Source organism: Silene latifolia, chromosome 8, assembly GCF_048544455.1.
Source record: "Silene latifolia isolate original U9 population chromosome 8, ASM4854445v1, whole genome shotgun sequence".
Taxonomy (NCBI): domain Eukaryota; kingdom Viridiplantae; phylum Streptophyta; class Magnoliopsida; order Caryophyllales; family Caryophyllaceae; genus Silene; species Silene latifolia.
The window spans coordinates 98,582,144-98,649,684 of NC_133533.1; the positions used below are offsets into that span (position 1 = coordinate 98,582,144).

Below are 67,541 nucleotides of genomic sequence, written 5' to 3' on the forward strand. Positions count from 1 at the left end.
TTATATTTAGTTACAAAAATCAAATCCCACCTCAATAATATTGAACCAAAACACTTTGAACTTTGAAAATTGGTGCATAAAAAATACAATTATTGTAACTATCATTAATAATATTGAACCAAAATAGAGTAATCACATACGGCCGAGATCCACACCTTAGTTATTTCAACAATTCTCTTTTATGATTGTCTTTTTCGTTTTTTTTTCTTTCAAAAAGTGATCACTTTTTATAAATAATTAGTTAATTACCACTTTATTGTTTATAATGACCACTTTGAAAAATAGGTTATTTTTAGTCTAAAAAGTAGTCACTATTTAACCAAAAAGTCAATATTTACCAAAAACTGGTCATTTTTCTTCGTCGCACGTACAACTATCTTACAGTAGGATATGCGTATTTCAACTATCTTCCTCGAAATCGATTAGACTATAGGACAAGGTCTCAGATATTTAAACCAAATCATCAAATATAGGGAATTGGACGTTTCACAACAGACGATACAATACGGAGTACTATAGTAAAAAGCCTGATTTTGTTAAACAAACTAAATTAAACATAATTATTTTCACACTTGAAAGCAAAATCTAATTTCTCAATATAAAATACAGACTAATAAAATTCAATAAGAGAAATTAAATACTACTCCGTATTATTTTATCAAAAATTGTAAGGATAGAAAGTATAGAATGGTGATTAATATTTTTGGTGGGTTGACGACGTTAGGGGAAGCAACCAACTCCAAACCAAGGTGTAGTCATATGCGTAATTAGTGCCTCTTCAGTCTTTATTCCTCCTGCTCATCTTTTATTGAAATAAGCTTATGTACTCTTGAATCTTGATTACCAAATAATGAGATTTGGTATCTAATTGATATGAGAGGGCAAACGATATGGTAAATAACTAAATATGGTCAAAAGAAGAATATTTCCGTTTCGTATGCTTAGATTGCGGTAATATTATTAGGTATGCAGATTTTTTGTAGAATCATATATTATATTAAAGCTGAAACCAGCAGTCTAATAAGATGCCACGTGTCAATAGCCTAATAACATGCCACGTGTCATCTTAAATCAACTATCAAAATCCTCGATTGATTGACTTTAAAAAAAAAAAGCAATTAAATCAATATCCACGGTTAAATGGTACAAAATAACAGAAAAAGAAAAGAGTTTAGGCACAAAATATGCCATCTTTGCCTAAATAAGTCAACTTTCTAAAAGCTTCAAATCAGCCACTTATTTCGGATTCAAAACCATAATAAAATAATAAATAAACAACAACTTTATCAAATCAAATCAATAATATTAAATTGAAAAATTGCCATAATTAATAATCAATAATTAATAATATCAAATCTTCTTCTTCAAAAAAAAAAATATCAAATCAAAAATTGCCATAATAACTGAGATTGTGTTATCATTATAGGAGGAAGTTATTATTATATCAACACAAAAAATCTTCGTTAATGTTCCATAAATTTGGTTGATTTTTTTTTCTTTTTTAAAACAAGCAAAGTTCATTTCATACTTGATTTCAAGATGTCAAAGGAAGTGTTTAATGGCCCTCATGACAAGAGAAGGTCCACCAATCTCTTTTGTTTTATACAATCGTTTTTCAAGTACATTTTCTATGATCTTCTTTATTCAATTACACATTCTCATGCATTTGTTTGTAATCAAAGTAAATATACGTGACAAAACATGACTTAATACAAGTATTAATATTTCTTTTTCGCTTTTTTGGTAACAAGTGATTAATTATTATTTTTAATCATTATCGTGACATTTGACATTTTCCATAATTGTTCTTAGTTTAACGGAGACGTATCACGGTTAACAGAGTATAGTAAGACGTTGATTAAAGTCGAAGCTTTTGGATGAAAGTTTGAATCATTCAAAGACAAGCCAACCAAAAGAAATGTTTGTACAAGGTATGTGTATCCGTAATTTTTTAGATTAATGAAATACAATGCATATTTTATAACATTTTAGAACAAATAATTTAAAGAAAATCTCATTTCATGCAACTAAATTGGAAGACCAAGAAGGATGGGAAGTTGAATATAAAATGTTACTGTCTATGGTCAGAAGTACAATATAAAGTGTTGTATAGTCTCGGTATATGTTGATGGACTCATATTTATTTCATACAAGTTATGAGCTTTAATATAACATGAAGAATTTTCACATTAAAATCAGTTTTTTTTTTTCATACTATAGGGAGGTTAGATGCATAGATATAACACCGAGGTATTTTTTTTTCCCTTTTATATTTGATTTATTGATAGACAGGTTGAAGTTATGTTTATGCGTATGAGGACCAAAAAGTTAAGCTATAATTCTTATATAAATAAAAGCTTGCATAAAATATTCGCCATCTATACATACAATCGTAAAAGCCGAAATGAAACAAACTACATGCATGCTTTACTTTTTTTACACAAAATGATTTAAGATTTATTTGTGAGTGGGACGATGGGTCTTGCCAACCGAGCTAGATTTGATACGATTGTACCGTGCTTTTGTAACTATGAAGGTATAATTTTTGTTCCCACTTTTGTTAGTAAAACCGCAAAAGTATGTTTTTTCTTTTAAGTAATCGACAATTTTTGTATAATATCAATATAAAATAAATTTTTGTGATAGTTAATGAGAAAAAAAAAAAAAATGGGTTGTATTTGACTTTTAGTTTAAATTTATGGGCCTTAATTGGTATAAATGAAACATACAAAGCCTAATTTCACCATTGTTCAATGTTAGAGCAATAGCAGTAGAAGAACTTTATACACCCTCTGTCCCGGTCATTTGTTGTCCTTTTGTTTTAGCACAAAGACCAAGAAAAAAGGAGATAGTCAATTACTAACTGACATGTGGACCAAATTGAGTGTGAATAAACAAATTGTTCATCAAATGCATTCCTAAAATAGAAAGGACAACAAATGACTGAGACACCCCAAAATAGAAAATGACAACAAATGACCGGGACGGAGGGAGTATAAAGTTCTTTCTATGCCATGTCATATTACGTCAATTTCAATACTTAAGAACTTTTGTTTACAACGGAAGAACTTAATATAAAAGTTCTTAAATGAAATTTACTTAAAAATGGACAATGTTGAAGTGTTTTTCACATTTTACAAAACTAATTTATTGGTTATACACGTTCTCATATTTAAAAACTTGGTTCTTATTTTCGAACTTTATTCTTAAAATTAAGAACAACTTTTCAATGCAATAGAAGAACTTTAAAAACAAGGTTCTTAGTGATAACCCCAATGTTAAGAACTACTATTGCTATTGCTCTTAGGGGGTTAATTGCCAACTTCGAGATTTTAAAACAAAATAAACCACAACGACACAAACTCGGCTCACGACTCACGCACCACCCACAAAGGGATAGGAAACTCGAAAATTGAAAAAGGAGAAATGAGAGCCGAGTTGTGGACTTGTGAGAGTTATACGTGATGAGCAGTTAATGGTGGGCCGTGAGTCGTGAGTCATGACTGGTGGCTGGTGGACACATGTCATGACTGGATGGTCATTGGTGGGTCACGGACGCGTTGGTGTTGGCTGGAAGTTGTCCGATTATTGTTAGGTATTTATGGCTTTTATGGGGGTACGTTGAGAAAGTTGGAGGAGGAGAAAATCAGATTCGGGTCCCTGAGGAGTTTAGTATTATAGTATGAAGGTTTAATTAATTAGAAGGGGTGTAATGGTCAGTCAGGCCTTACGAGTTCAGTTGAGTTCAAGTCGATTCAATTCATTTATAATATAAATATTATTTATCATATGATGTTAGATATACAAATAGTCATTTGTTTATACTCGATTAAAGGCACATAAATGAATTCTTTTTTATTTATAAACAAATTATGAAAAATACAATTATAATATAAGCATTATCTATAATACAATTTTGAAGATCACCCGTGCGGGCACGGGTTCAAAAACTAGTTTGTTTAATTACCTTTTTTATTTCCATTTTTAGTTGATGAAAGATTGCAATTTAAATGATTTTTTTTATTTATGGCAATATTATCATGCATATGACACGTGTCAATGAAATAAACATATGACACGTGTCAAAGTAATAGGTATCCGGTTTTAGCTTTAATATAATATATGATTTGGTATGAAATCGACTCGTCTTTTCCATGTCATGTGAATTATGAATGAGGTGGACGGTTAGAAACCTAAAATAAAGCGCAAAAATAAACAAAAGTGTAACTAACTAGAGAATTTAAAACAAGTCAGATAGTGACGCAGCAACATAAACATCAACATGTTGGGAAAGGAAATTGCAAAATAGCAAATGGTGAACCAAATCGCGATTGACAAGAAAAATCAACCAAGTAGCTGAAGAAGAAGAAGAAGAAGAAGAAGAAGAAGAAGAAGAAGAACAATGGCGAAATCGAGTGCCGACGATCAAGAGTTACGGCGAGCATGTGAGACCGCCATTGAAGGCACCAAACAAAAGATCATGATGTCTATCCGTGTCGTTAAGAGCGGTGGTGTTTGGGGTAAAACCGGTAAATTAAGTCGTCAACAAATGGCCAAACCTAGGGTTCTCGCCATTTCCTGTTAGTTTTTCTTCTTCCTTTTTCCTTTTAAATTTCCGTTTTTTGTGTTTTCTCGATTATTACTTTCTTATTATGTTTATTCCGTTTCGTTGTGGATTCATTAAATGATTACTCATGATCGTGTGGATTTTGTAATACGCTTTCATTCGAATGATTGAAATCATATGGAATTTGTATAAGTTTGTGCCAGATAATCCTCACTGCAATGCTCTTAAAATCGCTCTCTCGTGTTGCTAGGGTGTCTTATCTAGAATCTGTTATCAATTCTTTCATCGAGTCATCCACATTTTGATTTGGAAAGCTCATTGGAAGGAATCATGAATATACTACTATAAGAAAGAGCTTAGGGACCGTATAAAGTCCTCGTTTTTGGATCTATATTTTTAAACCTCAACTCGACGGGGTTACACAAAGTATATATATATATATCTGTATTACTTGAGGGATGACACTTAAATAAGAGAGATGATAATTTCTGGGAGTGTGTCAATGTGGTTTCTAACAACTGAGAAAGGCGATTTTGTTCCTTGGGAATATAGGTGCACACGGGGATGATAATTGGAATTGACAATGATTTCTCGAGGCAATCTCCTTATGATATAATGATATGGTGGATGGAGCATATGTCCAATCAAATTTTACATAATGTAGAATTGATTAGCAGCTTCTTATGTTGTTGAGCGGCAGTCACCACTTGGTCGATTGATCCTTGATGAAGTTTTCGTTATGGGTCATGTGAAAAATCTTTCTGTATGAATAGAGGAGATATGTTGCCTACATCCTTGGGAGCTTTTGGAATTTCTGAAGTAGACATTATACAAACTAGCTTGACATTGTATTATTACTGCTGCCTCAACTGTATTGTAGCTCCAAGTTTTCCTTCATTCTCCTAATTTAGTTGAATATCTTGTGCTTAGCTTCATCATAACATACCTAGAGATGATTGGAGCTTAGAAACAGTTTCAGGTGGTTTCAACAGATTGCTTACTGCCAAAATACTTCTACACTTGACTTCCCCTCCCTCAAGAACATACGTTTGAAGGAATATAATGGAGTATCGGAAAAAGGTCAAGCGGTGTACTGTTATGACGAAAGTATTATTAGGGCGAGTTAAACATATTGTTTACCTAAATGCAAATGAGTATATAGGCGTGGGATTAGACAATAGGAAAGTGAGAACTTTGATGTGGATTGGACGGTGTACATTTTAGAGGCTGTTAGTTACGAGAGGCTATTGGCTTTGGCAAGAGCTAAATTGTTGTATTTCAGGTAGTTGGTTGATCACAACTGTGACTTTATGGATAGTTTGTTTGGATTATTTTTCCATTTGTCATCTATTGTTTAGAAAATAGAATACTTTTATGGCGTTAGGTAATTTGAATGTGTCTTGATTGGTTTTGCCTCTACTAGTTAGGACGATTGACTCTTGGTCCATGCAGGGCCTTCTCTTGAATTTACAAACCTCTTAATAAGCGACATGGTAAGACTGTAAGTGGTGATAAAATAGTCGTGTAGGTGATGTAACTGTTCTATTGTATTAAGTCATAGGATCACGTGAGAAACTAAAATTGGATAAGATTTGAAGTGTGGTACTAGTAGCTTTAGGATGCTGATGTATAGAATTTAGGATAAGAGTGATGGGAGTCGAATGCCAAAGCCATCCGGATTTTATATATTCAGGCTATTCACATCAATTTTGGAGACAACAGCTGTCCAGTAAGCGACTTTTAGACTAAAAGTTTCAAGTTAGGCTCAAAATGGAATGAACTAACCCCCATTTGGGAAGCCCATCAAAGCTAAGAAACATGTGATTGGGTTAATCATAGACGGCCTTCTCCTAGCTTTATTGTTTCAGGTCTTTTTAATTCTTATATGCAAGTGTATGCAGATAAATAATTACAGAAAAGTTTAGAGGTATAAGAACATTCTACCTTTATATCAATGAGTAACAAATCTGTTAAACGTGGGATATCAAAATTTAATTATTATCAGTGGCCCTAGCTAAGAAGAATTTTAAAGCACCAACAATGCTTTAATTTAGTCCCATTGGAAGATGGAGCATGAAAATAAACTCAAGCTGAATACAACATAATTTCGCATAGTCTCATATGCATAACATCGAGAGAGGTTGAACAAACTCGAACAAACTCTATAAGTGTCTAATATTAAAATCTCTAATCTCTCTATTTCCAGGACCTAACTTAGTTCAGTGGTGGGCAATGCTCTAAATAATAATATTGACCTTTTAGGACAGCTTACTTAGTCTGCCCCTTACGTTGATGTTCCTAGATGCATGGCATTAAAATTATGGAGTAGTGCCTCACCACGACCTTTTTATAATGGTTTGTTTGTTTTTTTTTTTTTTTGGTTGTTGTTGTCAAAAACTACCTTATATTTAGGGGTATTTGTAGAAAGACTACCTTATATATATATATATATATATATATATATATATTTTTTTTTTTTTTTTTTGACTACTTTTGCTTTCTTTATTTTTGGTCAATAACTACCTAAGCTAAGAGTCTAGACATATTTGGGCAGTTTTCCGGCTTTAACCTATCTCACATGACTCTTTTATGTTTTAATCTTGCTTAGGTCCGATTTTGGGAAGACATGATGTACTTTCGCTTAACTTTAGTAGATGTTCGTTGTTATTATTGAAATGTGAAAACTTAAATTTTGCTTATTTTAAGTTAAATTGTAGTTTTGATGTAGTTGATCATTGTTGTTTGATGTTAGCAGAATCATGTGAGATAGGTTAATATCGCTAAATCGACCAAATCTCCCCATATTTTAAGCATAGGAAGTTTTTTACCAAAAAAGGAGAAAACAAAGGTAGTCTAAAACAAGAAAAATAATATAAGCTAGTCTTTTACAAATACCTCTAAATATAATGTAGTTTTTGACAAAACTGCATTTGTGTTTTGAGGCAGTCTTGGCTGCATTTGTGGTGCAAGGACCGAGATCTGGGATTATGGGTGAAACCAATTTAGAATAGTAACATACTTGGATGTGCTCATGTACTACACCCCTTAGTTGGCCTGTTATGTAGTTAATTGCTGAATCTGTTGACACCAATCTACCATTATGCAATTCCCTTCATGTTAAACTAGTTGCCTTGTTTTGTCATACATCATTTGTTATCAGCGACTTTAATTTTGACAGCCATCATTTAACGCAGTAAAACATAAGGCTCAGAGGACGAAAGCTTTCCTTCGTGTTTTAAAATATTCTAATGGGGGTGTTCTTGAGGTAATTTACTTCTTATATAATATTTCTGATATTATTTTAAATGAGGTGTGAAAGGCTTGTTTTTTTAGGTGCCTAGGCTGTAAATCTTTTATGTATGCCGTAAAAGATATTTTCAACTGGTTCCAAACATGCACAGATGGAAATGGTGGCAAAACTATGAATCATTTAGAAGTTTATTAAATTATCTGGTAGACCTATTGAGACTCTGCAGATTGCGGATATGGATGTTAAACTCTCAGTTCTGATATATCAGCTCTAAACTGGACTAACTTACCTTCGTTGTTTTGTTGTTGCTCATGAAGGCAGCAGAGATGTACAAGCTGAAGCATCTCTCGAAAGTGGAAATGAACAAAGAATGATCCCGGTGGATGTACATTTACTCGGTATTGCTCATCTTTCGTTTACCTATACGAGAATATTATATTTTTCTTTGCTTTCTGCGATTTTATGGTTTTTCTGTATGTTCTATAATCCATATAATGTTGCTCATATTGTTATATGATGACTTTCCTTAGGGGTTTGACAACCTTAAAAATCAAACCATCGCTCCTCCACAATGGACCATGCGAAATTCTGATGACAGGTATTACCTTTAGCGTCCTTGATCTCTTTGTAGAGCATTCGTCATGTTTATATAGCTCATTTGTGTGATACGAATGTGCAGAAATCGTCTCCTACTCTGTATATTAAATGTTTGCAAAGACATGCTAGGTCGTCTTCCGAAGGTTGTTGGAATAGATGTTGTTGAAATGGCTCTCTGGGCGAAGGTATGTATGACATTTCCACAGGAAATATATCGCGGTATATCCTCGAACTTTCTCTTGACTAAAAGACAATAGCAACGATATTAGCCTCATTTTATTACTCTTTAAACATTGTGTTCTCTTTTCAAGCAATGTCATGTCTTACAACTAATCTGGCTAAGACTGCTTATTCCTGCTGGTGAAGTGTCAAATCTCAATGCCTTGGTTGAGTTCTTTGGTTGCGGCATCAATTCTCTGACATTGTTTTTATTAAGCCACCCTTTCGGAGCCTTGGTCAAGTACATCTGGCAAGTTTTGCTATGTACTTTATGTCTCTCTATAGTCTATACTATTTGCACTAGTCTTGCAGCAAGGCTTGAAAATATTCAACAAGATTTCTTTAGGGGTGGCAAAATGACAATGCTGAGCATAGAATAATTTATTGGGTTGGATAACCCCCCAAAGTTTATCCACGACCTATAAAGTTTAAAAGCTGTAAGCCATAAGGTGGCGAGAGTAGACGCTCAATTATTCTGAACCTTCCACTGGTAAAGTTAATTTTATGGTTTTTTTCGACAGCATTTTTACGGTTTTTGTGGCTAGTATATTGTTTTCTGCGATCTTTCGTTATCTGTTTTTCATCATGTGTTTTTGCTTGTTACCTTACACACCTCAAGTATCAACTTGTAATGCACTACAGGAGAATACCACAGCCACTACCACCACTCAGGTCAATATAGAAGACGGACCTATTCCTACTATAACGACTGAAAAGGACCTGAAGGTGACTGTTGAGAAGGACTTGGTATCCCAAGCTGAGGAGGAAGATATGGAAGCTCTTCTCGGCACGTATGCATTCCCAGTTAACTGTTTTGTGTGTTTTTGTTTAAACTTCTGTTTTTTTTATGGCGCTAGCCAAGAAAAGGATCTTTTGTAGTTTAAATATTGTTTACTTCAATCTAGCATTGGCAATCTAAAGTTCGGGGTTTTCTTCAAAATCTTTGAGAACCCTATAAGTCAAACATTTTTCAAGATGCTTTTAACTCTATTACTTCTTATATTCTATACAAGTTTTTGCCTTATTGGATTATAATGAGTTCTATTTCGCGTTGTTTAGGTGGTATTGTAGGGGCTTGTACTTCCTAGTTCAGTGAGACATAGAAAGTCACTTGTAGCTTCATCAATGAAATCAACAAACTAGTTAACAGATATATTTATATCAACATAATATGATCTGTATTTGCTTCAAAATGCAGTTATGTCATGGGCATTGGTGAAGCTGAAGCTTTTTCTGAGAGGTTAAAGCGTGAACTTCAGGCTTTGGAAGCAGCTAATGTGCATGCTATTTTGGAAACAGAACCCTTGGTTGAGAAGGTAACCTGCTAAGTATATTTTTTAAAGATATTGTCTATTTGGATTAAGCTACAAGGCGTTTTTTAACTTTTTTGTTGACTGAACTCTGAAGTGGTGAAGTCTTCGTAAATGCTTGAGGTGGATTATATTCTTTGTTTCTTGTTTGAGCTACAGCCTTGTAGCGGTGTTATCTCCATTAATTCTGTGGAATGGAAGATGAATTCAGATTTATTTCTCATCCTTCTCTTCCTCTGGAAATAAAACATTGATGCCTTGGTCGCTTTATATGGAGGAAAAACCTTTGTTAAAACATGAAGATTAGGACAGTTGCTTCTTTTGTTTCAATGAGCTACTTGAGGAGATTCATTTGCCCTAGGGATAGCATAAGAATGGGTGCGTGATGTAATCTCAAAGCGTGTGCCTGACTTGTGAGTTGTGAAATCAATGTTCTACGCCAAAACACAGTTCGTGCACACGCCTTCTAGTTAAAATGTGCTATTGAAGCCGTTAATCTTACATTGATGATTCTTCCTACTGTTTAACATCTAAAATCTGCGTGACTACTGAGTTCAGTAAAATGGATGCAGAAAGTGATAATCCTTGTTTTTGCAGTGGAAATATTGCTTTTAAGGTGTCTCTGCTCAGATGGTTGTTGATTTCACTATGGATAGTGGTTTAGATCTATACTTCTCTTCGAAATGATTGAGTAGAAAATAATACTGAATATGAGGGTCTATCTTTAAGATAGCTATAATCATTCCTAATCGATATGCAAGCCGTTGATTTAGTTACTTGAAGTTGATAGTCAATTGTCGGAGGAAAGCCTGAAAAGAATGTCGCCAAAGTGTCGGGCTTCTTATTAAGCTTAGTATCTCTTTAAAAGCATTAAAACAATAAGAATGGAGTGAAAATACAAGCTGTCATGATGCGGTAAAGTAGAAATATGACAAAAAAGTTCACAAGAATTCCCATCCTGTCTAAGTGTCTTAACATATATTCGTGAAATGAACTGTCTTCTGATGCTTTATTTTTGAAAGACTAAACGCGTTATTTCTTTCCTGACAGGTTTCTTTTATTAAAATGAGTTCTTGTTTATGTTTTGTATGTTTAATTCTTTGGATTTGTCCTCTGGCTTGTTCATCTTCTTATTCTTGTCGCTGAAGTCTGCAATCCTTAATGATTTGGCTGATTCCCTGGGTGCAGCATGAATAATATTTCTTCATCGTTCTTGGGTTTCTGTTTGGATGCCTCTTTCAAGTGAAATTCAATGTGCAACCCCGTTATCGTGAAGGGAAAGTTCAAAGCTCTAACGAGTCGACTCTTCTAGAAAGCATCTCGTGAAGTACAAATGTACTTTATGCTTCTCATTAATGTCACTGCTATTGTCCTCTCAAAGGTTACGAAATATTCAATGTGATTTGTTGTGGGCTGTCGATAATTTGCATATGGGTTCCATTTGATTAATCAAACGTGATTTGTGTTACCAAAGACTGATGACTCAGATTTTAGGCGTGAGGCTATAAGTTTTCATGGTGACGAGGTGCGAGGGACAAATTGGGTTCTTGGAGAAACAATTTAAATTGAGAAGCTGTTTAAATAGAGAAGCTATATAAAACCCTAATGATTGTGAAGGTTCTGAAGGTTCCAAGTAATGATTTCGGAGTAGCGAGATGATTGATTTTGAGATCAAGACTCAAATCTAGATTCATGGCGTTGAGGGCGAAGAATCTATGGATCATATTTTACTATTGATCCCTCGGGTTTTGTCATTGCTACACTTATCCTTATCTATTTTTGGCTTGTATTGGGTTCACTCTTTTAGTGCTAAAGCTTTTAGGTTCGCATTGAAGAGAAAAATGAAAAAAGGGTTTTGTAGCAATGTTTGGAAGATGGTCACTTAGCTAGGTGGTGATCCTTGATGAACAGAGTTGTCGTTTTTTTTTTGAAGATATTACCACTATGCGGAAAAAATTGAAATGCTGATTTTTGAAGAGTTCATTGCCTTCTGTTTTAAGTTGTTCCATATTTGGAGTCAAGTGCTCCACTCTCACCACCATATTTCATTTTTCTCTTTGTCGATGAGATCACTTGTGAGATCTTAACAGCTCTATCATCTAGTTCTCCTTTTGTGTATGGGTGCCACCCTTGGTATTGTTTAATTCATTTCCCAAATTGCCTTCAATAAAAGAATAGTTCCTGAGGTTGGTCTTAGAAGCGTGATTGACTTGGTAGCATGCAAGCCTTATAATTATAATTTATATAACCTTGTTCTAAGTTGTTGTATCTCGTGACATTTGTCTACTTTTCCGTTGTTATATGAGATGCAATTGTACATCCATCTATGGTTTATTTAGTGTTGACTTATAAATTACGTCGTAGAGTATGCAAACGAATTCTCTCCATGCAGGTATTAAGAGGTGTTGATAGTGCCCTGAACTGTGTAGACGATATGGACGAGTGGCTTGGTATATTCAATGTGAAACTCAGGCACATGAGAGAAGACATTGAGTCGGTAAGTTAATGTTACTATTTTGTCTCTTTTGAAATTTCCTAGATGGAACCTCTTTTATCCAGTCAAAACTATCTTTGTTTACATATTGTGTTGGTGGTCATTTCCTTACAATTTGATACTTTCTTTGAAAAAGAGATGTTTTATTTGGATGTTAATTATTGAACTACTTGCCAAGGATCCCGATTTAAATTCTCATCTGCGCTATATGGTTTATGTTTGCTCAATCCCACCAAGAGGGTAAAGCTGATTGAGTATCAGTCACATGAATACTTTTTTTGTCTAATTGACATTTTTGTCTAGGGACAAATACAAGTAGTCTTGATTCTTGAAGGATAAGAAGCAAGTGATATATCAAGATTCTAGTATGTTGTTCATCAACTGTTTTGCTAAGTTATATTCAGGATTTTGTTTGTTTGTAATTTACAAGCAACAGGGCTCAAGTGTATAGTATAACGTGTGATACTGCAAGCTATGATATTGTATAGTATAACGTATGATACTGTAAGCTGTGATATTGTGTATCATAACATGTGATATTATATTACTAAATAATATCACAATTTTTTTTGGGTGTAGTATAAGTTGTGATATTGTTTAATATAACGTGTGGTATTGTATCATGGACTCATGGACTCAAAAAGATAGGGTGGACTTATGTGATCCTAATTCTATATATATATATATATATATATATATATATATATATATATATATATATATATAGAGAGAGAGAGAGAGAGAGACGTACCCACATCTAAAGTTTTCAATGAAGCTAAATTAATCACTTGGAAAAAGGTTCTTCTGTGAAACTTTAGAGAGAGAGAGACGTACCCACATCTAAAGTTTTCAATGAAGCTAAATTAATCACTTGGAAAAAGGTTCTTCTGTGAAACTTTAGCCTTTAGGATTAGGTATATGTAATTTTTTGTTTGTTCAATTAAAATTCTTGTATGGGTTATTGGGTTTTAGTTTTCTCTGCTTTACCCCTACCCGAATTTTTCGTAAAAGAAATGGATATACACAGACACTTCAACAGAGGCTCCTTTGTTCCTCGGTCTCTCAGGGTATTAAAATGCAGTATTGGTAGCTGTTTGAATTGTTGTTATATGGGAAGTCAGGATGTTACGTAAAGGGTAGCGGCGTTGCAGCCATAATTACCAAATGTGTCAAATCTACACCTCATTTGAAATTTAAGTTGGTTTTCTATACTTATAGCTCTTCTTCTCTTTCTACTTATTTTTCACAAATACAAACACCATTTACAAATCTAAATGTTTTCTAATATATTATCACAAAATAACGGGCAGTATAGATAAAGTCTGAGAAGTAACAGCAAAAATTCTGGCGTTTTACCATGGGGATTATATAACTATTGACAGTGTGGAGATGGTCTGAAAACAGGAGCATTTACAAAACATTCTCTGTGATTGAGCTGTTCCCAACTTCCCATTTGTGGATAAATATTGATAATATTGACGTAAGCCTCTGTTGCCCTAACTTTACTCTTGTGTTGTTCAGATTGAAACCCGGAATAATAAGCTGGAGATGCAATCTGTGAATAATAAAGCATTGATAGAAGAACTAGACAAGCTTCTTGAGCGATTGCGTGTGTCTCCCGAGGTATGCTTTGTTTTCCTTCTCTTTTCATTTGTTTACTAAAGGAAGAACATAAATTGACCATTTGTTGCATCTAGTATGCATCATGCCTGACAGGTGGTTCCTTTGAGGAAGGAAACATAACTAAAAACATAGAAGCATGTGAGTGGCTTAGTGGTGCGCTCCGTGGTGTCGAAGTCCCAAATTTGGAATCTGATTTTGCAAATATGCGAGCTGTATGTTCCACACAACTTCTGCTGCTTCAACTTTTAACACTATTGTAGGCCATGCATATTACATGTATTGTTATGATTAAAATGTTCAGTTTTCTCATGCACTATCATCATAGGTGATCACAGCTGACAGCATAATGCATACTGGCAATTTTGATGTTGTTCTTCTACTTGTCAAGTGTTCCAATCCTGCTTAGTGATTTTTGAGTATGTAGTTGAAATAAGTGCTCCACCATCGCAGCACTTGATACTTCTTTTCTTTGTATAAGATTACTCAAGATAGGGTGTGGCTTTTATCTTCTGTCTATCTTTTTGTATAAGATTATTCCTATAAATTAATTGATAGCCTCTATTACTTACAAAAATTACTCGAAATCTCTTCCATGTAAAGTTCTCAGATAGGTAGTCAACCATTATCTGGGAATATACGACATTCTACTGGTCTGAATGAGGAGTCATTCTTTTTCTGCACCTGATCTGGGGTTAGAATGAGTCAAGTAGAATGCCGTCTATTCCCGTGGCATCAGATGCAGAAAAAGAATGATTTCTCGTGTAAATGCCGATTGTTTCTATAGAGTTAGAAATCTGCATCAAGAGAAGTCATGTAGTAGATCCTTTTCCTTCCAAACTAGGAAATAGAAAGTCATTTGTCATTGTAAAGTTATCCCTATGAAAGTTATTGCACTAACTCTTTTCAAACGGATCAATAATGGCCCGTTTGCGGATCAATAGAAAGTCGTGTAAATGCCAGTTGTTTCATAGAGCTAGAAATCTTCATCAAGAGAAGTCGTGTAGTAGATTCTTTTCCTTCCAAACTAGGAAATAGAAAGTCATTTGTCATTGTAAAGTTATCCCTATGAAAGTTATTGCACTAAATCTTTTCAAACGGATCAATAATGGCCCGTTTGCGGATACTACTTCTGAAAGAATTCTAGGGGTATGCCTTGAAGAATAAATTAGCCAGTTGTGTGGCAAGCAATGGAGTCAAGGAGTAATCTTCTAACTAAATCTTTCACCTCTTGGAAGAGATTCGAAACCTGTAAATATTTAGCTCACAGTTATACTGAAATTGATGGCATTCTCCTAGGCTCAATGTATTTGCTACGTCCATTATTTCACGTTGCTTGGAAGTGGGGATGTCAATGGGAAAGGTATAAGTGGCCAAAGTGGGTACCATATCGCACCCGTCTGAGTTGGTGCGGGTATGGGTAGATTTTTAGCAGGTGGTGGAGCGAGTATGGTTATTGATCATAATACGAGCCATGGGTAGTGGGTGGGATTGAATTTTGCATCATACTTGCTTCCTACCCGCCAACTATTAAAATATTTAATACTAATATTACTATTCTATAGAGTTTTTGTTTTCTTGTCGAAAATCAATGAAAATTCTAATTAGAAAAGCTAAAATAGATAACAATACAATTGAATATTTATAGTGACTAAACTAGATTTTACTTAAAATATTGACTGAAGTTACGGTATAAATGAGTAATGGGTAAATGGGGTGAGTACGGTTTTAGATCCCAAACTGTTGGGGTGGGTATGGTTTCGGAAACTTCCACCGGCCATGGGTGGTAGCGGCAGGTATGGGAAGCGTTTTTCTTAGTGGATACGGTGCCAACTGCCAAGTGCCTACATTTGCCCGCTTTGCCTTGATGAGATTCCTACTCAGAAGAGTAGAAATTCTTTGGAATAGCTTATGTCTGCTGTTATTTGGTTTATTTGAATAATGTGTAGTTTCTGGTTTTTAGGATACCTGAGTTTCATTTCTTCCTGCCTGCTCATCTGATTTGGAGTGACATGTCTTTCTAGATTAAGTTTGTCCTTCCCAAAAAGCTGTTCGGTGTTTGTTGATCGCTGATGTCCATCAGGAAAGAAACATTGGCGTTTCATCTCCTTTTCTCCTTTCCTAGCACGTGTGATTTTGTAAGAATTCCACAGTAAATAGCTCTCATTCACTACACTTCCGTGTTCTGAGAATGTCACAGGTTAAAGAGAAGAAATCAGAACTTGAGAAGCTTAAGAGCACTTTTGTTCGTAGAGCAACTGAATTCTTGAGGAATTACTTTGCCAGTTTGGTGGACTTCATGATCAATGACAAGAGCTATTTTTCACAGGTAGAGTAATAACTAGACTTGGCAAAATGGGTCAGACCCGAATGACCTGACCCGAAAAGGCTGGCCCGAGACCCGAAAATGACCCGAATACGGCTCGAAATCCGAATTGACCCGAGCCAACCCAGACCTGACCCGAACATTGTCTGACCCAATATTGACCCGACCCGAGGTGACCCAACTCGAAAAGACCCGGCTCATAATTGACCCGATCTCAATTGACTTGAAGTGACCCAAAATGACCCGAAACGACTAGTACTAAGTCATATTAATATTATATATAACAAAATAAAGTTTCATTGGTTACAACAGTCCCTAATAAATAGTTAAATTTGAAAAAATAGTATTTCCTAATCAAAATAGTACTAACTTAAGTGCTTAGCCATTAACTCAAAAGCAACCCGACCCTTAAATGACCCATACCAGAAAATGACCCGACAACAAGTCACCCGAAACCCGAAATGACCCGACCCAAACTGGCCCGACCCGTACCCGACCCGAGTGACCCGTTTTTGCCAGGTCTAGTAATAACCATATTTCTATTCGTATTTCTAAGACATCGACATGGTATATATTTAACCTTTTGATCATCGTTGACCAGCGTGGACAGTTGAAACGACCTGACCATGCTGATCTGCGATACAAATGTAGGACGTATGCTCGGCTTTTACAACATCTGAAGGTGCTAAAACCAGAGGCTATTGTGATGTAATTACTTGCTACATTTTGGACGTCCTCTTATACCTTTTATTTGATGATCCAGAGCCTTGATAAGAACTGCTTGGGTCCATTGAGAAAAGCATACAGTAGCTCTCTTAATTTGCTCCTCCGTAGAGAGGTGAGGGACCTTATCAGTTTACTATTGTGTTTCATATGGCGCTGTAGATAAGTGGTGTAACTGGTAAGGGAGATTCCTACTCTCCAGGGGAAAGGTTGAAATCATTAACCTCAAGAGTCAAGTCGGTCCCCTGATTCTCAAAAATTTACATTTCTCAAATACACAAGTTGCGCATGTCCACCTAAAACTTGTTATGCTACCAACAGAACTTTTAAATGTTTCTGAGCTGTGGATGTCAGCTTCCTATGCAGCGGTGTATCAGCTTTCCACGCTGTGGTGTGTCAGTTTTCTGTCTAGATTTTGACTGGTGTCTATAGACTGTAGACATCCAACAACGATCATTTCCACCCTGATTAGCACTTGTCCTTTTATCTTTTTGTAGATAAGTTTACTCATTATAGTATGAGAGTGCAATGATTTTGCTCTCATTATTTATATTGGTGCACCCCAATGGTGTCTTTTATTGTACCGAGTCTCCCCCCTTCCTGCGGTTATGTTTTCGTACGTGGGGGTCCATTCCTTAGGTGTCCAATCAATACATGAGCATCAAACCCTTGGTGTTTTCTGAGTTTCTGTACATGGGCATTCCTTTTGTGTCCTTTAATTAATAACCTCTATAAAAAGTAATCTAAAAAGTCATAACTAGTTCACCGCCAAGTATTGGTGTACGATGTACCTTACGTTCTATTTAAAAAAACATTTTCCATATTTTCAGGCCCGAGAGTTTGCAAATGAGCTTCGAGCTAATACTAAAGCGTCAAGAAATCCAACTGTTTGGTTAGATGCTGTTGCTGGTGCTGGTCAAGCTGTGAATAATACGGATACTTCTGCCGTTTCTGAGGCCTATGCCAAAATGCTAACAATATTTGTCCCACTCCTTGTCGATGAGGTTGTATCCAAGCTCATCATTAATATGACTTTTGGTTTATTGGTTAAAATTGTAATGATGTTAATGGGAACCTTTTGAATCTCAGAGCTCCTTCTTTTCGCACTTTATGTGCTTTGAAGTTCCTGGAACTCTACCGAATGGTAACAAGTCATCGTCAGGTGATGCCTATGATGATGATCTTGGGATTATGGATATCGATGACAATAACCGCAAAACAGGTAACTTATATCTTTCAGCAAAACTTCATCGTAATTTCTGATGCATTTAAACAAACAATATATTGCTAAATGATGGCCATATACTGCTCAAACATTGGTCAAACGCACATAGGCCAACGTTTTAGCAAAACTGATATAAGGGAGCTCGGCTTGTTGAAACTTGATAGTACATAGCTGAGCTTCTTCAAATATACAAAGTCTGGGTGAGGTGAAGAGTGTTTTGAATGCATTGTTATTTCCAGCCCACATCCTGATCCGATTAAGCTAGTATTTTTATATTTACTAATTTAATGACTCAGATTTAGGTTGTTATCCATAAAGAAATTGTATCTTGGTGGGTACTTTTGACCACATTAAATGGGTAGTTCCAATGTAGTAGAAGTTAAGCGCTTTTTTTTACACTTTCTTTGAAGATAATTGCGAACGCTATGCTCTGGTGTTGATATTTTAGATGCATTTCCTAGTTCATGGTAAAGATTTCATGCTTAAAAGTTAAAATTATGAAGTGATTTCTGAGAGAACTTTCTGTCATATCTGGCTTAGGTATAAATCCAGTGGAGTTGGCTGCATTAAATGAATGTCTTCAGGACTTGCTTGATGGAATTCAGGTAATTTTTCTATAGATAATCTTCTGTTTTAGACATACATGTTCAGATATGTTACTTGATATCTGCACTTATGTATAAAATGGCTAGGATATAGTGACATGAAGTTTTACTGTAGTTGGCATTATGTCCTTCTCCAAACCTTAACTTGTTACTACCTCCAATTCTTTGGAATTGCCCCACTTCTTAAGATTTGTGAGTACTATTTTAGTCTAATGGGGCAATTCCTAAGACTCCGAGGGAGTATTTTTTATGTGCTATTTAAATAATACTCATTCTGTAGTCTGTCTCCGGCAATTGTTTTAGGTATGCATTTTTGGTCCGTCTTAGTTTATAGTTTACGTTTCCTTTTTAGTATGATTCATGTGGTATAGAATGAATGATGGGTTTCCTAGCCCACTTGCGTACTTTTAACATAAAAAAAGTGGTCTAATAACAAACGTAAAAGGGGTCAATTCAAGAACTTATTTGTCCAAACGTGGTACAAAAAGGAATAGAATACTAAACCTGATGGGAGACAAAATTGCCAACCAAACTAATGATTCTTGTACATTAGAACCATTTGGTCTGCATGTTTCATTTCTTTTGTACATATTTGGATTCTAAAAAAACATTAAAGTAACCATCTACAGTTATTTTCTGCCAATATAACCACAATGTAGGATGGCAGTTCTCGTGAATTTTCGTTCTTCCGTGGGTTATAGCCTTATAGGTTGGGGTGGAAATAGAGTGAGTTTTGTTTTGGACTTGTCGCGTGACATTTGGTGTGGGAACTCTCATTTGAAAATCAGTTCTATGACCTCTTCAAAATTTCCTCAAGGAAGTTACCCTGTAAGTAGTCTTATGGGATGACAATTCTCATCATTGGGGTGCATTGTTTTCTAGACTTCCTAGTTAATGGGAGGAACCTTCAAGAGTTGCTTGCTTTTGTAAAAATTGTTAAAGAAATGAAGAAATAATGTGGTTCCGTAATAAGTTATTGCGTCTCTCTTAAGAATTCCTACAATCCCATTAGAAGACACGTGTATTAATGAAGTGATGTTTGGCTAGGTGTACTTACTGTGTGCGGTGTGGATGATAAATTCATTGATCAATATTTTGCTCACTTAATCTTCAGTCTTGTTTTTATGTCACCTATCCTCGTCTTTCTAAGTGTGTGTGTGTGTGTGTGTGTGTGTGTTTCTCTCCTTGGGAAAGAAGGATAACAAGAGATCTAATTAACGAAGTTTTGAAGATGGTTCATTGGCTGTTTGGTGGTATACTTTAGATTGATGGGAATTAGTGTATTCTGTATGAAAAATCCTTCTAAGCATTAAAAGTTAAGGTTCTGCCTTTTGAAGTTGCTGTATAGTCGGAGTCACGAACTCCACTCTCATTCTCCTTTAGTATACGAGTATCACCCTCTTAGTATCTATTTATACATAGGCGTCATACATCCTTTTACTGATATCCTTTATGACCTCAAATAGAAAAATGTTCAAGATACAAGGCTTCAAGTTGTAAAAAAATAGTATATTCTTGATGTAAGACTATAAGAAACAACCAACATTATCCTAGTGCCTCAATGGCTCCCGCAAATTGCGAAGTAAGGGGGGTACGAAGCCTTACCCTTGTGTTAGCGGTTGTTTCTGAATGACCCAAGATGAAAATTGCGTCAAGAACTGCATCGAAGGACCCCTACTTTACAAGAGAAAGAAGCGCAACCACTTTAGTGAACCATTTTGATTTATTTCATCACAATTCAGAACCAAAGAGTAATGATTGTCATTGTCAGACGAAGTATAAGAAACTATTCCTTTATTTTGATCCCTTTTATCTTCACCAGGAGAAATGTCAGATTGAAAAGTGTCGGGTACGGATTCCTCTCTCATATTCATGAGTGTCATTGTCAGACAAAGTATGGTTCCATAGTAAAACCACGCGAGTTCAGAAGCACTTTGCTGTGTGTTCCTTCTGAAACAAACAAACTTGTGCTTTGAGAGGTTTGTGTATTTGCATGCCGTACTCAGTTTTCATCTTAGACCACAGATGCCCTGAATTATACATTCTAATCAATGTGGAATTATATAACTGCCTTGAAGACAACTGTCGTCAACTTTATTCTTGTTGGATGATTGGGTGTCTAATTTGGGTCCTTCCGAAAAATGAAAACTTGTAATGTCATTCTTGTGGAGTCGTATGATATCTCGTTATTCATTCACGAATATGCTGTTGATGCATTTGGATTGCTGTGAATGTTGTGGGCATTGTCAGAATCCCGTTCAGGATCGTAGATTTTGAGTGTTAAAATCCAATATGACATGACGGATTTCAATTCTAGATAGGATCTTAATTTTCTAGTATGATCCTATTAAATTTACAATTTCTAATGTAGAACTGTGTAGAGTTGCAGTAATAGAGATTTTTTTTTTTTTTTTTTGTGTCATTCCAATTTATTTTGTTACTTTCTTGTAAGATGTAAAACAAAAACATGTTATTATGTTATCTCATATCATAACAATATGTAATTAACACATCCATTCATATAACAATATTAAAACCATAAATTAGTGACAATATATGGATAAATGTTGATATTTAAGTGTTGATTTTCAACAACAAAAATTCACCATAGTCAAACATTAATTATGTTTTTCAGTTAGTTTGTAGGAATTTATGATTTTACAATCCACTACTACGATTTGATCCTACTCACATCATCAAATCCAAAGTAGGACCCAATCTTAACATCGTCAATTGTTCAGCCATGTATTTTTGGTGGGCAGTAACAACCTGGAATCGGTTATGGCTGAATACTCAGTCGTTCAAACACATTTCCACTCCCAAGTATGATATGGTTTGAATGCTTTACACAGCTTTACGATACTTGGATGTGGAGTGTCTTTGACACTTGGAAATTTTCTGTAGTTAAGAGTATTGATAAAGCTTCAAGCCTTCAATCATGAAGCTCTTGAAGAAAGTATGAGAAGAAATATAAGGTTTAGGAAAACGCTCTTGATAGTTTGTACTAATCTACTAATTACGAGCATTCAATTCAAACAACATAGTAAAGAAAGCAGTTTGAGAGCCATTTGAGATTCCAATGTTGTCGTAAAATAATTATGAGGTCATAAGAATGTAGCTGTATATTGTGCGGCGAGTCATTAGCGGGTGAAGGGATGTTAGCTAACACCACAACTCTTCAGTTTCTAAATATTGTCCCAGGCTCCAAAGGCACTGAATGGCTCACTAAAGTGGCTGCTCTTCTTTCTCTTGTGAAGTAGTGGTCCTTCGATGCAGTTCTCGACGCATTTTCATCTTGGGTCATTCGGAAACAGCCTCTTTGTGTTGTTAACACAAGGGTAAGATCTAAGATCATCGACCCCCCCCCCGCAATTTGCGGGAGCGGGTGAGACTTTGAGGGTAATGTTGTTGTTGTTGCTCCAAAGGCACTGAATCTTGTTTCTTATAACAAAAATTTGAAAAGTTAAAAGTCTGTTTTTAAGGATGCCATATTCCTGGATGCTGGAGCCAATCTTACTTCTGGAGTGGGAGCTGGTATCCCTTTGTCAGATGTGTACAGTCGCTCTTTGGAGGAGGTGTGGCCTTAAGCAATGCTTCCTAGCCATCCTACACTCCTTTCGTTTTCTCTTAGGGTATGTTTGGATAGCATTTTAGGAGAGAAGGGAAGGGAAGGAAGATTTGGGTTTTGTGGGGGGTTTGTAATGGAGTAAGAGAGTTTCCCCTCAAAATCTTTCTTATGTTGGAGAGATGACTATTTGTATAGGAGAAGGGAAAAAGGAACCCTTCATTTCCCTCCAACGCTATTTGCTAACCAAACAAGAGATATCTCTCTCAACAAGGCCTTAGGGATTTGGGCGGGTAAGGAATTGAGCAATTGAAAAAAAGGACATGGAAAACAAGTGCTGAACTTCAGTTGTATGCATTCATTGCAAGAAATTGTTGTGTCATACAACCTTCTCCTCATCAGCGCCCTCTAACATTGTTGCCTAATAGATATCCCATTACATAGCTGACATATCAGGCACCTCAACCATGTTATTTTTTAATTGAACCCCAGGAAGATTTTTATGCCGTTGTGGATTGGGCCTACAAAATTGACCCATTGCGATGCATATCCATGCATGGGAGTACAGAACGTTATCTTTCTGGTCAGAAAGCTGATGCAGCAGGGTTTGTTCGTCTGTTACTTGGTGACCTTGAATCAAGAATTTCCATGCAGTTTAGCAGAGTAAGTTTCACCCCTAACATGTCACAACAATTTTTTTCTTTGATTGTGATTTCATCGCATTATCTTCATTCCTTGCAGTTTGTTGATGAAGCTTGTCATCAGATTGAAAGAAATGAGAAGAATGTCCGACAGATGGGTGTCCTGGGTTATATCCCAAGGTGTAGATCAATTTAAAGCTATTTAGATAGAGACTAGCCTCGTTCTTTCTGTTGTTTAGACGATTCATGATTTCATTGCTAGTACTCTTTTGGTTGAAGTAAAAGTCTTGTGGAATGGGTAGTAACACTGGTGCTATCCGTTATGCTCACCAGTTGTCATTACCTATGGAGCATCTGGTGATTCTAGATCATTAGGTGTTCTTGTCATCCTGAGTGCATTAGCTGTTTTTGCATGTCTTAGCCTATGTTACTCCGACTCGGCTTGAAGGGTCGGACACGGGTGCGTATCCAAGTGTCGCACACTTGTTTTTTATGAAAAAGTGTTAAGTTTTTGGTCTAAAATGAAGTGTCCGAGTGTCATACCAGTGTCCAAGGATCGAGTGTCGGACACGGGTACACAAGCTCATATGAAGTGTCGAAGTAACATAGGTCTTAGCTACTTTTGGTAAGCTAGAAAGAAATATTTCTGTGTGCCTTTTGTTTTGAGTTGTTGGTTGAGATTCATACTCATCACACCTTTTAGAATTACCTTGTTTTATTTGTGGATAGATTTGCTATACTTGCAACTCGTATGGAGCAGTATATCCAAGGACAATCCAGAGATTTGGTTGATCAGGCCTACACAAAATTTGTGAGTACCCATTTTACTAATTTTCAGGAAATTTGGGTGTAGTTCTATCTGCTTCAATAACATTTATTTAAAATAAATGCAGCAGTATCTCCAACTAATTAATTATTTAATCAAATTTATCGACCATGATCTTCTTGAAGTCCTGAATCATGTAACTTGGAATTATTTCATCTTTATTCCAGACAAGATTAGTTTCTATTGACAGTGAAAAATGGCCTCTCCTAGCTGGCTTTCAACTTGTGTCCTAGTTGAGCTTTTTATCTAGCAGTCTACTTGAAAGTCTCAACTATCATGGGTGTGCCTAATATTTGTTTTGTCAGACTCGAAGCTGCTGTTCTAGTTTAGTAGTTTAGAAATGTGTCCATAAATCACTAATGAATAGGAGAATTATTTTTGGTAACAGGTCAGCATTATGTTTGTGACCTTGGAGAAGATAGCACAGACTGATCCAAAATATGCTGATGTGTTTCTTTTGGAGAATTATGCTGCATTCCAGAACAGGTATACTTGTTTCATTTTTTTTTTTTTTTTTTTTTTTTGCGCTAGCCAGCAAATTCTCATACACTATCCACCTCAAGAAGCTAACAGTGTATGCAATTCATTTCACAGTTTATATGATCTTGCAAATGTTGTCCCAACACTAGCAAAGTTTTATCACCAAGCAAGCGAATCATATGAGCAGGCCTGCACTCGTCATATTAGCATGATTATATACTACGTGAGTAAGCTGACCATTTTTCTGTGCGAAATATTTCCCGGATAGTACCTGGCTCTTTATTTGTTCTAGTTCATGTCCGTTTAAGCCTTAGTTCTTTGAGCTCCCGTTTACAGCAATTTGAACGTCTCTTCCAATTTGCCAGAAGGATTGAAGATCTTATTCACACCATAACCCCCGAAGAGGTAATCATCTGAAGTGCTGTTATTTAACAAAATTCTGCAATTCTTTTTTTGAAGGTGTTAAAGTTTATCGCCGGTTTCTCTACATGTCACCTAAAATAATTCTGATTGGGTCGAACGATAACCCTCGCGCAACTGGCACGTCAGTTGTTTGGATTTGATGGTTATTATATATTTTACGGAGAATATATGCTCCCTACAATTAACATCTACCTCCCATTTTTCCATATTTGGTTGAGAAGAAATACCTTCCATTACCTTTCTAAGGTCACTACAATTACAAAGCCAACAAAAGTTAGAGATTGCAGATTTGCAGGCACTATTTTCTATTTTTTTTCCCACTTTGTCGGTGCTGTCAAGTTTTGTGGGTTTTACTAATTTAAATAGGAAAATGATTTATGCTCTGAATTTGGGTGCACTATTAATTATGCTTTGGTGTTCTTAGTTATTTAAATGGAAAATGATTGATTCTCAGGTTTTAACATTGCTCTTTTTCCTCTTCAGATTCCTTTTCAGCTTGGTTTGTCAAAAACGGATCTCAGGAAAGTGTTGAAAGCTAGCTTGTCCGGGGTACGTCAGTAACAATATGATTGACCATGTTTGGCTGTGTAAAATCTGTCTAATATTGATGCTTGGCCTCGATTCAGGTTGACAAGTCCATCCAAGCGATGTACAAGAAATTGCAGAAAAACTTGACTTCTGAGGAGCTATTACCCTCTTTGTGGGATAAATGCAAGGTGAGCGGAATTAGCTTTTGGATTTGAATGTCAGAGCACAAACAACTTCATCTGTTACAGAAATACCTTCCACCTTCAGATTGGGAAACTATTTCAAGTACCAAAAAAATTATTAAAATGATAGTGCAGAAGTTTGACTGGGAAAAACCTTTACATATAGCATACCTGCAAGGGTTATGTATAAATAGTGGGTTAGTGTCGGAGCGAGTCATGTACTTTCAGGTGACCCTTGAAAGAAAATGGAAGGTGTTTCTGAATCAGATATTAGAAATACAAAATTTACTGAATGCAAGGAAGTGGTCATCTTGATTGTCGTTTTTATTATGCTCTTCTATTGTATGTATGACAAAGTTGCCTAATGAAAAGTGTGCATAATGCAGAAAGAATTCCTTGACAAGTATGAAAGCTTTGCACAACTTGTTGCCAAGGTTTACCCCACCGAGAATATCCCCTCCGTCGTCGAAATGAGGGATCTTTTGGCGTCGCTGTAAGAACTACTTATGTTTATAGTTTGTTATGCTTCATTTCGGCCTTTGCCATTAGTATATACTCCAGCAGATATGAAATCCTACGTGATAGTGTAGTTCTTTGGTAATTTTGAGTGTCATTTACCGACGAGGTAAATTGACGTATGATTTTTGCCACGTCTGAATTTTGTGCTTCATTCATTTAAGATCATAGAGCAAAACTTCTGTAGATGTATTAAAATTGATCAAGTAATTGGAAAGTGATAGATTATGGAAAGAGAAAAGGATAGCGTAGAGAACGATTCTTTGTATTGGTGTTTGAATATGTGTTGCTTTTTATTCTTTGTTTTGGTGGTGTTTTTTTTCTGTCTATGTAAACTTGGGTGAGACTCTACTCGCTCTCTGGGTTTATCGCTTATTAATAAAAAAAATGTATTAAAATTGATATACGATTTTGATTTTAGCTTAAGCACTGTTTGGTTTGAGACAAATGGAGCCGTAGGTAGCACGAGATGGTAACGACTAACGCGACAGACTAACAGACTGGATGTTCCGGTAAGCTACGAATTAGATCTTGGAGTATTTTCGGAGTTATATTCAAGGAAAAATATGACACTTTGAGATGAACATATTAGCCGAAGATGTCCCATTTCCAGGACTAAGAAAGGCGTAGAGGAACATTGTTAGCAAACCTGACAAAAGCAATCCGACCTAATTGATCCGATCCGAAAAGGCCGATCGAAACTCGAAATTGGCCTGAAATACATCACCCGAAACCCAAATTGACCCGACCCGAACATGGTCCGAGCTTTCTTTACCCGTAACTGACCCGACCCGTCCCGGCCCGAAAATGACGTTCAAATACCACCAAACCCGAAAATGACATGACAAAACATAACTCTAATTGAACCGAAAAGTCTTGAAATGACTTTTTATCTCTTATTCATTGACTCGAAAATGACGACCCGAAACAATCCGACCCGCTTGACCGGAAACATATCCGACCAACAAACCTGAAACCCGAAATGACCTAACCCAATCTGAATTAACCCGAAATCAGTGAGAGACCAAACCCGGCCCGAATTGACCCGACTCGAACCTAGCCCGATTGACTCGTTTGCCAGGTCTAATTGCTAGTGAAGGGAAAAAGAGTAGTTATAATATATTTACACGGTATCGCAATCAGGTCTCATCTGGGTAGCACCAAAACGGATTGAAACGAAACGGACACGTGACACAGCATCCCATGAAATTAAGGACAGTGAACAAGTTATTCAAACTTAATAAAAAAAAATTATTTTATAGTTATAGACGTACAATTTTATTTTTATAAATTATTTGATATTAAATTTAAGTAACTGAAGGTAAAGTTTGACATTGATTATAATTTATAACTCATTTTCCACCTAAACCCATCTTATAATCAACCTCTTTCAACATCTCATTCGTCATTTAAATAACATCATTCATTCCAACTTCAACTCATTTCTCCATAAAACAACCCAATACCATTCACTTTAAATTCAACTTAATTTCGTTTAAAGGTGTGTCCAATTATCATGGACACTTGTCTGACACGTGTCCAATTACCATGGACACATGTCGAATACGTGCCCAAATAAATGAAGAAAGTTAGACACAGCTTTATAGGTGTCTGACACGTTTTGCCGCCTATCCCACAAGTGTCGATATCCAATACAAAAACGCCGGTTAAGTAAAGTGTTCGTGCTACCTATCATCTATTACAATTCTATTGATTTGAAAGCTAATCAAATGTAAGTCTCATTATAAACGGGATCGGATCCCTTTCATAAAGAGGCAAGTGGGAGGCCAAATGGTAACCCATTTGGTTTTCCACTTGCCCTCCCACTTGTCTCTTTGTGAGAGAGATATCTGACCCGTCTCTTATTATAGACGGATATGCCCGTCTAAAATGAGAATTTGTGTTCGATAAGAGTCTTTTTTTTTTGGAAAATGAGATAGCGACACCGGGTATTACTCAAGTCAGTAACATCAAGGGTATTTCAGTAAAATTTATCCATTATTTTAACTTTTCCATTTGAAAAAATAGATTCATTAAAAAGGGTAAAAATGGAAATTTAACTTGCTTTTGAGATGAAGTTTGCTAAAAGCACAGGCATACGATAATGGGAGACAATTCATCTTCGCTAGGACATACATATCAATCGATGCACTTGCAAGCCAAACACCTACTCTAATTTGCAAGAGTCACACTAATAACCGAGTAATCTAAGATTCAACAAAGTATATCCCATGGAAAGAGTTGCATTCAAACTTCAATTGGTCTCCCTTGTGACGGGTTACCATTTGTGGCGGATATTTTGTGAGATAAAATGGTAACAAAATGGGTTAGTGGAGAAAGGGGACCACATGAATAGTGTTGCAGAGAGAGAAAAAGTGAGTACTTTGTGAGGTAAAATGGTATCCGTCACTCTTGAGTGACGGATAGGTGCCGTCACAAACAAGAATTTGTGTTCAAACTTAGGGTAAATATATGGGATTTGCTCCTCTTATTAATGTAGAAAAAGGTACGGTAATTGTTCATCTGCAAAGAATACAGAAACTCAGATGAATCATGATTGGACTCTGAGTGATTGAAAATATTTTTGGGTTGATTTTGTTATACGAGATTACGAGATAATTACTGTGACAAACTTCTGCCAATCAAATATTTCGATCAAAGTCAAAAAGGTAAATTAGTATTATTGATTAATCAAATAAGTGATGCATGATGCTTCAAATTGGAAAGAGCAAGAAGAAAACGGCAGTCTAAGTTAAATCTCCAAAACACTAACAACTTTTATTCCAAACTTCCAACTTCAGTTTTTAACCTTTGCATGATTAATAAATAAAAATAAACTATTTATTTATTCTTTTTATATATTATTTTATTAGGGTGTTACCGAAATTCGGTAACACCCGGTGTCGCTATAACACTCTCCCTTTTTTTTTCTTTTAATTTGAGTGTGTAAATTCTTATTTCAGATGTCCACTTTTCGTCTGAATCTTCAACAAGCATATATGACCATTTTATAGTTAAATGTAATCACAATGATACAATTAGTGTTACTACTTATAATAACTTATTTTTCATAATGGTCACATTTAGCTATAAAATAACTATAAAATCTTGTCTTACGAAGTATTTCTTTAAACCAAAATCGCTCGTTTGAAGCAAAATTGTTAAGATAAGATCTTGCAAAGCGAGTAGTATTTTTGTAATCTTTGGATTTTTTTTTTTATTAGGTAAGAAAACTAAGTTGATCCTTTAGGGTAGACCAACCTATCTCATCCTTTCGAATGAGGGAGCTAAGTTGAAGCCACCGGCTATCAAACCACCTCAAAAGAGTTGAACATGAATGTCTAATAGAAGCCATGAAGCCATGAAGTCAGCAACTTTGTTGGCTTCACGAAAGCCATGTTTAATTATCACTTCATCGAAAAAATGAAGGTCTAATTTCACATCCTTGATAATATTAGAAATTTCCCAATGAATTTGCCAAGTACCTCGAATTGAGTTAATAACACATAAATTATCACCCTCCACAATTAACTTTGAGATTCCTAAGTATTTAGCTGCTAAAATACCTTCTTTTAAAGCGAGAGCTTCCGCAACAAGGATACTATTGGATCCGCACTTTTTTGCTCCCAACAAAACGACTTTACTATTGTGATCTCTTATAGAATATCCTAAAACAGCTTTATTACCTTCTATTCTCGATCCGTCAAAATTTAGCTTTAAAAAATCGTTTCTAGGTTTTTCCTACCAAATTTCTTCCTTACTAGAGTTGTTTATAGCTAACTCTTCTATCTTGGAATTGTTGACTCTTCTAGCTTGGTAAGATGGCACCACTCTTTGGATATGATGGGATATGAATGGAGATGGAGTGTGATGTCGGCCATTATTGGTGGGTTGTCGTCTATCTCCCCCACTCACTCCTTAAGTCAACTACGTAGCTATTAATAGGCCACTCACGTCTTTTAGAGTGGTGCCATCTTGCCAAGCTCTACTAACTTACTACTCCTACTATCTTTTCTGTTAGGCGTTTACTATGTGCTATTTTGACCTTTCTTTAAAAAAAAGGGATTGAGGAAGAAATAGTGAATCACAAATTCTCATTTATAATGGATATATTCGTCACTAACTTATAACGGTTAAATATTACCCCACATGAGTTAGTAAAGATAAGCTATTTGTGATTGTCTAAATTTGTTTTATCTACCGTGTGAGAGATATTTGATCAATGGAGATATCCGTAATAAAATATACTCCCTCCATTATTTTATATATGACGTTTTTGTTTTACAAGGTAAGCTTTTTATTTTCAATTATACAAAAAATATATTCTAGAAAAAATTATGAAAATTATATCATTAGATTCGTCATAAAATTTGCTTTCAAAAGAGTATAAATTTCATATTATTAACTTATATATTTTTAGAGATATTGAAAATAGAAATGTGTGTATAAAAATGTGAGAATGACATATATAAAATAATGGAGGGAGTACTTATTAATAGTCAATTAAGTCATCGTACTTTTTTTTGTTGTATTTGACTTAACTAATATCATAAAATTGTAATTCTTCAATCCAAATTTAAATTAAACTGCCTACTTCATTATTTTGGTTGTCCATATTTAAACTTCTTAGTATTACTTTGTAACTTTTCCTCTTTGATCAGTTTTCTGTGATTATTATTATTTCTAATCCTACATCTTTTCCCAGTTTTTGTATTACACACAACATATTCTTATATTATTAATTGTTGCGCCCATTAAACCATCAAATTTAAAAATGGATGTAGGGAGTAAACTTTAATTTTGCCTCTTATTATAGTCGTATTCATAAGAGCATCTCCAATGGTTGAGTAAAATGATTTGCTTGCAATTTTAAGAATTTGTAAGCTACTAGATCAACCATTGGAGTTGTCCATGTAGATTGGCTTTGCTCAAATAATTTTGAGCTAGTAGCTCCATGAAGCTACTTGTTCAAATAGACCCACAAGAAGAACATAGCCAATAGAAAAATATTGTTTCATTTATAAAGTTTTAATTTTATTTTTAGAAATTAAGAATTGAATAAATAAATATGAGAGTTTGTTAGGCGGGTCTGATCAAGCTAGTAGTAAATTAGCTTCAATCGTTGGAGTAAATTGTAGCTTAAAATTGTTTCAGCTTAAAAAAATAATGTGACAAAAGTAAACTAGTATCAACTAGCTTACCATTAAAGATGTTCTAACATGAGATATCAAATAAATCTATCTATACATTAATTGTAGATCATATACTTAGCTTACTTAAAACTTAAAAGTTCATTAATGTCTTGAATAGCCTTTTTTAGCGTGTACTAATGCAAAGTTGCCAACCATGCATTATTGAGAAGTACATATATGAAACTGGCCTGATTTTGACTTTTTTTAAAAGAAAAAAAAAACTATGTCCTTACACAACGTTAAATATCAATTGGTCTCTCTTGTGACGGGTTACCATTTGTAACGGATATTTTGTGAGATAAAATGGTAACAAAATGGGTTAGTGGAGAAAGGGGACCACATGAATAGTGTTGCAGAGAGAGAAAAAGTGGGTACATTGTGAGGTAAAATGGTATCCGTATTCAGCTTGTGACGGATATGTCATGTCTTCAATGAGAATTTGTGGTTAAATATATAGGGAGCATTTGCTTAGGGAAGGAGAAAAAAAAAAGCATTAGGATATACTTCCTCCATTCAACTCCACTCTACCTATTTCACTTTTGTACACTATTTACAATTGTGTATTCAATTTCGATTTTCTCTCGATACGTAAGTGGAAATATATTCATGTGGGATCTTGTTTGATTCGTCTTTACGAGTACATTAAAAATATCTAACTTTTATAATTTTTGCAAATACGTAGCTAATGATATTTAGCGCGTAAAACACGCATTGACAAACGTGAAAAAAGAAAGTGGTAGAGTGGAGTTGAATGGAGGAAGTAGTTAGAAGTCTTAGAACTTACATACTTCCTCCTATTTTCTAAGATCTTTCATATTTCCTAAAACGATAAATTTACTAAGATCACCTTTCTTATTTGTCTATTATTTGTGATTATAATATAATAACTCATAACCTTACATTCTCTCTCTTACTTTCATTTACACTTACATATTACCATTTACCATTCCACTAAATTCTACCAAAAAAATAAATGTAAAAGTATAAGAAGGGAATTACCATAATTTATTCGAATGTCATCTACAATTATAATTATTACAGTATTATATAAAACTAGTATTGGTGTCCGGCTTCGCCCGGGCTACCTCTACTTACCATTAGTTTTTTTTTTCATTACATAAAATTACTTAAAGTTGCATAACCCATAAATTTATCATTAATATATTTTTCTATGACATATCCTAAAATTACGATAAAATAAATTTTGAGACAAATTCACTATTCCCGCTATTAATATTTTACTCTTATTAATGAAATAATAGTGATAACATTTCACTACTTGCTCGTAATCATTGTTACTTCCATTACTCCCGCCGTAATTATTGTTACTGTCACTACTGCCACATTAATATTGATAACTTCACTACTCCCGCCTAATTATTGTTACTTTCATTATTGCCGCATTAATATTGATTATTTCACTACTCCGGTTGTTCTTTCTACCACTTTCACTAATCTCGCTGATAACATTGTTACTTTTACTATTCAAATGAGTGATTAATATCATATAACTATATCCAATGTTACTACAATTCTTTTCTTTACTGACGAAATTATTTTTACTACTTAGGCATGCAATTTTAAGAGGATTATATATTTATATAAATATATTACATATATGCATTAAATCAAATCGAAAGAATTATGCAATATTATATACTCCCTCCCAGTCAATATATTGTTCCCATTTGATATGGGCACAATACTTAAGGAAAAGTATTAAAATAGGAGTAAAAGAGTTGTGTGGAGTTGGTGATAGGAGAGAGAGATGAATTATTAGTAGTTAAATAAAGAATTGTGGGGCCAAAACATAAAGAAAAGTAGTAAAATAGGAGTAAAAAAGTTGTGTGAGGTTTGGTGATAGGAGAGAAGAATGAATAAAATAAGAGTAAAAGTTTCTAAAAATAGAAAGGGGAACATTAGTTGAATAATCCGTTTCGGAAAAGAGTGAACATTATAGTGACTAGAGCTGGCAAATAATGACACGACACGAAAACACGACACGAACCCGACACGAAATTAACGGGTTTGGGTTGAGACTTAATGACCCATTTATGTAAGTGGGTCGACACGAACACGACACGATATTTAATTGGGTTGGGTTTGGGTTGAGCTCTCTAAACACGAACCCGACACGAAAGACCTGTTTATTAAATTAATCCTAATTTTTCTTGATCCTCCATTAGATAAATATACTTGAAACTTTCCAAATATGGACAAGATACGAAAACACGACACGAACCCGACACGAAATTAACGGGTTAGGGTTGAGGCTCGATGACCCATTTATGTAAGTGGGTCGACTCGAACACGACACGAAATTTAATTGGGTTGGGTTTGGGTTGGAGACTCTGTGACCCGTTTACATGTGACACGAACACGAACCCAACACGACCCGATCTGTTTGCCTGGTCTAATAGTGACTGGGAGGGAGTATTATGTAATCTAACTTGAATTATTTATAACCTATTTATTATATTTTTGTATGTTAAATAATTAACATCTCTATACATCTAATAAACTATAAAGTTTAATAAAATTGCATAGAATTTTTAAATTTAATATATAATTTTATGATGATAATAATTAATACCATAAGTATGCATGTTTATACTAATTAATTATTGTATTTTAATGAAATTGACCATCTTCTAATATTCTATAAATATTTAGGAAAATTACCAAACATCTTAATTAATTATTTTATTTTAAGGAAATTGACCATCTTATTTAATTATTTTATTTTAAGGAAATTGACCATGTTTTAGTCTCTTACAAATGTTTAGGAAAATTATCAAGCTTGTATAAAATTTATTTTTAACCCAAACTATATAATATTTGCATTGAGATCCCTTAATCGGGTCCATCACGGTCTTATTGATTTAAAACTATATAGTATAATTAATTTGTATAACTTTCTTTAATTACATTGAAATCCTGATTTTGGATATAATATATAGTATTGATTATAATACGGCAATAAAAGATCATAAAGGTATAACAAATCTTCTTGCTTACAAATAAGTACTCTCTCTGTTCCGGTCATTTGTTGTCCTTTTGGATATTGGGGTGTCTCAATTCTTTGTTGCCCTTTTCTATTTTAAGAATAAACTTGATGAACAATTTGATCATTCACACTCAATTTGTTCCACTTGTCATTTAGTAACTGACTCTCTCCTCTTTTCTTGATTTTGTGCCAAAACCAAAGGACAAAAATTGATTTTAGGAATGAAGGAATATAAAATATTATATGGTATGCAACCATTCTATAATACATTTTACATTAAAAATCACAATAAATGCGTTATATAAGCATTACTCCATCTTATTCACTAAGTTCTTCCATATTTATTTTTGGGTAAAATTTAGTAGAATGGTGATATATGAATGTAAATGAAAGTAAGAGAGAGAATATAAGGTTATAAGTTATTATAACCATAAATTATAGACAAATAAAAAAAGTGAAATATTTTAGTTAATTTATCGTTTTAGGAAATATGGAAGAACTTAGAGAATAAGATGGAGTACAAAACTATCCACCGTACAAAGATCTTAAGTGATAATTTGTGCTTCTTGCCACCTTAAACTCAAATACAAATAATAGAAATAACACAAATGAAATAATAAAGGTCTAGAAAATCACATGCGTGTTAGTAAGTGGCCCTTTACCCAATCAAAACCACACACATTTAGCATACCATTTGGTCTTCTAAGTGACATCCACCACATTATTACTCCGTATTAATTAATTACACAAAAGAAAGAAGCCTAACATTTATCCTAAATTAGCAAGTCGTAGTGCTTTAAATTTGGTAAATACCAACTTACTTATATCACTTTATTATTATTCATATATATTCATCACCATCTTCTCACAATTTATGTGGCGAGTTATCACTATTTATACCTTAATCGTGAACCAGTTTAATTCAGCTCATATCTTCACAAAATGATTGGGAACAGGGGATACTCGATTCTTGTTCTACTACTCTTCTACTTCATTCTTTCCACAAATTCAGTCACTGCTTCGAGTAAGTTTCATATATTCGTATAAGAATCTAGTATGTCTCAAGTTCGAATCTTCTTTAGCTGTTGTATCGACTTTTATGTCTCATAATCAACCTACAAAATCGATTTTTCATGGTTATATATACTTATTATATCTTTCCTTATAGGAGGCTTGATGACGATCCCACATAAACAAAGCTTACTATCAACGAAATTTCTGCCTCAACAGGTTAGAATTCATCGATTTTCATAGGTTGTTTAATATTACTCCCTCTGTTTCATTCAAAAAATATCGCAGTTCCATATCTCAGCTTCCTCTTTTAAAAAAAGATAGTTAAGCTTAACTATTAATCAAAACGGAGGGAGTAAATAAACTTGAAATGGTAGGCTTTATACAATTTATATTAATTCAATTATAATAAAAAGAGAATTTGTGGCAACTGCAGGAGATAGTTAATTTAGAAGTAAAAGGAAAAAGAGAAGGAAGGATGGATATAGAACTAAATGATTATCCAGGGGCTTCAGCTAATCCAACTCATGATCCCAAGAGCCCAGGAAGCACTGGTTAAATTCAATGAGTCTCCCTTGGCGGGTCACTTTTTGTTATAAATGAAGACGGAGCAAATGTTTCCATTTTAACAGCAAATGTGACCATAGCTGTTATAGCTTAGAAAATGAGTGGTTATATTTCGTCTTAAATCAGTTACATTTACAATGTATCCATTTTAACGACAAATATAACCCGTCTCATTTATCGGTAAAATGGCAACATTTGGCCCTGTCTTCATTTGTGACGAAAAGTATCCGTCACGAATGAGAATTTGTGGATTAAGTTTATGTCGCCTGTTCTTGGGGTTTCTCTTGATTTTTTACCTTTTTTGGGTGTGATTTTTTTTTTTCCGCTTGTGTAGTTAAAGAAGGTAAGCACTTGTGTAGGCAGTATTACACGAGGTATTTTATAAAAGGGTTATGCTAAATACAACCCAATGGGTTATAAAATGGGTTTTTAATAACTATACTTTTACATTAACTAGTTGTTGCACCGCGCCCTATCGGGCGCGGTGCCCCAATTTGGGGAAATTGTACGTGGTACATCTCCAAAAATTATAAGTAGGATTGTTTTCCAGGTTATGTTTGATATGTAGTTATTAGTTTGTACCATTTTACAAATAGAAGTGCTTAAGATAATGAGGGATTAGAACCCTTTTTTTTTAAACCATTGCATAAGCAAAAAAGTGTATAATGCACAAAGGGCCAAGTTCAAAAGCAAGTTTGTATTGCTTTTGAATGGAACACCTAGCTTTGTAAACTGTAAGCATGGGTGTTCCCAAAATATAGTAGTAGTCTTACAGAGAGTTCTTATATAGATACGATCTTATTGTAGTACTTGAAACTGCAGTAGGTGTCTTGCTGCCTTTATGGTGCTGAACTGTCTGCTTTATAGTTTGCATTGTTGTCTTGCACTGGATATGGTGTAGGGTTGTGTGCTGCCTTCTTTGTTGCTGTTCTCTGTTCAGCACCTTCGATTTTGAAGGAGATTAGCCTTGAGACTTGAGATGGTAGCTGTGTATTTCGATGCTTCTGTTTGGGTATGATCAACTCCTTCGCATTGGACTGTTTCTTTCTATTTGTCAGTAGTACTGTGCTGGGTAGTAGTGTTTTGTGGAGGAGCGTTTTTGGTAGGTGTTGGGGCCAATGCGGTAACTACGATCTGTTGCTGAGAAGTTTGTGGGCTTTTGTGTTGTGCATCAGAATTTCCGGTGTCCTCGGAGATTGTTTGCTGAGTCGGTGATTTGGAATTCTCTTCAGCCACGTCAACAACTTTCTTTAGAACCTAGTGCAGCACACATTATTATTCATTGAAAGTGTTGTGTTTGGGCCGACTTCAATTGAGAAAGAGAATGCTTGGAGTCGGTTTTTTACCGGCTCAAATGTCATCACATCTCCCTGTTAATTTGATTTTATTTATTAGTATGCACCATGTACGAAAGTTGTTTTGGTTACTCGTTATGTACATCGTTCTTGCTTTATTTTATTTTTTTTGGTACTGTCCTATTTCTCTAAAAAGACTATAAATAAAGTGTAAAGACATACCGAATGTTTCATCTTGAATATATCTGGTGCGAGCATGTGAAAGATCTTTTCTGCATCTGCGGTGAATGTTGTTATTGGTAATATGCCAGTTCCATCGGAGACCTCACAGTTGAATGTCACCCTGCATGTACATAATAACTTGTCAATGAAATGTCGAACACTAATTCAAGATAGGAGGATTAGAATGTCCGGTTCACGTTCCATTAAAAGATTACCATATTTCATGGGAAAGAAGATCATTAATTTAATTACTCAATGTTTTGAACCACAAAATATATTATCTAACAAGTAATCATCGAGGATTAGAGATAGGCTGAAGCCAATGTTCGATCTGTTTTAATGTGTCTGTTTTTTCAGTTATGTGCATATATACATCTGAGAAGGGCTAGTACCTAGGGGTAGATCTGGTTCCTGACTTTGAACAGTTTAAGCAAGATAATGAATTTCCGTCTGCAATGTTCGTACACTTTCCGCAGGTTGAACAGCCTAGGTATGCATTGACTTTCTCAAAGTTAGCTTCAGGAATTGTTACCTGCAGGGTATACCTTTCATCTTGTAGGGTGGGGTGTGCCTGCATTTGCATAGGATACAAACGAAGGCCAATCAAATATTACAAACATGATAGAATGTAGTTTAGAATATCTGCTATGGGGTTTTGAAATAATCTAGTTTAGAATATCTGTTGCAGGGCGACATTTGGGGTTAGGATTTGCACAAAGAAGAAAAGAGAGATAATAGACCAACTACAGTTTACAAAGAAGAGAAGAGAGTTTGAAAATGAGCAGATTCTATCCCTATAATTGTCTCTTTCTCAATAGGGAGATGAAGTTATCTACCCTCATCACTGAAAAACTATTATAGTAGATGCTGATGCAGGTTATTACAAGCAAAATATCATATCTTTTGTTGGAGGGCTCGACCTATGTGGGGGACCGTATGATGATCATGATATTATCTGTACATGACATTGGAAACAGTTCAAAATGATGACTATTTTTACTGTAATTATTCTGTTCTTCTCTTGACTAAGAAAATGAGCAAAGGACACAACTGAAGAAGAAAGGAGATGACTATGGAGAAGGAGAAGCAAAAGAAGGGAGAAGAAAAAAGGGGTTGAATGAGTCGTCATTAATAACTAAGATGACAAGAAAGTAATAAGAATAAAAGGCAGAAAGAGAAAGGGTTTAGTATTAATTAGAATGAGACGACTACAAGTCTACAACAGGCAAACTCAGGATTCAGCCGTTACAGTAACACATTCACAATACCCAGATATTTAAAAAGCAATAATAGTTCCCTTTTGTCTTAATCGCATGTAAAAGCAATCACATTGGTACTCATCATGTTGTTTCTACTTTCATCAGCTCAACCAAAAACGCATAGATAAATTGACCCTAGTGAACACCAAATAACAGTATTTAACCAAACAGTATGTGTCAAGAATATTGTATGATATTGGCTCTATCTTTTGGTTATATTGTTCCTATTTACTCTCCATAATTAGAGCTACTAAATCTTCTTGTTATCCTAACATATTATTGTAATCTTTGATTGTAATCTTGTAGTACTATATATACTCTTGTAATTACTTTTGTTAATACACACAAAATTCATTCAATCTCATAGTATGAAGCCTAAAGGGGCTATAAAACTTAGCTTAAGCTTGATCAGAGGTACAAATAGCTAGACGAGGGAGGAGCAAGTTAATTATTCCCCTCATAAATAGCTTATTTCCGCATTTCAACATTCCTCAACCACTACGCAGCTCCTTTTTCTAGTTCATTTGAGCTCTATTACTCCCATTAATAACTATCTCCAACCCAATGACTACATTACACCATCAAATTGACAAGTTTTTGACAAAAGATCAAAACTTTAGACATGGGTCTTCATTATAATCACATAAAAATCACTAAAAACATAAAAATCAATTAAAAGTGTCAAATAACAAGCATAATTTACAAATCAAAACAAATTGAAGGTGGGCCGATCGAACATAACCCAATACAATACCAGACACATCAAATTACATGAACTAATTAAATCAAACAAAAAGATGAATCATGGTGAATAAATTTCAGTAAAATGGTAATTGAATTAGAGAAAAAGATGTATACTTGACTCTCATACGAGCAAGACGATCAACAACGGAAGTGCTTTTCTCAAGCTTGGGTTATTTTGTTCCAAAAGCGTAACTTGAAAGTGGATGGACTGTTACTACGATGATGAGTTAGCCACCATTGTTGTTGCTTTCTTCTCTTTGTGGCGCGCCAATGGAGAGATGTATTACAAGTATTAAACTTGAGTTAGTATCAAATGGTCATGTAGAATATTGAAGGTCGTATTTCCTTTTTGCCTTTATAGTGACAACTAAACTAATTCCTTTGCTAGCTTTGGCGAAAAGCATGAGAACAAAGTGGAAAAGTACTCTGTATATATAATTTAAGTTCCTCACTTATTAGTCATCTTCCTAATAATTGGAACTTTCGCTATTGTTTTGCGCTTATGGGAAAGTTAATGGCTGATGGGTCTGAGACTCGATAATAAAAAGGTTACTTCTGATATCGCGTGCAATAACAGTCGTTAAATAGACGACCTGTATAAGCAGTAGGCTATGGCTCATTGGCTCATTGCATTAGCCGAGCTCAACTAAGTATGGTATTTGACCAAGTCCATCATAATAGGTTATCTACTCTGCAATTCGAGATACGAGACATTTAAATTGACTATTAAGAGGGAGTAATTGAGCTGTTAACTGATATTTAAAACGACACAATAAATTTGACCTCACTAATAACTGCTAACTTATAACTATGACTGAGAGGCCGTGGTAAATAGGGAATAGAGAGGATTTGGAACAGACGTTAAGAGAATTGCAGGTCAAGATCGTACCTTTACGACTTGCTTCTGACTTCCGTGCCCTCATTTCTCCCCATACCTTCCTCCACTCCTCATGCTCCTATGACATAAGCGATGAATGAAGCCATATCCAGCTCAATTGCGCCACCTTGAGCCATAGAACCACAGAGGGTTTGACTGACTTCTTTAGCCCTTTTTCTCATTCCCTCGCCTTCCTCAGAACCCATCAGCTTCTTCTTCACATTCTCCAGGATGTCTGAGGTTATAGTCTGCTACCCTGATTCTTGTATTGGTTTTACTCTTTATTTTATTTTATTTTATTTTATTACTTCCTTTAAGCTTCTGATAAATGTGATTTCCCGTATCAAGATACAACCGGGCTCTTAATCAGTGCGTGATAATTCGCTGTAATAATAATTACAACATATAGGGGATACAACAGACCAAATCACTGTGTAATAATGTTTAAGGAGAAGACGAAGGTGCAGGGAGAAAGGGGAACATAGAAGAACGAAGGAAAGATGGAAACTTGGAAATATCCCAGTAAGGTTATGCACAAATGAGGGATGATCTAGACTTTACCACTGCTAGTTTTTAATAAATCTCAAATTAAACACGAGATTTTTAAACATAGAAGCTATAATATAATTGCACACACAACCTACTCCCATTAAAGGTCCGCACTCAAACAAATTAAAAACATATATTTTTAAACCCCAAAACCCAAGTAACTAAACCAGTTTATCCATGAAAAAGATGCAACGGGTAATGAAACCCTACCTGCTACATAATAGCTGCAAATTCGTCTCCAAACTAAGCTGTGACCTGAGCTGAAAACGAGCCATAAGAGTGTCCCTAACACCAGTTCGCAACCAAAAGCAAAATCCAGTTACTAAATTCACATATAAACCAAAACAGACAGTGCACCTTAAATGAGTGCATAGAGGGAGACAAGATACTTACTTGCAAAGTCATAACGACCTTAGTGTTCATCTCCCAAGCTTTACACAACAAACGAAGTGCTGTAGCATAGAAGACCCTGCAGATAAGGTGTATCATTGAGACCCAAAAATAACTTTCAAATGTATATCAAAGAGATAGAATTCCTTGTTCAATGTTAGATATAAAGGATTTTCTGAAAGTAGACAGAAACTATTACATCTTCTAATGATAATCTGGGTCACAAATTCAGCAACGTGGCAAAATTCAGAAAGCGTTTGTGACAAATTATCAGAGACGACTACCAAATCGAAGACTAAAAAAGTGTCAATTTGTGTTATACCATCATATTCCAAAACTAAGGAACAATAAGTCTTTAGTTTCATAGGAAACGTAGATTTATACAAAGAACTTCAGAGTCCATGCCCTTTATTCTTACCCCTAAGAGTCTCCTAATGGAGCACGAGCTTGCACTTGACACTTCCATGCCTCACCATCTAGTGGATATGCCTCCATGGCGTACATACTGGTTTACAAAAGCTCGACAAAGTCGGCAATTGCAGTGTTAAGTTCTCGTTGAAAAGCATATGTTGTGCCTCTTCCGATTAGCTCGTTTGGTTAGTTTGCATCCTCCTTCAGTACCTGCCACCAGCCACCAGCCACTAGCCACCAGAACCATGAATATTAGCCAATATTTTTGTCATAATATACAAAAACATTACCGCAGTTTCTAAAAAGATCCTGCAAATAAAGGGAGGGGTGGTTGGATATTCACAAATTATGCACAGTCAGACATGCATACAATACAATTTTCAAAATGTCAGATTTATTGTTGAAACCACGTATTTCCAAAGTATCATTTGCATAAAGTTGTACATATAAATATATAATATATACCCGGATTATATAAATATGAGAAATTGATATTATTTGACCATCGAAATTTAAGGTACTCTGCAAATTTCCTTTCCACTTTCGACACGTATGGTGGAGAATAATCATGAGAGTCTTAGATTAGAGGTATAACTGGTAAATTAAAACCTTTTTTTTTGTAATCAGGCAGTGGAGTTTGACAACTTCGGCTATTTCATCATCCTTCTCTCCTTTTCCTGTGAAAATTACACTTCCTATCAGCTCTTTTTGGAGCATTGTTGCCTGCAATATCTACATTTCATAGAGGTGTGTTAAACCAAACAAGAGAAAGAAGGGCAATAAATCGCTTTGGTCTAGAACTCATATTTGGATCAATATTAAACCCAAGCATATAGAAAAACTCGAAAAATGAAACCCAAACACAGAGACCATTTGAGTCCATAGTGTCCACATCATCACTTTTTATTTTTTTCCAATTTTTATATGAAACCGCTAAGAAACCTAGCGGCTTCACTTAGTTTTTTTTTAATATATAAAAGGCAAAACCGCTAGGAATCTTAGCGGCTTACCATATCAGTACGGTCATTTTGTAGAATAGCTAATGGAAGTTGTTGAAAATTGTTGTAAACTTTGTAACAAGCCGCTGAAGTTCTCAGCGGCCTTGCTCTTCATTTTTTTTTTTTTTTCTAAAATAAAACAAATACAAATATTTGGACGATGACATTTTGTAAAGCCGCTAAGTTTCTTAGCGGTTTTATATAAAAATTAGAAAAAAATAAAAAGTGATGACGTGGACACTATAGACCCAAATAGTTCCAAATAGTTTCAAGTGAACCCTTATTATCTAATTATTTTGCTAATTAACACTCATTAACCAAAAAATTCAATTTGCCATACTCAAAAGCAACCCAACTTCTCTTATAACTAAATTATAAGGAAAAACATCATTGAAAAGCAAAAACAACATCATTCGGCTGAAATTTACAATCTTTAAGCATACACCTTGACATGGAGGCCATAACAATGAGGTAAATATTGCACAAATGATGAGAAAAACCGCAGAAAACAACATCATTCGGCTGAAATTTACAATCTTTAAGCATACACCTTGACATGGAGGCCATAACAATGAGGTAAATATTGCACAAATGATGAAAAAAATCGCAGAAAAATAGTGAAAAAATATAGTCATTTACCGGCCCCTAATAAAAAAAATATACCAATCCATGATAAAAACACCAAAATAACCCAGAAACTGAAAATGGAATAATAATGGTTACTCTTTTGAGCCCTAAATTATTGCATGCAGTCAATTTATAAACCTAAAAAAACCCAAATTATTGCATGCAATCAATTTAAACCCAAAAAACTAAACCCTAACTTATTTAAATTAATAATTCACAATAAAGAATTCACAATCAATAACAACAGATAGGAAGAGAATCACCCGAAACAACAGAGCAACTCACCTGCTACGTGTTCCTACGGATTCAATTCTTGATCGCCATTGTTGTTAATTTGGCTTGATTTGATTTGATGAGTGAATTGCATACATGAAAAATATATGAGAGAGACAGAAGAGAGACGGAGTTTGTGAAGAACATCGCATCAGAGAAAAAGAAAGAGGAAGGGAGAAGAAGGGGAAAACAACTACGGAGTACAATCATAACCATAATAGCCAGGGGTAAAATAGGGAAAATTGGAAAAAGTTACTGTTGTGGGAACAGTAACCTATCTTTGTGACTTGTGATTTGAATCTACATTTTACACAATTTTAAAGCTTAAAAGTTAGGATCGAAGACGAAAGGTAAAATTGGCGCGCACTTAAGTTGTTACAATATAGGGGAGGGGGATTGAACTTGTGACCTTTGTCCACAAAACCTCCGTCTTAACCATAGACTTTTAAGAAAAGAGGTAAAAAGGAGGGCACAGTGGGTATTATTAAATGGGTTTAGGTGAGTTAAATAATTATGTAAATATGAGAAGGGTATAGATTATAGGCATTTTAAAACCCTTAATTGTATAGTTTGTATAACAGAAGCGTGGAATATAATACAATGTTACTAATTTTTGTTACATATAATTGGTCATTTGTAATTATTACAATTAGTTTTAGGCCATTAGCTTAGGGATGTGTATTGAAATCTGTTTTTTTTTTTTTTTTTTTTTGTTTTTCTCATTTGTACCCTCGTGTTTTTACGTTTTCTCACTTGTACCCTCACCTATTTTTAATCCCCACATATACCCCTGTATTTTCTCACTTTTTCTCAATTGTAACCTTACAAGAAATTTCTGTCAATTAAACCGTTAGTTTTAACGGTTGTGCAAATTTGGATATTAAATTCATATACAGAAATCAGAGTAGTTCCATTTCCAATATCACAACTAGCAACTGGAACACAATAGGAAGGCATAGACCACTCTTGATTCAAACATCAACTTTATAATTGGGATGAATCTCAACTTTCCCAATTCAATACCACTCCAAATTTTAGCAGAGAAAAACATCCAATTTCACGCTATGATTGAGCTAAATAAGCCGCTAAGTTGGCTCGACATTTTCAAAAAGACTCGAAATAGCAAAATTCAAGTTATAACAACCCGGAAGCCGAAATCAAATTCAACATAGGACGGCCTTATCCGACGATTAATTCAAATAGATAAGTAGTAGGAGGACCTTGAATTTGATTAGAAATTCGAATGCAATTTAAAACTTAGCTACCAGAAAATTGCCCCAAATTTGTAATATAGTGGAACATAATGAACCCAGAAATTCGTCCAATTTAAACTTCAAAAAACTCCGGATATTTCATTGAAAATGGTCTCACATCACTCAAATATGGTATGGTGTAAAGATTGGAGAAGTTGGTACACTAGTTATGGTGGATAATTGGTTGTTGCGTGGTTCTAATTAGGGGCATGTGGTATTAGATATAGAGGATGAAGGAAGGAGATGAAGTGGTGTCATGGTAGAGACTAGAGAATGAAGATGACTGATAGAAAAACTGACGGACAAAATGACGGAAAAAAGATTGTAAGGTTATGTTTGAGAATAATTGAGAAGTAGAGGGGTATAGATGGGGATTACAGAAATACAGGGGTATAACTAAGAAAACGCAAAAACACAAGGGTACAAATGAGAAAAACCCTTTTTTTTGTTATTTTTTTGTTATTTTTTATTAGGTAAGAAAACTAGGTTGATCCTCTACGGTAGGACCAACCTATCTCATCCTTTCGAATGAGGGAGGTAAGTTGAAGCCACCGGCTATCAAACCACCTCGAAAGAGTTGGACATGAATGTCCAATAGAAGCCATGAAGTCAGCAACCTTGTTGGCTTCACGAAAGCCATGTTTAATTATCACTTCATCGAAAAAATGAAGGTCTAATTTCACATCCTTGATAATACTAGAAATTTCCCAATGAATTTGCCAAGTACCTCGAATTGAGTTAATCACACATAAATTATCACCCTCCACAATTAACTTTGAGATTCCTAAGTATTTAGCTGCTAAAATACCTTCTTTTAAAGCGAGAGCTTCCGCAACAAGGATACTATTGGATCCGCACTTTTTTGCTCCCAACAAAACGACTTTACCATTGTGATCTCTTATAGAATATCCTAAAGCATCATTGTACAGCATTTTAAGCATATTTATTTAAGTTGAATGAATGATTGTCATTTATTTAAAAGTATTTATCTTGTTGTACCTAGTATGGCCTAGTTAATTTTAATCGTTATTGCCCGAAATGAATGGGAATATCGATTTGTTTGTAATTAAATACGATCTCGTATCGTCGGTTAGTAATTAATTAATAGTTTTATTTATTTTATTAACTAATGTATAATATGAATAGCTATGTAATTCAATTGTAATAGTTATTTTTACCAGCGTTTCCAAAAGACGGATTACATCGAGACGGAGTCTATTTTTGGAAGGTGTTCCAAATCCCACAAGGAAGAGCCACTTTTGGAATGAAGAGGCAAGGGACCAAGGAGTTGGTTTCCGAAATGTAATAGACTAGTTTTATTAATTAGGAGGCCATACTAGGATTTATTCATATGCTTACATGTTTGTTTATTTTAATTTCGCGCATGCCAAAATCGCCATTCACATGCATTTTATTTTCGCGGTTGTCAATTCATGTCATTTACATTCACCGAATTAATTCACTTATAAGGAATTTATGACTAAATTGACAAGATCTCTCACATAACTAAAATTGAGATTAGCCTTACCAATTAGTAACACCTATGAATCTCTTGTTCATTAGAGCCACGCTCGCCCAAGCGGGGTGTTCTCTTTTTACCTTGGGTAAGTAGGGTGGTAAACGGTTATCACACGCTAAAATTGGTTGGACTCAACGGGATATAAGACGGTCTTGTGTTCCGGGGCTAGTAGATGGATTTAAGGAAATTCGTCGACCAAGAGTTCTAGAGGTAGAATTAGTCAACGTGACTTACCGAATTTACACAATTATGGGATGTTTCGCCCAAGGGATGCTCATTTTTATTTAATATTTGGGTCTTGGAATCATTTATATAATTTAGTGGGAGATCATTATATAAATGCTAAAACTTGCTAAACATGTTTTTACAAGTAATTTTTAAAACAATGAATGTTAATTTTTCCTTTTTATTGTAGCATTTTAATTCGCAATGGCAACTTCATCAACTCCATCGACTACTTCACTAGGCAAAGATTCATGGCTAAGGTCCGTAATGGACAAATCTATTTTAAAAGATGACGGTAGTAACTTTCTTGAATGGGAATCCAACATCAAAAGTGTCGCGTTGTCCGACAATGTGCTCACCTACTTGACCGATGCTCCTCCTATCGAGCCCGGCGCAAGAGCTTCATCGGCGGTGCGGACCGCCTATGATGACTATGTGAGGATGTTGAATGATATCAAGAATGTGTTGATATGGTCAATATCCCCAAAGCTCAAGCTATCATGCATTTCTTTAAATGCGTACGAGATTTTCACTCGTATGATCACTATGTTTTCACAAACACCAAAAGTCCGTCAATACGATGCGGCGGCACGCTTCTTTGAAGCTAAACTTGAGAGGGGCCAAAATGGTCGAATATGTTGACATCCTAGAGCGTCTAGGGTGTAAGATTCCTAAGACTCTTGTGGTGGATCGTATCCTCCACTCACTCCCCACCAAGTTTGCCCACTTTAGGGTAAACTACAACATGAATGACATGGATAAGAGTTACCATGAAATTCATGCACTCCTCACCCAAGCGGAGAGGGATATGGAAGCTAGTGGGAGTGAAAAGGGAGATGTTTTAACCATGAAGTTAAAGAACATGTCCCTTGGAGTCAAGAAAGGAAAAGGGAAAGAAAAGTCCCAATTCAAGAAATCGTCAAAGAAACATGACAAGGGAAAGGGGAAGGCCGTTGAAAATGGCAATCCCAAGGCAAAAAGTGTCAAGCTCTCCAAGGCCGAATGTTTCCATTGTAATGGGAAGGGGCATTATAGGAGGAGTTGTCCCCTAGGTAGCACCAAAACGGACACGGACACGACACGGACACGGACACGTGGCACGACATCCCTTGAAATTTAGGACATGGGACACGTTATTTAATTTAATAAAATATATATTTTATAATTATAAACGTTCGATTTTATTTTTATAAAAGTATTTGATATTAAATTTAAATAAGTGAAGCTAAAACTTGCCTTGATTATAACTCATTTTCATTTACTATCCAAACGAATCTTTTAATCAATCTCTTTCGATAGCTCATTTCACGCTTAAAGAACATCATTCACCCCAAATGATGTCCAAATGTCATGGACACGCGTCGGACACGGCCGAAATACCATGGACACGCGTCGGACACGTGCCCGAATAAATGTAGAAAGTTAGACACGGCTTTATAGGTGTCCGACACGTTTCGACGTGTGTCCGAGGAGTGTCGGTGTCGGACACGGTGTCGGACACGGGACGGCTGATTAGGAGAAGTGTCCGTGCTACCTAGGCTGTTCCAAATACTTGGAGGATCTCAAGGAAGGGCGTGTGACGCCTATTGGTATGATTTCCTCTCTCTATGTGATAGACGTTAATTATGCTTGTACTTCCACTTGGGTACTTGATACCGGATGTGGCTCTCACCTTTGTAATCATTTGCAGGGTTTAAGGGACGTGTAAGTACTAGCAAAAGGTGATGTGGATCTCCGCATGGGCAATGGAGCTAGAGTAGCCGCCGTTTCCGTGGGGATCTATGTGCTCACTTTAGCTACTGGTATAGAGTTGTATTTAAATAAGTGTTATTTTGTACCAACTTTAACTAAGAACGTCATCTCCATTTCCGCGTTAGACGCGGAAGGCTTTTGTTTTATGATTAAGGACAAGTGTTGTACTTTTTCTTTTAATGATGTGGTTTATGGCAAGGCCATTTCAATTGGAGGCATTTATGTTTTAAATGATGTTAATGACGTTTATCATGTGGAAACTAAAAAGCTCAAAACGGGTGATCCAAATGAATCCTACCTTTGGCATTGTCGTTTAGGCCACATAAACGAAAGACGCATTAAGAGACTTGCTTCATCAAAAGTGCTTAAACCATTTGGTTTCGAATCTTATGGTACATGTGAGTCTTGCCTTCTAGGCAAGATGACTCGTGCACCTTTTGCGGGAAAAGGGACACGAGCTAGTGAGGTTTTGGCTCTCATACATACGGATGTGTGTGGACCATTAACCATCACCGCTAGAGGAGGTTTTCACTACTTCATTACTTTTACTGATGACTTAAGTAGATATGGGTATGTCTACTTAATGAAGAACAAGAGTGAAGCCTTTGACAAGTTCAAAGAGTTCCAAAATGAAGTAGAGAACCAATTGGATAAAAAGATTAAGACCCTACGGTCCGACCGTGGTGGTGAGTATCTAAATATTGAATTTGATTCACACCTAAAAGATTGTGGTATAGTATCACAATGGACTCCTCGTGGCACACCACAATTAAATGGTGTGGCCGAAAGGAGAAACCAAACTTTACTTGATATGGTTCGGTCTATGATGAGTCTAACTGAGCTTCCTAGTTCATTTTGGGGTTTTGCCCTCTTGTCTGCAGTATTTTCACTAAATCGAAGCCCAACTAAAGCGGCCGATAAGACTCCATATGAGATATGGACAGGGAAAGTCCCTCATTTGTCATTCATGCGTATTTGGGGTTGCGAAGTGTACGTTAAGATCAAGTCTGACAATAAGCTTGTACCCAGGTCTGACAAATGTCTTTTTGTAGGATATCCAAGGGAAACATGTGGCTATTACTTCTACAATAAACACGAGAACAAAGTGTTTGTGGCTCGTGATGCTGTCTTCCTAGAAAAGGAGTTTATTTCTAGCAGACAGAGTGGGAGAAAATTTGAACTTGAAGAAGTTCGAGAGCCACAAACCGAGAATGAGGTAGAGGAGAACATGGAGGATAGCATTCCCTCTTCCTCTGAAACGGTAATTGTTCCTAGAAATTCAAGTAGATATGGGTATGTCTACTTAATGAAGAACAAGAGTGAAGCCTTTGACAAGTTCAAAGAGTTCCAAAATGAAGTAGAGAACCAATTGGATAAAAAGATTAAGACCCTACGGTCCGACCGTGGTGGTGAGTATCTAAATATTGAATTTGATTCACACCTAAAAGATTGGGGTATAGTATCACAATGGACTCCTCCTGGCACACCACAATTAAATGGTGTGGCCGAAAGGAGAAACCGAACTTTACTTGATATGGTTCGGTCTATGATGAGTCTAACTGAGCTTCCTAGTTCATTTTGGGGTTTTGCCCTCTTGTCTGCAGTATTTTCACTAAATCGAAGCCCGACTAAAGCGGCCGATAAGACTCCATATGAGATATGGACAGGGAAAGTCCCTCATTTGTCATTCATACGTATTTGGGGTTGCGAAGCGTACGTTGAAGATCAAGTCGACAATAAGCTTGCACCAGTGTCCGACAAATGTCTTTTTGTAGGATATCCAAGGGAAACACGTGGCTATTACTTCTACAATACACACGAGAACAAAGTGTTTGTGGCTCGTGATGTTGTCTTCCTAGAAAAGGAGTTTATTTCTAGGAGACAGAGTGGGAGAAAATTTGAACTTGAAGAAGTTCGAGAGCCACAAACCGAGAATGAGGTAGAGGAGAACGTGGAGGATAGCATTCCCTCTTCCTCAGAAACGGTAATTGTTCCTAGAAAGTCAAGTAGGATTTCTAATCCACCTGACCGTTACCTTGGTAACATCGAAGAGGATGGTGTTTTGTTACTTTTTGAAAGTGATGAACCCACTACCTACAAATCGGCCATGTCTAGTCCCGACTCCTCGCTTTGGCTAGAAGCCATGCGGTCTGAAATGGATTCCATGTACGAGAACCAAGTATGGGACTTGGTGGATTTACCTGAGGGAGTGCGACCTCTTCAGTGTAAATGGATATATAAAATTAAGCTCGGCGTGGATAAACATGTAGATGTTTACAAAGCTAGATTGGTGGTAAAAGGTTTCACCCAAGTTCATGGTTTACACTATGACTAAACCTTCGCTCCAGTCGCTATGCTTAGGTCCATTAGGATAATCTTAGCGGTTGCCGCATTTCATGATTATGAGATTTGGCAAATGGATGTCAAAACCGCCTTCTTGAATGGGATTCTAGAAGAAGAGGTGTACATGATACAACCTGAAGGTTTTGTGGATACATCTAACCCTAAGAAGGTGTGTAAGCTCAAGAAGTTCATTTATGGTCTTAAGCAAGCATCTAGGAGGTGGAATCATCGCTTTGATCATGTTATTAAACAATACGGTTTCACTAGAAGTGTGGAAGAACCGTGTTTATACATGAAGTTTAGTGGGAGTAAGGTTGCGTTCCTTGTCCTATATGTGGATGACATATTGCTCATTGGGAATGATGTTCCATCACTCACTTCCGTTAAGGAGTGGCTAGAGAAACACTTCCAAATGAAGGACTTGGGAGAGGCACAACGAATCTTGGGTATCCGGATCTATAGGGATAGGTCCAAGAGGATACTGGCATTGAGTCAAAAAGCTTATATTGACAAAGTTCTTGACCGGTTCAATATGAAAGACTCTAAGAGAGGTTTTCTACCTATGGGCTAAGGGATCACTTTGAGCAAGTCACAGTCTCCCTCCACCCCTAAGGAAATTGAACACATGAAGACCGTCCCTTATGCTTCCGCTGTTGGGTCTATCATGTATGCTATGATTTGCACTCGTCCCGACGTTGCGTATGCCTTGAGCATGACAAGTCGTTATCAAGCCAAGCCTGGTGAGAGTCACTGGATAGCCATAAAGAACATCCTTAAGTACTTGAGAAGGACTAAGGATTCGTTCTTAGTGTTTAGAGGAGAAACTGAGTTGCGTGTAAGAGGTTACACGGACGCAAGTTTCCAAACTGATCGGGATGACATGAAATCCCAATCCGGCTATGTGTTTATGCTAAATGGAGGAGCTGTTTGCTGGAAGAGCTTCAAGCAAAGTGTTACTGCGGATTCTACAACAGAGGTTGAGTACCTTGCGGTGTCGAGGTCGCGAAGGAAGTCGCTTTGGATTACGCAATTCATGGAGGGACTAGGAGTAGTCCATTCCGCCAAAGATCCTATCACTCTATATTGTGATAATAGTGGAGCTATTTTTCAAGCCAAAGAGCCTAAGTCTAGTAACAAATCTAGACACATTGAAAGGAAATACCATGTAATTAGAGATTATGTGGAAAGGAAGGAAATTGACATTTGTATGGTTGGGACAGATGATAATATTGATGATCCTTTAACCAAGCCTTTATCAAAGGCTAAGCATGATGGTCATGTCGTCGCTATGGGATTGAGACGAGTACCAGATTTTCTCTAGATTATGAATATGTAATAATTGGATAGTGTATCTCTTATTATATATATGATAATCACATTCATTGTTTTCGCATTCATTTCTTTTATGAATCTTTTATTTAGTGTGACTAAATTTTTAATACCTTGTTTATCTGAATAGGTTGTGGAGACAATGTTGAACACTATTCAAGTGAATAAGATGAACATTGTATTTTGTCCCTAGTCACTTAAAGAGGTGACGTCTCGGAGTGACTAGATTGTAAGTTGATTGATGGTTGTTCAACACCATAAGGTCATATGTGATGACTGGTCGATTACATAGGCAGAGTGTGTGACACTTTGCCGGACAGTGACCATTTAGAGAGTCCCTAAGTTCTATTATAGACGCCTCGTCGTGGCGGGGATCTCTAAGATGTTCTAATGAGTCGATTCTTTTGACTGGAGACTATTATCTGAGCAGGTGCAGTTTCCGAGTGACTTTGGTTTTTTCCTAGGTCATGCTTTGAAAGGAGGCCAAAAGGGCATTTACTAGGCCATGGTGAGCTATATTGTGCAATAGGATAAATAGGGTATACAGGAATTGTCCACCCACGTTGGGTAACTATATCTCAAGGCCACTCGAGGAGTAAATGACTACAAATGCGTGGCCACGCTTAGAAGTAATCTGTGAGAGATTTTTCCGGTCAGGTAGTCACACTCCCGATCGAGAAAACCACTCGCGATGTGTTCATGTGCAAGTGCGACCTGAAAGACACCTTGCATTGAGTGGGAGATTAAAACGGACAAGAGAATTGGTAGCGCACACCTTGTGTCGGACAAGTGGGAGATTGTTGGAGTTAGTGTCCTCCACAATAGTGCGTTAACATATTAAATCTCATTAATGGAATTGTGGACAGCGGGGGCCCACGGGGGCGCTTGGGAGAGAGGAGAACAAGCGTTTGCATTTTTGTTGGAGTCGCCACCAATTTTTTATGGGAAATTGGAACCGTTCGAATACCTCGTGTCATGTCAAGACACAAAGTAGAGACATGAACACTAAGAAATCGTTACCCTTAGCATTCTATGTCTAGAATGACTCTCGTGGATGCCAATGAACACGGATGTTCACAGAGATATGGAGTAAGGGGTGAGGGTACGTATTAGGAAGCTCTTTTGATTGAACACCTAATCCCGCCCGCCTCGATAGCGGCCTCTACTAATGATTAGGGACATCATTTATACTCGATATATCGTCAGTTATATGCATGCAATGCAACATCCAAGTTTTAATCCTAGCATTTGAAGATTAGGCTAAGTCGGTTAACACGTAATTAGCAAACAATTGATGTCGAGGTAGGATTTAATGTTCAATTACATGTGAAAACATACAAGTGATACAAAATACAATGATAAATATAATTACAATAATGAAAATACAATAATTACAATGGAATAGGCGATTTATGTCGAAAATACCTTTAAAATGGATAATTTGAGAAAAGAATAAAAGAATAAGTTAACGAACCAAACAGAAGGTGATAATACGGATAATAGTTAATTATACGTAAGCCAATTAAACTAGGTCAAGGCAGAAACGGAGTTCAGGGACAGAATTCAACCCGGAACAGGCGCAGCAGTTGCTGCGTCTGTTCCTGACCTGAATTCTGGCTGTGAAGCCGGAATTGCGTGTTGTTAATACTCGTTGGTGAATTTAAAGATTGATTAAAATTATTTACTCGGGTGGAAGTGATTAATAGGTTATTTACATGTGAATGATGGGTCATAAAAACAATAAAAACATGGATGAGATGGAATTAAACGAATTAATATAAGATTAAGAATTATTAACAAGTTAACAAACTAAATCAATTAATTAGGTTAAATACAACGGATTAATGACGAATATATGATAGATATGACAAATAACAGATGTAAATATGTCAATGATGAATTCCAAAAACTCAATATTGATGAATTGAATCTCTAAAACCCGAATTGAGTTTAATGACGAAAACCCGCAAATATTGATTACTTGGGATTTAAGCCGTATTTACGATGAATTATGTGCTCATGAATGATAAACAATATACATGTGAAATTATTATGCTATGATATCAGAGAATTAAAGAACAAACGAAACAAAACAAATACTTGACGAATTACAGAGGACGAAGGAAGAAGAAAGGAAGCAGGAACTGCGGCAGCCTCACGAAGAGGCGCAGCAGTTGCTGCGTCCTTTCTCGACGGTTTGTCTTTCTGAAAATCCGTAAAAAGGTTTTTAAACAAGGTTTTATAAATCGGTTTTAAGAGGTATTTTCGACATAAACCTTACAACTGATGATACAATAGTAAAATACAATAAATAAAAGAGGAATTTACACCCTCAGACTTACATGTTGACGAAACGAGAAGGACTAAGATATCGATTAGTGATGCTCGACGCGAATGTAACGAAAGTGCCCTCGTAAGAGGAAAACGATTAGATTAATTATATTGATTAGTTGTGGAGTTGGTCAAATTGGTCGGTCATGCAAACGAGGCTGGTACTCAGAAGGATCTGAGCTTACGTGGTCGAATGTTCAAGCACGTAGGCGCCAAAAAGTAAGAACAAAGGTCTAGAATGCAAAGGGAGAAGAGAAGGGCGGACACTCATGTGAGAAATATGAGGAGCAAAGGCTCCTATTTATACTAATCACGTGAAGGAATTAGGGTTTCGGAGAGTCTTTGGAAGTGAATCTCGGAAAAGATATGAAAAAGATACGAAAACACGCAGAAAAGGACCTGGGAAGAGGCGCAGCAGCCACTGCGTCTCTTGGAAGAGGCGCAACACCTGTTGCGTCTGTTCCCAAGTGGTTTCCTCCTGCGGAAGAAAGATTTCCGTGTTTAAGTTATGGAAGGACGGAATAATTTGGTTTTCCTTAATATTTTGTATGAATATTACGGGAAATTATTTACCAAAGAATAAAAGATTGTGAAATATTTATAAAATATGGAATAGAAATATCCGGAACATTCCAGAACATTCTGACTCGGGATTTAACAATTATCAGAAAATGAAGACGGTTTTAGGCTCGGATTCCAAATGTACTCTAATTACTGCCAAAACGACCGTATCGGCACGTAGATGACAACTAAGAAGTAGACATTAATGTTTGAGCAATCACTTGACGATAAACTTACGAACTGTCACAAATCGTTCCGCGTACCAAACATGCGGCCCAATCATCACCGGGTGGTTTGCGAGAGGTGCAGAAATGAGGTATCTACAGAGCCCCCACTTTGACTGAGGCTTAGACAAGGCGAAAGTCAAAGTATAGCCTTCAGGTCAATCGAAGATTACAACCTGACGACTATGGCGACGCGAGGCGGCTCAAGGGGTCTGAGCCAAGGACCTGTCGTCGGGAACATTTTAGAGTCTGTCGACTATCGGGGAGGGTCGTTTAAAGTCCATTAGACGACGTAAGGAGGCTCGCCAGCCATAAGAAGAGATCATACCTGAGACTTCTTTCTCGAGATGCTTCCGAAGGCGCGTAAGAGCTAAGGGTAAGACCTAAAAGATATATAAGGATTGGTGCTAGGGTGTGAGGCCCTAAAGGAAAGCATCGGTGGGAAGGAGGCCTGGATATAAGTTTAACTAAAGGGTAACTAAGGCTTGAGTGTAGGAACTCTACTGGTTTGGGAACTTATGAAGAACGACATTTTTATCGCGCTCCAAGGGGAAACAAGAAATATTGGAAGTAGCAGGACACAGGCGGGAACTGCTGATGAGAAAACTGCTTGGATAGTCTTCAAGAAATATTGGAAGGGGCAGGACACAGGCGGGAACTGCTGAGGAGAAATCTGCATAGGTAGATGTTAATCTCCATGTTTTGAGAGGGAAAGTCTATCCGCTTACTCTCGTTGGGGAACATAATGAAGGCGTGTCGAAACACCTGTAAAGGAATATCTGCTCGTTGTGACAAGCAAAGTCTTGGAAGCAACGAATAACGTGTAACTTTCTGTTGTGGGCCGGAACGAAAGATAATCGGGTATCGAGCCCCCAGTGGAACCATTTGACTTCGTAGGAGGTCGAGGCGGTGGGCATCGATCCCCCAGAGTACCCCGAGACCCTCGAGTAAACTGACGCGACCGGGAGGACGACGATCTCCGAGCTGCGTGACTTTGACGTGGCTGTGACGGATGCTGGCCTGGACGACTGACAACATCTGATTCGGAGGGTGAGCCTCTAATTTGCATAACTTTTGTGTAAGAACACATTTGATTCAATTATTGAGAACTTCTTTTTGAAAATGCAGGTTGCGCCGTCTCGGTTCATGGCGTTATGGAGGGTGGCCAACCGGCTGCGAGCTACTGCCGTCGAGGCACTTGTCGGCGGTCGAGGTCTTCAGGTATGAACCTTGTGCCTATTTTATTTTTGAATTTTGATTTTCCACTTTCTTATAATTGCTTGAAATGACTGACATGAGCCAATTTTGTTGTTTACAGGGGGACCGTGAGCTGGAGCGAGAGTTGGCCCAGTCTCGGGAGGAGATAACTCGCTTGTTGAGGGAGCTCGAGGTTCGAGACGCCGAGATTGCTGCTCTTGCGGCAAGAGTTGCAGAGCTGGAGGGTGACCGGCAGTAGTTTAGTTTTGTTTTTGTTCGTATCTAGCACATTTGTACATTTTGGACCTTCATTTTGGACATTTTGGACTTTGTTTGGGGCTCGAGCCCCCAGTTTGTTGTACATTTCCCTTTTGGTTGTATATAAGATGGCCTGAGTGCCTTTGCTGCTGGGTTGTGTTGCTTGTATCTGCAGGTTAGCTTTGAACAGGTTTGGTAGATGACGGTTTACGCCGTCATGCTGCCGAAATTTACATAGAAATCACGCAAAACATACATTTGTATGCACACATGGCCTGAATTAGCGCAAAACGAAAGACTCAAAAACACGCAAAAATGCAAAAATTTGCCGGAAATGACCGGACGGTAGGGAGGGTTACCCCTAAAAAAAGAAAAAAAATAGAAACCTATAAGTTGGAAATGAAATGATTAAAAAGGAATGAAAGAAATATAAAAATGAAATAAATATATACATTTGAAATGAATTAAATGAAAATTATTTCCTAAAAATAACGAATTTAAAATAAAAATTATTTCTTAAAATGAAAATGTGCAAGTGTGATAAAACTGCGAAAATGTCGATGTCGCCTCGAAATGCGTGTCCGCGGAATTAGGAAACACGAAATATGGTGATTTCCACGTATTTACCAAAATAATAACCCGTAGGAATAGGAAATTATTCGTCACGGAATTAAGAAAGATCCAACGCGGAAAATCACAGAAGTGAAGCTGAGGAAGAGGCGCAGCATGAGCTGCGTCCCTTTGAAGAGGCGCAGCAGGTGCTGCGCCTGTTCCCAGGCACTTCCGTTCTGACAGATTTTTGGAAACAAAAATTAGTATAAATAGAGAGGTCGATAGAGCTTTTATTCACACAATTCTTCCGTCTCTTCTTCGTTTTATTACATAAAATTCTCAAAATAATCTCTCATCATGAATACTTTGGAGATTCGCTTGAAAGAATGGACCAACGAATTTTCAAACATGGAGAAATATGATATGGGCGCCTATAATCTTGGATCATTGTTGAGTTTAAAGCTAATCAAAGTTGTCAAACCATTCTTGGATGCTTGTCTTGATTATTGGGACCCGAATTATCATGTCTTTGCGTTCCCTGGAGGCGATATTTGCCCATTTCCTGAAGAAATTGCCGCTGTTGGTGGGTGGGACCCGAGCACTTGCCTGTCATTCCTTCTACTTCGCAAGGGTACAAGAGCAAATTTAGAGACTTGCTTGGGATGACTAGACTCGAGGTGGACCGTCTAGTGACCTCGAAGGGAGTGCGAATGTTGGACTTCATAGACCGATTCATTAACAGGGCCGACCCCACCGTTTCTTATGTTGCTAGGCGAAGGGCATTTGGGTTTTGCCTGTTGCATGTGCATGTCTTCCAAGGGCATGTCGATGAAGACTTGAGAGGTGATCCCCGCCTTCTGGGCCTTGTTGATCAAATGAAGCTGCGCAGGAGCCCAGCTTGTTTATGCTTAGGAGAGATCCTGTTGGGCTTGGATAATAGGAAAGCCAACCGCGACCTACCGTATTTTGGGAAGTCCCGTTATTTTGCAGGTAAAAGAACATTTTCTTCTTTTTTCTTTTTTTTTTTTTCTTTTTTTTTTTTTTTTTTTTTTTTGTTTTTTTTTGTTTTTTTTTGTCTAATACCCGCTTTTTGGTAGGTTTGGCTTATGGAACGGCTTCGATTGATCGAGCCCCCAGTTCATGTTCCTTCCTATCATGCTCGTTCGATTGCGATGAGGACCAGGCTTTACATGGTGGACTTTACCCGAGTTTGCAATTATTGGGAGAACAAACTGAAGAGTGATGATGACCCTTTGATTAAGTGGATTGTACCGTGGTAGCACCTCAAATCAGTCACCGGAGTGTCTTCTTTGGATCCTACCCGATCTGTGCGCATTCCTGGCCTGGAATTCATGGTGTGCATCTTCCCGGAGAGGTTGATGAGACAGGTTGGACTAAAACAGACGATCCCGAAGCTTGATACCGTTCCGCAGACCGCCGTGGCGCTTACTATAGAGAGCCGAAGGGAGTGGGCCATTAAATGGGCTCAAAGGAATGCATGGTTCTTGAACTCTTCTGCTAATGCCTTGTGGGTGTCGGATTCTTATCTGCGATGGAGGAAGGCTACTACTCCTGAAGAGCGCGAAAGATTGAGGAAGCGCGAGCCCGTTGATTATAAGGTGCGCGAGGTGGAAAAGGAGAAAGAGAAACATCTGACCGAGGGAGAGGAAGAAGTCGGGTTTCGAGTTGTTCATCCTTCGAAGAAACCGAAGACCTCTCCTGTCGTGGAGATGGTGATTGGCAAGAACGGGAAGTCTAGGCCTCGAGAAAGACCGTTGGTGATTAGGTCCGAAGTGGCGCAAGAGCGTCCGGCTCGAGGTCGTGACAAGAAGAATGACAAGAATGACAAGGGCAAAGGGAAGATGGAAGAATAGCCCGGGTCTTTATTTATTATTTATTATTTTTATTATTATTATTGTTGTAATAAAAAGGTGGGGTTTTTAGAATCCTAGTTTCTTTTACTTATTATGTGGCGTATTATTTACTAGAAAATGAATGAAAATAAAAAAGGTTAAATGGTTATGAAACCGCTGCGATTTTCTATTTATTATTCTTGTCGAATTCCAAATGCAATGCAAATGTCCTTCTATTTACACTTTTTAAAATAATGGGTTGTATCCTGTGAAGGATTGCCTACGTATTCATTTAGAAAATGAAATCAAACCCTTGCGCGTAGTTCGAGTAAATGTAAAAGAATAATTGTTCTAAGCAAGAGCTTGTAATGAACTTAGAAAATAAGCATGAGCTTTTTACTTACTCTGAAGGTGCGAATTTAGTTCATTTGATGATATAAGGATGACAAATTTGTCAAGATGCAAGAGCAAAGTGACACTAGCTTATTTCAGCTTGGCCAGGGGCCGTTTATTTAGTGCCACAAGAGCAACACGTGAGGTTACGCGAGGTGCGTTTTTGTTCCTATTCTAGGCATAGTACCGTTTTAGTTGGTCGAGGTTTGTTGGGTTGGAAAACTCATTCCCATCTAGGTCTGTGATTCTAACCGCAGCCCCTGGAAGAATGGATTTGACTAGAAAAGGTCCGGCCCAATTAGGTTTGAATTTTCCCCGTGGGTCGACAGGTAAAAGAGCTCTAACCGATTTGAGTACTAAGTCTCCTTCTTTGACGTTTCTTGGCTTAACCCTTTTGTTGAAAGCTCGTTTGATACGTGCTTGATATGTTTGGACATTATGCAAGGCGCGTAGCCTACGTTCATCGAGGAGAATGAGTTCTTCATATCTATCCCTCTTCCAATCGGCTTCTGGGATTTGACTTTCGAGTAAAATACGCAAGGATGGTATCTCTAGCTCGACTGGTTGTACAGCTTCCATGCCGTAAGTCAAATAGAAAGAAGTGGCCCCAGTGGGCGTCCTAACAGATGTACGATATCCCCACAAAGCAAAGGGTATCTTGCTTGGCCAATCTCGATAGTTGTCAATCATTTTTTTGAGAATTGTGACAACGTTCTTGTTTGCTGCCTCTACCACGCCATTAGTTTGTGGTCTATAGGGCGAAGAGTGGTGATGCCTAATTTTGTACTTGGCTAGCAATTGTTCAGTCTCAGCTTGGAAATGTGATCCATTATCACTAATGATCTCATGTGGGCAACCGTATCGACAGATGATGTTATTTTGTATGAACTTTGCCACATTTTTAGCCGTGAGACTAGTGTAGGAAGCCGCTTCTACCCATTTGGTGAAATAATCGATTGCCACTAGGATGAAATAGTGACCTCCTGTTCCGGCTGGGGTTATCTTCCCGATTATGTCGATTCCCCAGGCAGAAAATAGCCAAGGAGATGTCATCGTATAGAGCAATGAAGGAGGGACATGTTGTACATTCCCGAAGATTTGGCAATTGTGGCAATGTCTTACATATTTGATGCAATCGGATTCCATTGTGGTCCAGTAATACCCCAAACGTGTGATTTTCTTTGCCATCATGGGCCCACTCATGTGAGGACCGCATTCTCCATCGTGGACTTCTTCCATCACTTTCCGCGCCTGTGAATGATCAAGGCAACGCAGGATTACACCAAGAGGTGTTCTTTTGTACAATTCTCCTTGCATGAGAACGTATTGGGAAGCGAGTAGGCGTATGACACGTTGTCCCATCTTGTCCATATCAGGTGGATAGGTACCATTGAGCTTGAAATTCAGGATTGCTTGGAACCAGGGTTCCTGTGCGATTTTCTCTTCATCGGTGATTTGGTGGACATAAGCTGGCTCTGATCGTCGTTCGATGCATAAAGGCATTTCCACCATGTGATCTGGCATATTAATCAAAGATGCAAGTTTCGCAAGAGCGTCTGCAAATTGATTTTCTTCCCGAGGTAGGTGTAGATAGGTCACGTGATCGAAGAATTGGGCAACTTGGTCTATCCTAGCTTGATAAGGTGCTAGGCTTTCGCTTCGGATTTTCCACGATCCCGTAACTTGGTTGATGATCAGGGATGAATCCCCATGTACTCGGAGGTTTTTGATGCCTAAGCTCACTGCGACTTGTAGTCCAATGAGACAAGCTTCGTATTCTGCAGCGTTATTTCTCACCTCGAAGTCGAGTTTGACAGAGATTGGTGTATGCTCGCCTTCAGGAGAAATGAGCAACACTCCTATTCCAAATCCTCTTAAGTTTGATGCTCCATCAAAGTAAAGGTCCCAGGAGTCTACATCATTTTGGAGTATATCCTCGTCCGGAAATGACCAAGTGTCTATTGTTTGTGCATCATTGATGGGATTTTCTGCGAAGAATTCGGCAACAGCGCGTCCTTTTATAACTTTCAGAGGCACGTGTTTGAGGTCAAATTCTGAGAGCATCAAGGTCCATCTGGCTAGGCGTCCGTTTAGGACGGGCTTTTCGAAGAGGTATTTGACTGGATCCATTTTGGAGTATATTTTGACGGAGTAGCTAAGCATGTAATGGCGTAGCTTCTTCGTCGCCCACACAAGAGCGAGGCATGTCTTTTCGAGTTGTGAATATTTGCACTCGTACTCCAAGAACTTCTTACTAAGGTAGTAGATAGCCCTTTCTTCACTTCCTATAGTTTGAGCTAGCATGGCACCCATGGCTGTTTCGGTTACTGTGAGATATAAACCAAGAGGTTGATCTCGTTGAGGTGGCATGAGCATGGGTGGTTTAGCCAATATCTCTTTGATTCGATCAAATGCCTTTTGACAGTCATCATCCCCCATGGTGTGGTCCGTTTTCTTGAGCTTCTTGAAGATAGGCTCACAAATCATGGTGAGTTTCGATATGAATCGACTTATATATTGCACTTTTCCCAGAAATCCTCTGACTTCTTTTTCTGTTTGAGGTTGTGGCATTTCGATCAAAGACTTGATCTTGGAAGGGTCTATTTCTATACCTCGTTGACTAACAACGTATCCCAGGAGTTTCCCAGATGTCACCCCAAATGTGCACTTCTGAGGATTGAGCCTCATGTTGTACTTTCGTAGTCTTGCGAAAAATTTGCGAAGGTTCGCAATATGCCCCTCTCTTTCCTTGGACTTGACGATCATGTCGTCTACATATACCTCAACTTCTTTGTGCATCATGTCATGCAAGAGTGTAGTTGCGGTACGTTGATATGTAGCTCCGGCGTTGATTAATCCAAACGGCATGACCGTATAGCAATAGGTTCCCCATTGAGTGACAAAGGCGGTCTTATGCATGTCTTCTATGGCCATCTTGATTTGGTTATAACCCGCGTACCCATCCATGAAGGATAGTAATGCGTGGTCTGCAGTATTGTCCACCAATATGTCGATGTGCGGTAGAGGGAAGTCATCTTTAGGACTTGCTTTGTTTAAGTCCCTAAAGTCAACACAAACGCGGATTCTCCCATCCTTTTTGGGTACAGGTACTATGTTGGCTACCCAGTCAGAATACTCGGAAACTTTGATGAACCCGGCTTTGAATTGCTTATCAACTTCTTCCTTAATCTTGAGGGCCCATTCCGTTCTCATTCGGCGAAGCTTCTGTTTTACAGGCTTGAAACCTGGCTTAATCGGAATTCTATGTTCGGCGATATCCCTGTCGATTCCTGGCATGTCTTTGTAGGACCAAGCGAAAACGTCCTTGAACTCGTTTAGGAGGTCTATGAAATCGGCCCTTTCGGTAGAGCTCAAGGTAGTCCCTATCCTAAGTTCTTGAGGTTCTAGTTCGGTTCCTACATTGATGGGTATAGTGTCCTCTATTACTGGTCCTCCTTCCCCTTCCTGTAGTATTTCTTTGGCTACGTAGGGAGGTATTTCGATTGAGTCTGGGTTTTGATCATCCTCAGTATCATCGTAAACAGAATTGCACCCAAGATAACACAAAGAGTAAGCAGAACCTGATTTATTCATATTAAAGTTTGAGAAAAGTTGAAACAAAGAAGCCATCTGATCTGCGGTCAGTGGCGGCAAAGGGACAGTGGTTGGGACATTTCCCGAACTACTGTAACTACTCGAGGCTATGCTAGGAGAAACAAAGGGAATGGGGATGACGACAGGAGGAGACTCCCTAGTTACTTCTCTAGACTCCGACTCTGACTCCGACTCCGACTCGAACTCGTCGTCTTCTGGTTCTCTTTTGAACCTCTCTCCTTCTCCAATGGTGAGCTTGAAGAGTCTTCCTTGATTGTTGGTCCACTTGATTGATTTTCTCCATCCTTTCTGTTGATTTGAGCTAGTTTCTGTGATTAACGCGGTAGGGTTGAAGTGATCGTCTTGGAGTATCATGGTAATGATCTCATCCTGCGCGGCTCTAACAAATAGATCCTCTCCAAATAATAGGCTAACAGCCTGTTCGTCTAAGCAAGGTGTTTGACGAGTTTTGACGGTAGGAACCGTTTCTGGGGGGATGAAGTAGCAATCGTGAAAGATCTTGATTCCGGCTAGCTTTCTCAAAAGATAATGCCAAGGTTCGGGAAATCCGTGATAGAGTTCTAGACTTCCTTCTTTGACAAAGTACCCATTTAGGGTAGGGAGATAGGGCCGCATTTGGACTCCTACATACTTACGGTTTTGAACTTGAGCAAGCATCTCGAGAACCTCCTCTTTAGTGGTTTTGTACCCTAGTCCAAGTGGCATCCTTTTTGAGTTGCCTTCCTTGTAGGGGGCGAAGGTATTTCTTCGTATGGGGTTCAAAGGCATTCCAGGGAAGTATCCCTGGGATTTGAGTATGTGGTTGACCACCAAGTTTGAGTAGGGATCGTAGTATAAGGGTGCCAATTCACTTTCTATGACGCTTACACTTTGGAAGCCCCCAAGCTCATATACTGGATCTGCAAGGACTTGATTGTTTGATTTCTTTTCGATTATTGCTTTGATGGGTGATGAAGTGATTGTCGCTACTTTGCCATTTAGTGGAATCTTGATCTTTTGATGAAGGGTGGATGCCACCGCTTTGGAAGCGTGAATCCAAGGTCTTCCTAGAAGTATGTTGAAGGAAGCTTCGATGTCCACTATTTGGAAGTTAACCTTTCGTTCAATTGGCCCTGTGGCTATGGTTAGGTTAACGAGTCCTACTACCTTTCGTCGTGTACCGTCATACGCGCGAACAGCTTGATTGGTAGGGGTCCAATCCGACTCTTTCATGCCTAATTTGTATGCCGTTTTGAGGGGTATGACGTTGACCGCAGAGCCATCATCTACCAAGGTCATTGGCACATTCTTCTTTAAACAAATGACAGTGATGTAGAGAGCCAAGTTGTGACTAGCGCCAAAAGGTGGCAAATCTTCGTCTGAGAAAGTAATAGGATTACTTAACTTTGGTGACTCTTGGAAGACCAAGTTGACTACATCTTCGGGTGTCGAGTTATGTGCTACATTTAGCTTGGCCAAAGCTTGCAGTAAAGCTTGGCGATGTGGGAATGAGCTTGCTACTAATTGCCAGACTGAAAGATCAGCCTTTGTCTTCTGTAATTGCTTGAGCAAATGATCAGTGGAGTCATCTTCGTTATCATTTGGTGTGACAACGTTGGTTGGACCATTTTGAGTAGTGCTTTGATATGGACGTCCCGAACGAGTTAGGTGGTCCACATCTTGGTCTTCACCGTTTTGGACTATTTCCTTGACTAGGGAGTTTTCAATGAGATACTCGTCCTCATCATCATCGGCCCAAACTCCATTGATTGTAGCTAGTTCCCTCATTCTCATGATTTCATCTTCTAGTCATATGATTTGGTCGACTAATTTATCAACCACAGTGATTATTTCTTGCAAGTAGCATTTTGAGAGAAGATTAGTGGCACATGCTCCCTAGATGTTGCGTTGGGGTCATGTAAGGTTGTCACCACATTTTTCAATTCCTAGACTTGCCTATCCATACTCCTTGCCCATGTGATGAAGTCGAAAATGGTAGGGGAGATAGTAGAGTAGAACCCCTCACTCTCGATTGCATGGATTTCATCTTCAATTGGAGAAATGTGTTGTGAACAATCTAAGGTAGATTCGTCACTTGTAATCACTAGAACTCCAAGAGGATTCTGATTGTTGTTGGGTTTACCTCCCGGCGGTATTGGTAATCGACCGTCTTCAATCATGTCTTGAAGCACATTTTTCAACTTGTAGCATTTTTCTGTGTCGTGCCCCTTACCCCTATGGTGTTCACAGTACGAGTTCTCGTCCCAGAATTTGGATTTCCTTTTGGGTTCGGGAGTAGGTCCAATGGGTTGGAGTTTGCCTTGTTTCATTAATCTTTTTAGAGCGTTGGCATAAATGTCCCCAAGATTTGTGAATTTCCTTGGTGGGGTACTTTTCTTGGATGGCTCGAGAAGGTTAACTTCATCGGTCTTGCTAGTGGAGCCGTATGAACGACTCGTTGAGCCTTGATATCCTCGACCCACCGTTTTGGACAAGAGCTCTTTACGGATGTCATCTTCAATCCTTGTTCCTAGTATAGTTAAGTCCTTGAAACTTTTGATGTTTTGGTATCTCAAATGATTGGCATAAATGGGTTTGAGATTATCCACGAACTTCTCCACAAGGGTAGCCTCATCCGGGCGTTCAACTAGTTGGGTACTAGTCTTCCTCCACCTACTTAGGAAGTCGGTGAATCCTTCTTTGTCATTTTGGGTAAGAACCTCTAGAGTGCGCATGTTAACTTGGATCTTGGCATTATCCGCATATTGCGTAGCAAACTCGATCGCGGCATCTTCCCAAGTAGCGATCTTCTTATGATATAGGGAGTAGAACCATTGTTTTGGGATGGTGTCAAGAGATGAAGGAAAGATCCTTAAGAACATCTCGGGTTTGATGCCTTTGATAGACATGTAATCCTTGAAAGCACGGATGTGGTTCAAAGGGTTTTCGTGCCCCTTGAATTTAGGGATGTCCGTCATGTTGAAGTTGGTTGGCAATTTGGCATCGACGGTCTCATACTTGCGGTTGTTCTCCCTATAAATGTCATCCCCTTTAAGGTACATCAATTGCTCCTCTAAGTATTGGAGTCTTTTCTCAGCTACAGTCATTCCCATGAGTGGATTTTCGTCCCTGGATTCATCCGCGTAGTCACCTACTACTTCACTTTCATGAGGAGGCAACCTCCCCTCTACGGCATAGATCCGGCCCTCGATGGTCTCAAGGCGATCATGGACTTGGTCTTGGGTAACTTGGATTTGGGCTAGCGCGGCTAGGATTTGATCATTACCATCTTGAAGTTGGTGGAGGTTTGTTTCGCTGGTTTCAGGCATCTTGAAAACTGGATAAGAGATCGATGACGAATCAAAACACGATCGACCATTCTACACACTTGCTAAAAGAAGAAATGTTTTGACTCGTGAAGTGGGTGTGTGCCACTTGTGTTGAGTGAGTTTTGAAGAAAGGACAAAATTTTGAAAATGTATATCCTAGTCAACCATAGTGTAGTTGTAGGAGTGGACTCAAAGTGAAGTTTTGAAATGGGCTTGTGACCCGGATTTTTACTCAAAAAACGGACAGAGTTTTGACTGGGTTTTGCGCTAATCAATTGGCCTTTTTCGAAATTTTGATAAAAAGGGGTTTTGATTTTTGAAAAATCGTCATGGTTTCGTTTAGAAATGGTGATCACGTAAGGTACAAACAAGCATTATAACGGGATGCTGAGTGCATTTAAAAGGGTTTTGGCTTAAAGGTTGGGTTGCCATACCGAACAATCAAACCCGAAGTCTGTGGAGAGGCTCGTACCAAACAAGAGTAAGGTCGATTCCTAATCCATTTCCTCAAGTAGTGAAAGTCCTTGATACAAACAAGAGTAAGTACCATGGTATGCATGACGTCAATCGCTATCCATCCTTAGGCCCAAATAAGAATTTGGACCATTTAGACGGGACGATTGGTCAAATGGGTTGGGTTGGGCCTAGGAAGGCCGAATAAAACGATCTAGGAAGACCGAGTTATGAAAACCGACAATTGCCTTGTACAAACTATTCCCTAACCTTGTTCAAGTTTCACCCTTGCTACACGTAAGTGTATAATCCCCAGCGGAGTCGCCAAACTGTGGACAGCGGGGGGCCCACGGGGGCGCTTGGGAGAGAGGAGAACAAGCGTTTGTATTTTTGTTGGAGTCGCCACCAATTTTTATGGGAAATTGGAACCGTTCGAATACCTCGTGTCATGTCAAGACACAAAGTAGAGACATGAACACTAAGCAATCGTTACCCTTAGCATTATATGTCTAGAATGACTCTCGTGGATGCCAATGAACACGGATGTTCACAGAGATCTGGAGTAAGGGGTGAGGGTACGTATTAGGAAGCTCTTTTGATCGAACACCTAATCCCGCCCGCCTCGATAGCGGCCTCTACTAATGATTAGGGACATCATTTATACTCGATATATCGTCGGTTATATGCATGCAATGCAACATCCAAGTTTTACTCCTAGCATGTGAAGATTAGGCTAAGTCGGTTAACACATAATTAGCAAACAATTGATGTCGAGGTAGGATTTAATGTTCAATTACATGTGAAAACATACAAGTGATACAAAATACAATGATAAATATAATTACAATAATGAAAA

At 37.3% G+C, this 67,541-nt stretch overlaps 1 protein-coding gene and 3 long non-coding RNA genes across 12 annotated transcripts; 3 read left to right on the forward strand and 1 right to left on the reverse strand.

Annotated features, from left to right (window-relative positions):
* Positions 1 to 1,298: 1,298 nt before the first annotated feature.
* Positions 1,299 to 2,306, forward strand: LOC141597104 (uncharacterized). The gene is made up of 3 exons (XR_012522691.1): positions 1,299 to 1,580; positions 1,813 to 1,931; positions 2,221 to 2,306. It is a non-coding gene; the product is annotated as an uncharacterized LOC141597104 (long non-coding RNA).
* Positions 2,307 to 4,235: 1,929 nt separating this feature from the next.
* On the forward strand, positions 4,236 to 26,403 carry LOC141597103 (exocyst complex component SEC3A-like). Its single transcript, XM_074417451.1, has 25 exons — positions 4,236 to 4,580; positions 7,762 to 7,832; positions 8,135 to 8,215; positions 8,348 to 8,415; positions 8,497 to 8,599; positions 9,276 to 9,424; positions 9,832 to 9,949; positions 12,336 to 12,440; positions 13,959 to 14,060; positions 14,135 to 14,272; positions 16,258 to 16,386; positions 16,985 to 17,065; positions 17,147 to 17,221; positions 17,937 to 18,110; positions 18,196 to 18,328; positions 18,872 to 18,936; positions 22,994 to 23,164; positions 23,243 to 23,322; positions 23,872 to 23,953; positions 24,357 to 24,454; positions 24,563 to 24,671; positions 24,785 to 24,853; positions 25,355 to 25,420; positions 25,498 to 25,587; positions 25,968 to 26,403. The coding sequence occupies exons 3-25, from the start codon at positions 8,201 to 8,203 to the stop codon at positions 26,076 to 26,078; spliced, it is 2,331 nt and encodes a 776-aa protein (XP_074273552.1). The 5' UTR covers positions 4,236 to 4,580; positions 7,762 to 7,832; positions 8,135 to 8,200; the 3' UTR covers positions 26,079 to 26,403.
* An 8,602-nt stretch (positions 26,404 to 35,005) lies between these two features.
* On the forward strand, positions 35,006 to 37,446 carry LOC141597105 (uncharacterized). Its single transcript, XR_012522692.1, has 3 exons — positions 35,006 to 35,320; positions 35,465 to 35,526; positions 35,744 to 37,446. It is a non-coding gene; the product is annotated as an uncharacterized LOC141597105 (long non-coding RNA).
* On the reverse strand, positions 36,477 to 43,796 carry LOC141597106 (uncharacterized). Of its 9 annotated transcripts, none has more exons than XR_012522699.1 (10): positions 43,532 to 43,796; positions 42,231 to 42,353; positions 41,629 to 41,851; positions 41,214 to 41,289; positions 41,031 to 41,105; positions 40,284 to 40,350; positions 39,509 to 39,644; positions 37,784 to 37,962; positions 37,392 to 37,512; positions 36,477 to 37,244 (listed from the first exon to the last, which is right to left on the reverse strand). It is a non-coding gene; the product is annotated as an uncharacterized LOC141597106 (long non-coding RNA). The 9 variants fall into 9 exon arrangements; XR_012522698.1 differs by having other exon boundaries at positions 39,509 to 39,649; XR_012522695.1 differs by having other exon boundaries at positions 39,509 to 39,649; positions 40,284 to 40,592.
* Positions 43,797 to 67,541: the final 23,745 nt, after the last annotated feature.

Bases quoted from the DNA above. Each gene is read 5' to 3' on its own strand.
- LOC141597103 (XM_074417451.1), top strand. The intron at 14,061-14,134 runs GTATGCTTTGTT...TGTTGCATCTAG, and splicing joins GATTGCGTGTGTCTCCCGAG to TATGCATCATGCCTGACAGG. The intron at 16,387-16,984 runs GTAGAGTAATAA...ATCGTTGACCAG, and splicing joins ACAAGAGCTATTTTTCACAG to CGTGGACAGTTGAAACGACC.